Raw genomic sequence first — 72,089 nt, 5'->3', positions numbered from 1 at the left:
TGGAATAAATGCCGTGCAGCTGCCTTGCTGCACGGCCGGAGGACAGATGTATGTGCTTGTTCATTAAGCCCAGCAACGGGGAACGCGGTCCGCCAGTGGCGTCCCTGTTGCTAGGGTCCGTGCGGCTCAGCGCGCCCGGCGTCTAGCGTTGCTAGGGAGCCGGCGGCTGAACACGCACGGCTTCCCTAGTTGCTAGGCGCCGGGCCGCGCGGACAAGCGGACCCCGGTGCCTAACAGTTGCAGGGGGATCACTGGTAGATGAGGAAGATCAGGAAGACAGCTGGGTCACAGTTAGAAGGAAAAAAGGGGGAGGGGAAGACATGATATCTCCGATCTACCAAACCCCAATAAATTTGCCCAATTGGACAAAGATTCTGAGGATGGCAGTGAGGAAATGACAGAACCAGAGGAGACAGTTCCCTCTAGCATCCAGAGGAGCGGTCCCTCCAGTGCAGATGGGAAAAAAGATAATGAGGTACGTAGTCAGATTGTGGTGGTAGGGGATTCTATTATCAGGAAGACAGGGCAATCTGCTACCGGGACCGTGATCTCCATACAGTCTGTTGTCTTCCGGGTGCTCGGTATGGCACATCGCGGACAGGGTAGATAGATTGTTGGGAGGGGCTGGTAAAGACCCAGCGGTTTTGGTGCATGTTGGCACCAATTACAAAGTTAGTGGTAGGTGGGATGTCCTTAAGAAAGACTATAGGGACTTAGGCAAAAAACTTAAGGCAAGGACATCTGTCACGATCCGGGTATCTGGACGCCATTACTTACCCTTCAGATGCCTCCTAAGGCGGGCTCAACGTTCCAGGACCGGATTCCGCTGTTCCTGAGTTTCCACATGCAGAGTGGTCTTTTCATCAGCCGCGGCCTCCGCTGTGCCCGCGTGGTTAAATGTGCATCTATCAGCCTGGCGTCTCCTGTCTCCGGTGGCCGGCGCCGCCATTACTGTTTCCCAGACCACATGGATTACAAACCAAACTTCCTTCCAAGTGTCTGCATGGGCGCAGCCATCTTGGATTCTGTCATCTGATCATTTCCACCAATCTGCTGTCTGTGTTGTTGATTTGCATAATTGCCTAGCCAACCCCTTCCTTGCTGCAGGTATAAGTAAGCTGTACCTGAGCAAGGAAGACGTCAGTGCTTTGGTTGTCAAACCTAGTTCCTGTTTGTCTCTCTTCTATGATTGTCTTCCAGGTTCCAGCTCCTGTCTCAAGACTTCCACCATAGAGACCCGCACCAGCATTCCACCTGCGGTGTAGCCTGACTCTCCAATCCATTGTGGATTCATCTGTTTCCAGCTACAACACTACCTGCTTCCAGCCTCAGCTTCCAGCAGAGTACAGCTTCCCTTAAAGGGCCGGTGTCCTTTCTACACTTTACCACTCTCCACCGGAATTATTATTTCTCCGCTCTCAAGTTCTACATTTCAGTTCACATTTCATCGCTCCCAAAGTTAATTTATTATTTAACTGGTTCCAGCCAGTATCCACTCCGTGCTAACAACAGTCTGGTTCCAGCCAGTATCCACAGCAGCTGTTTTACCTTCAGCAACCCAGCTCTTCCTGGAACACCAGCTGGTACAATCCTGGGTTATCTCCATTGCTACAGCCGGGCCTGGTAAGGACTTTCCATCTAGAAGATCATAAGAACTATCTCACACTACCAGTGCCCTGTGGCTCCTGCCATGCTGTAGTACTCAGGAACTGTATTTATTCTTTGCTGACTTTTACGTTTTCTTTTATTGCTGCTGTGATGCGGAGTTGTCATAATAAACATCATTGACTTTTATCTAAGTTGTCGGGGTCACGCCTTCGCGCAGTTATTATTCATGTTACTTACATGTCCAGGGGTCTGATACAACCTCCCAGGTTCCGGTACATCTCAGCCCCTACAACTGAGGCTGCCTCCCGTCAGCTCAGGCCCTCAGTTGTGACAGTAAGCACTGACCTAATGAATCCAGCCGGAGACCAGGATCAAGCGGCCAGGCCGATGCAAGAACTGGCAGCCCGACTAGAACATCAGGAGGCTGCACAGGGCCACATCATCCGCTGTCTCCAGGATCTCTCTACTCGGCTGGATGGGATTCAGACAACTCTCCGTGGATCAGGCGCGTCTGGTGCGTCAACCACAGTGACTCCAGCTATAACCCCACCCACCTTACCCATTTCTGCTCCACGTCTTCATCTTCCAACGCCAGCAAAATTTGACGGATCTCCAAGATTCTGCAGGGGATTTCTCAACCAGTGTGAGATTCAGTTTGAGCTACAACCTGGCAATTTTCCCAGTGACCGTACAAAAATTGCCTACATTATTTCTCTTCTCAGTGGCTCAGCCCTTGATTGGGCATCACCGTTATGGGAGAGGTCCGACACCCTGCTATCTTCTTACACTGCATTTGTGTCAACATTCAGGCGCATCTTCGACGAGCCAGGCCGGGTAACTTCAGCTTCGTCTGAGATTCTCCGTTTACGCCAGGAATCACGTACTGTAGGACAATATCTTATACAGTTCCAGATCCTGGCATCCGAACTGGCATGGAACGACGAGGCCCTGTATGCTGCATTCTGGCATGGTTTATCCGAGCGTATTAAAGATGAGTTAGCTACCAGAGACTTACCCTCCAAGTTAGATGAGCTAATCTCACTTTGTACGAAAGTTGACTTACGTTTCAGAGAGAGAGCAACTGAGCGTGGAAGATCATCTGCTCCAAAATCTTCTACTCCTCCTCCTCGCCAACTGTCACCAACTACAGATGAACCCATGCAAATTGTCCGTTCCCGTTTAACTCCTGCTGAGCGCCGAAGACGTCTCTCCGAGTTTCTCTGTCTGTATTGTGCAGCTCCGTCTCACACCATTAATGCCTGTCCCAAACGTCCGGGAAACTCCAAATCCTAGCTCGCCAAGGAGAGGGCCGGCTAGGAGTAATGATCTCCTCTCCATCTCCTCAAGATTGTAACCTCCCAGTCTCGCTTCAAGTTGCTCAACGTTATCAGAACGTCATTGCCCTCCTGGATTCCGGAGCAGCTGGGAACTTTATTACTGAAGCCTATGTTAAACGGTGGTCCCTACCCACCGAGAGACTTCCTTCGTCCTTTTCCTTAACTGCTGTGGATGGCAGTAAAATTTTTGATACAGTTATTTCTCTAAGGACTCTACCAGTTCGTCTGAGAGTGGGAGTTCTTCATTCCGAACTTATTTCATTTTTAGTGATTCCAAGAGCCACACATCCTGTGGTCCTGGGCCTTCCATGGCTCCGTCTTCACAATCCTACAATTGATTGGACGACTACGCAAATCCTGGCATGGGGTTCCTCCTGTACTAAGACATGTTTGTTTAAAGTGTTGCCTGTCTGTTCTTCCTCCCCCAGGTCGTCTGATGTTCCACCTCCTCCATATCAAGATTTCACGGATGTGTTCAGTAAAGCTTCTGCTGATATCCTTCCTCCTCATAGAGAATGGGACTGCCCGATTGATCTCGTTCCAGGGAAGGTTCCACCTCGAGGCCGAACTTATCCGTTGTCTCTCCCCGAGACACATTCTATGGAGGAATACATTAAAGAGAACCTAGCAAAGGGGTTCATTCGACCTTCTTCTTCTCCAGCCGGCGCAGGCTTCTTTTTTGTAAAGAAGAAAGATGGTGGTCTGCGGCCGTGCATCGACTACAGAGGTTTGAACGACATTACCATCAAGAACCGCTATCCTTTACCCCTGATTACTGAGCTCTTTGACAGAGTTAGCGGAGCTACCATCTTTACAAAGCTGGACCTGAGAGGTGCATACAATCTCATCCGGATCCGTGAGGGTGACGAGTGGAAGACCGCATTTAACACCCGTGACGGACATTATGAGTACCTCGTCATGCCCTTCGGATTGAGCAATGCTCCAGCTGTCTTCCAGCATTTCGTCAATGAGATCTTCAGAGACATTCTATACCGTCATGTCGTGGTCTATCTAGATGATATCCTCATTTTTGCCAACGATTTAGAGGAACATCGTTTCTGGGTAAAGGAGGTTCTGTCCCGTCTCCGTGTCAATCATCTCTACTGCAAATTAGAGAAATGCGTCTTTGAAGTCAAGTCCATTCCGTTTCTAGGGTACATTGTGTCCGGTTCCGGACTAGAGATGGATCCTGAGAAACTACAAGCAATCCAGAATTGGCCGGTACCCTTAACCCTCAAAGGGGTCCAGAGGTTCTTAGGGTTCGCCAATTATTACCGAAAGTTTATACGAGACTTTTCCACCATTGTGGCGCCTATTACTGCTTTCACCAAGAAGGGTGCTAACCCGTCCAAGTGGTCTGAAGAAGCCATGCAAGCTTTTCATCTTTTAAAACAGAGGTTCATCTCTGCACCTGTCCTGAAACAGCCTGACATCGACTCTCCTTTCATCTTAGAGGTGGATGCCTCCTCCGTTGGAGTAGGAGCGGTGTTATCTCAGAGGGCTAAAGATGGTCATTTACATCCTTGCAGTTTCTTCTCACGGAAGTTCTCCCCAGCGGAGCGCAACTATGCCATTGGCGACCAGGAGTTGCTAGCCATCAAGCTCGCTCTAGAGGAGTGGAGATATCTGTTGGAGGGAGCTTCTCATTCAATCACCATCCTTACAGACCACAAGAACCTTCTATATCTAAAAGGCGCACAATGTCTCAACCCTCGTCAGGCCAGATGGGCACTTTTCTTTTCCAGGTTCGACTTTAAACTCCAGTTCTGTCCGGGCTCTCAGAATCGCAAGGCCGATGCCCTTTCCCGCTCATGGGAGCAAGAAAATGAGTCAGAGTCTTCAGACAAGCATCCTATTCTAAATCCGTTGGCATTCTCCACGGTAGGGATGGACTCTACGCCCCCATCAGGGAAAAGTTTTGTGAAGCCGACACTAAGGAAGAAGCTCATGCATTGGGCCCATGCTTCCCGTTTTGCCGGACATACAGGTATCCAAAAAACCCTGGAGTTTATCTCTAGGTCCTATTGGTGGCCAACTCTGAAAAAGGACGTTTTGGAGTTTATTGCATCTTGCCCAAAGTGTGCTCAACATAAAGTATCCCGCCAGTCGCCTGCGGGGCAACTGGTTCCACTATCTGTTCCCCGTCGACCATGGACCCATTTGTCGATGGATTTTATTACAGATTTGCCCATGTGCAACAAGTTCAATACCATCTGGGTGGTAGTTGACCGGTTCACCAAGATGGCACACTTCATTCCTCTCACCGGTCTTCCGTCAGCTTCCAAGTTGGCTCAAGTATTCATACAAGAGATCTTCCGACTCCACGGTCTTCCAGAAGAATTTATCTCAGATCGAGGAGTTCAATTCACAGCCAAATTCTGGCGAAGTTTATGTCAAGTCCTCCAAGTCAAGTTAAAGTTTTCCACGGCTTACCATCCTCAGACCAATGGTCAAACTGAGAGGGTGAATCAGGACTTGGAGGCCTTCCTCCGCATCTATGTGTCCTCCTCTCAAGATGACTGGGTTCAATTACTTCCCTGGGCCGAGTTCTGTCATAACAACCAGTATCATTCTTCATCTTCCTCAACACCATTCTTCACCAACTTTGGATTCCACCCTAAAGTCCCTGAGTTCCAACCGCTTCCAGCAACTACTGTTCCCGCAGTGGATATCACCTTGCATCAGTTTGCCAATATCTGGAAGAGCGTACGATCTGCTCTGCTCAAGGCATCGTTCAGGTACAAGAAGTTTGCGGATAAGAAGCGTCGCGCAGTTCCTGCTCTCAAGGTGGGTGATCGGGTATGGTTATCCACGAAGAATTTGAGGTTAAGAGTTCCCAGTATGAGGTTTGCACCTCGCTACATCGGTCCTTTTAAAATTGATCAAGTCATCAATCCTGTTGCTTACAGACTCCAGTTACCTCCCTTCTTAAAAATACCCAGGACATTCCATGTTTCCCTGTTGAAACCGCTAATCTTGAATCGGTTTCATTCCTCACTTCCACCAACTCCGAAAGTCCAAACTCAACGAGGCATTGAGTATGAAGTGGCCAAGATCCTGGACTCACGTCACCGTTACGGTCAACTTCAGTATCTCATTGACTGGAAGGGCTATGGTCCTGAAGAACGCTCTTGGACCAATGCCTCTGACGTCCATGCTCCTGCCTTGGTCCGAAATTTCCACGCAAAGTTTCCTTTAAAGCCTAAGAAGTGTCCTGGGGCCACTCCTAAAGGGGGGGGTGCTGTCACGATCCGGGTATCTGGACGCCATTACTTACCCTTCAGATGCCTCCTAAGGCGGGCTCAGCGTTCCAGGACCGGATTCCGCTGTTCCTGAGTTTCCACATGCAGAGTGGTCTTTTCATCAGCCGCGGCCTCCGCTGTGCCCGCGTGGTTAAATGTGCATCTATCAGCCTGGCGTCTCCTGTCTCCGGTGGCCGGCGCCGCCATTACTGTTTCCCAGACCACATGGATTACAAACCAAACTTCCTTCCAAGTGTCTGCATGGGCGCAGCCGTCTTGGATTCTGTCATCTGATCATTTCCACCAATCTGCTGTCTGTGTTGTTGATTTGCATAATTGCCTAGCCAACCCCTTCCTTGCTGCAGGTATAAGTAAGCTGTACCTGAGCAAGGAAGACGTCAGTGCTTTGGTTGTCAAACCTAGTTCCTGTTTGTCTCTCTTCTATGATTGTCTTCCAGGTTCCAGCTCCTGTCTCAAGACTTCCACCATAGAGACCCGCACCAGCATTCCACCTGCGGTGTAGCCTGACTCTCCAATCCATTGTGGATTCATCTGTTTCCAGCTACAACACTACCTGCTTCCAGCCTCAGCTTCCAGCAGAGTACAGCTTCCCTTAAAGGGCCGGTGTCCTTTCTACACTTTACCACTCTCCACCGGAATTATTATTTCTCCGCTCTCAAGTTCTACATTTCAGTTCACATTTCATCGCTCCCAAAGTTCATTTATTATTTAACTGGTTCCAGCCAGTATCCACTCCGTGCTAACAACAGTCTGGTTCCAGCCAGTATCCACAGCAGCTGTTTTACCTTCAGCAACCCAGCTCTTCCTGGAACACCAGCTGGTACAATCCTGGGTTATCTCCATTGCTACAGCCGGGCCTGGTAAGGACTTTCCATCTAGAAGATCATAAGAACTATCTCACACTACCAGTGCCCTGTGGCTCCTGCCATGCTGTAGTACTCAGGAACTGTATTTATTCTTTGCTGACTTTTACGTTTTCTTTTATTGCTGCTGTGATGCGGAGTTGTCATAATAAACATCATTGACTTTTATCTAAGTTGTCGTGGTCACGCCTTCGGGCAGTTATTATTCATGTTACTTACATGTCCAGGGGTCTGATACAACCTCCCAGGTTCCGGTACATCTCAGCCCCTACAACTGAGGCTGCCTCCCGTCAGCTCAGGCCCTCAGTTGTGACAACATCTAGGGTAATATTATCTGAAATATTAACAGTGACATGCGCTAGCCCAGGGAGGCAGAGGGAGATTAGGGAGGTAAATGTGTGGCTTAGAGACTGATGTAGGAAGGTTTGTGTTCCTGGAATACTGGGCGGACTTCTCAGTCAGGCGCCATCTTTGTCGCAATTGATTGCAACTGAATGAGGAGGAGGCTGCAGTGCTGGGGGGCAGGATGGTTAGAAGGTTGGAGGAGCTTTTAAACTAAGAGCCTGGGGGGAGGGTTTAGCTAGAAGCTGCGGGTTAATTAGGGAGAGCAGTAAGGATGGGGGTAGTGAACAATTTGGGGGTGGAGAAGTAGGGAGCATAAGGTCAGATGGCAAGGGTATTTGCATGGGTATTGACACCGGAAATACTGACACAGGTATTGCCCAAGATATTCCCAATTTATCACCTAATGACGTATATGGCTCAGCAATACGGTATATAGAATGTAATGTGCATAGCATAAGGGAGGATACTAACATCAGGGGGGGGGGTTAGAAAGTCTTAATAGGTCAGATAGAGATAGTAGTGAGGAAGTCTGTATTAAGCATGATGGGGTGGAAAGGGAGGGAGTAGAATAACAGTCAGTAAAGGTAAGTCTAGAAAGGCTCTTGTAAATATAGATAAGATACCACTAAAACACGGGTAATGGAGAGGCTAAGCTAAGATGTATGCTTGTGAATGCAAGAAGCCTATCGGGTAAAATGGGGGAATTGGAATGGCTTGTATCAAAGTCTCAGTATGATATTATAGGTATTACGGAAACATGGTGGGACGACTCTCACGACTGGGTTGCGAATTTGGAGGGATATTCTCTTTTCAGGAGGGACAGGGCTACCAAAAGGGGAGGAGGGGTATGTCTCTTTCCTAAACCATCTCTAAAACCAAACTTAATAGAGGGTATTTTCGGGGAGGCTGGAGATAACGTGGAGTCGCTATGGGGTGAGATCACAAGTGGGGGCACAGAGGTAAAGAAACTAGTCATTGGCACGTGCTACAAGTAACCAGATATTAGTGTACATGACGAGGAACAACTCTTACATCAAACTGAAAAAGCTGCGGGAATGGGGGACATCCTAGTGTTAGGGGATTTTAACTATCCTGATATAAATTGGAGTAACGATTCTTGTGTAAAAACTAGGAGCAGCAGGTTCTTAAATACATTAAAGGATCTATACTTGACTCAATTAGTCGAGGACCCAACTAGAGGTAAAACTAGAAAAGATTATACCTGATGGCGCAAGCGATATAAATGATAAATGTTGTATAAAATTCTGCCACCTTGTGATCATAAGAAAAATGGTTCTATTTCGTCAGACCCCAGAAGCCTGTCTCTAATGGCTTCAATAAAGCAATTATGATTTAAATGGAAAAGAGGTCGCGCTATAGAACCAATTAATTGTTCCACACCATTCTTAATTGTAAATATTTATTTAAACATATAACCATGTAAAAACATCGATGTATATTTTATTTCTAAAATAATTAAGATCTGGTGTGGTCACAACACCCTCAACTGCATACCAATTATAATTTAATAATGCTCATTCGTAAAATTAAGTGTGCTGATTAGAATAATGTCCAGACCGGCAATATATTATGCCACAGATTCAGTCCGTAATAGGATCCTTTATATTAATTTACACCCAATGATAGAAGGACACCGGTGCGGTACCGCCTATGGAAGAAGTAACTGGATGTTACGAAACGCGTCTAGGACTCCTTGTTTAAGTGACTGCTGACTGCTGAATTGTCCAGACCGTCCCCCGGCATCTCCAGAGCACTTGGCACCTGCTACGAGCAAATCGTGGAAATTATATTCACACAGTGTCGGAGAGAACAGTGATCTTTGGAAGCCGGAGTAGCGAGGCGGCTGACTGCTGAAGTGGGTTGAGCAACAGTATTAGCCCCCTCGTGAGAACTGTCGGGCTGCCCGTACGGAAACCTTTCTTCACCCTGCTGCACGGACACAGAAGCTGTTTCACATATGCACCACACCGCTACAACGCACAGGTAACAGTTGTCCATTACACCGTGTAATTCCGGGGACGCTCGGGTCACACTTAAAGCTCCTCAAACTTGCAAACAGGTCCCGTATTACAAGCACAAGGGACAGAGTGAGCAAAGGTACCTGTGACTGTACTTATTTGTGGTGCACAGTTTCTGGATGAAAACACCGGTGTCCTTCTATCATTGGGTGTAAATTAATATAAAGGATCCTATTACGGACTGAATCTGTGGCATAATATATTGCCGGTCTGGACATTATTCTAATCAGCACACTTAATTTTACGAATGAGAATTATTAAATTATAATTGGTATGCAGTTGAGGGTGTTGTGACCACACCAGATCTTAATTATTTTAGAAATAAAATATACATCGATGTTTTTACATGGTTAGAGGTAAAACTATTCTGGACCTAGTTATTACCAATAATGTGGACATTATATAAAACACTAAAGTTGGGGAGACTTTGGGAAACAGTGACCACTATATGATCACATTCGACATCAGTATCAAGAAACAGCTATAAGGGAACAACTAAAACATTTAACCTTAGAAAAGCTAATTTCAATATGCTGAGACAGGCACTAAACGAGATTGATTGGGAAGTTTTGTTTCATGGTAAAGACACAACAGTAATGTGGGATGCTTTAAAAGGGTTGCTTGATAGAAATATTCACAAATTCATTCCCATGCTCATATTCACAAATTCATTCCCATGAGCAGTAAATGCAGGAGTACTAAAAACAAACCAATGTGGCTTAATAAGGAGGTCAAAGAAGCAATGGCTAAAAAGAAGCGTGCTTTCAAAACATTTAAATCTAATGGAGGGGAGGAGTCATTCCAGCATTACAAGGAATGCAATAAAAAATGCAAAAAAGTAATAATCGCAGCAAAAATTGTAAACAAAAAGCAAATCGCTAGAGAGAGTAATAGCAATCCTAAAAAGTTTTATAAATACATAAACAGTAAAAGGTTAAAGAAGGAGAACGTAGGCCCATTAAAAGATGAATTGGGAGCTTTAATAAACAATGATAAAATAAAAGCGGAAATACTGAACAATTTTTTTCCTCAGTATTCACCAGAGAGGATCAGTCGGAGAAAGTAGTGCATAAAGATAGTGAAGGTAATGACTCTTGGCTGGATACTTGTTGACCTCGACATCTTCGGACTATCAAACCGAATAAATTTGCACGGCAGGACGAAGATTCGGAGGATGATACTGAGGAAATGACGGTGGAGGAGGGGACTGCTCCCTCTAGCATCCAGAGGAGCAGCCCCTCTGGCACAGTTGGGACAAAAGATAGTGAGGTACCTAGTCAGATGGTGGTGGTAGGGGGACTCTATCATCAGGAAGGCAGATAGAGCAATCTGCTACCCGGACCATGATCGCCGTACAGTCTGTTGTCTCCCGGGTGCTCTAGTGCGGCACATCGCGGACCGGGTAGATAGATTGTTGGGAGGGGCTGGGAAAGACCCGGTGGTCTTTGTGCATGTTGGCACCAATGACAAAGTCAGCAGAAGGTGGGATGTCCTTAAAAAAAGACTATAGGGAATTAGGCAAGAAACTTAAGGCAACTTAAGGGTGGAGGGGTGTGCCTTTACGTAAAACCATTTTTAAAAACTGATATATGGGAGGATTTGCAGGAGGAGACTGTAGATACGGTCGAGATGCTATGGGGTAGAAATTGCATGTGGCTAAAAGGGAATAAAAAAGGTAGTATTAGGGGTATGCTACAGGCCGCCTGGTATTAATGTATCTAACGAGGAATTGTTACTGAAGCAAATTGAAAGAGCAGCAGGAGTAGGAGACATGGTAGTGATGGGAGATTTTAAATATCCAGAGAAAAACTGGAAAAACGATTCATGTGATACTGCTAGGGGTAATAGGTTCTTAAACACACTTAATGATAACTACTTAGTTCAACTAATTGAGGAACCCACCAGGTACAATGCAATCTTAGACCTGGTATTAACAAATGTCAAAGTCGAAAAATATTGTAATGCATATGCCCTGTACTAACCCCATGCACATGCCTGCTGCGCGTGCACTCAATCCGCCGTGCGTGCACATATCCGCAATTTGCGTAGGATCGCTCCTGCGATCATGCGCGTGATATGGGTATTTACGACGGAGTTTGTGAGCGCGTAGAGGTTTATTAGAACATTACATATTTAACCCAAATAGTGTACATTTTAGATATAACTCCCTTGCACCACATCAGCGAGTATCAATAGTTTAAACAGTTCCAGGACTAAGGGATTCGCCGTTGCATGATAGGAAGGGTCAGATAAAGGTTGGAAGGCGATGTCTAGTATCCTATAATAAGGGGTGTGGTCTTTTATAAGAGAAAAAAGACAAAGGCAGCTATATATCTTTTCCAGGGCACACTTATGAAAAAATTAATTAATAAGATGATGAAATATGAGAAAATGAATACTTAACTTTTATGAGATATACTTAAAAAGAGAGGGAGAAGGCAAATATAGATGAATAATTTTTCAAAGCATAATTGCTACAATTTCGAGCGATAGGATTTAGATGAGCGAATTTATCTTTATTCCCTTAGTGGTCTAGAGATTTCCTTAATTGATAATTTTTTTAATTGGGAATAGGGTAACTCCGTTGGGTTCAGCTGTAGCCTGTCAGACTAGCACAATTGAAAAGGAAAGTAGAAATTAAATACCTGGATCTGCACAGAAAATCGGAAGGACACAAATGACTGGAGAATAAAATACCTACGGTACCTAGTATTCCCTGGTGGTCTCGCAACCGGGTACTGACCAGGCCCTGCAGTGTATGGCTTCCAAGATCAGACGAGATTGGGCATACTCAGTGCGGTTTGACCGTAGGTGGCTAAATCTCCAATCTGTGCAGTCAATTCCAGTGTGCGGATACTCATACACATTATTTTGAGCATATCATAAATGTCTGAATTATTGTTGGTACAAGAACAGAGCATTAAGCAACATTTGTGCTGATTGTTATACTAATGAGAGCAAAAGAAATCAGGCAGTGATGTAAGTACAATAGCTGAGTATGATAATATAACAGGGATTGATCCCCAATAATGCATAAAATTCAGTTCAATGAGAAACACACAGATTATATATAATTGTCTAACAGGGATTAATCCCCAATTCTGGGTGTATATGATTTAGCACACAAAATTCCAATAAACATTAGTTCCCAAAAGCAGATATCCTGTGGTTTTATCATATTTTAGCAAAATCACAAATTGAAGATACTTCAACAATCCTAAAGATATATATATATATATATATATATATATATATATATATATAGTAAACAACAAAGCAGGCGGCACTCCAAGTCTGTTTGAGATTCAAGTGTATTTCACACACAAGTGATCCGACGTTTCGGGGTCCAAGCGCCCCTTGACAAACATGAAGGTGGTCCTGGGCCCTGTAGATAGGAGGTGGAACAAGCAAAGGAAAGTTGTGTCCCTTCTTAAGGGGCAATGGTGGACATTGTGAATGGTGAAAGGAAGGTTTTTGTGGGCAAAGAGTGAGTTATGCCATATATACCAGAAGCATGGGTCTTCAGCCTATGGCCCTCATTCCGAGTTGTTCGCTCGCTAGCTGCTTTTAGCAGCTTTGCACACGCTAAGCCGCCACCCTCTGGGAGTGTATTTTAGCTTAGCAGAATTGCGAACGCAAGATTAGCAGATTTGCGTATAGAAATTTCTTTGCAGTTTCTGAGTAGCTCGAGACTTACTCCTACACTGCGATCAGTTCAGTCAGTTTCGTTCCTGGTTTGACATCACAAACACACCCAGCGTTCACCCAGACACTCCCCCGTTTCTTCAGACACTCCCGCGTTTTTCCCAGAAAAGCAAGCGTTTTTTCGCACACACCCATAAAACGTCCAGTTTCCGCCCAGAAACACCCACTTCCTGTCAATCACACTCCGATCACCAGAACGAAGAAATTTCTTCATAAAGCCGTGAGTAAAATACCAAACTTATTAGCAAATTTACTTGGCGCAGATGCACTGCGAACATTGCGCATGCGCATTAGCGACTAATCGCTCCGTTGCAAAAAAAAAATTACGAGCGAACAACTCGGAATGAGGGCCCATATGATGTGCCACCATTAATGTGGACACTGTCTTGTCCTACCAAGCTTGATTTATGTGCTTTGTAATTTTTTTAAGCAGGATAAAGGCTGAGTTTTTTATTTCTGCAGTAGACTAGAATAAGCCCAGACATTCCCACTTCCATTATACCACCTGAATGTGACGGTCAGTGACCACCGTGCCATCACTAACCTGTATGCTTACACGAAACAGAATGATGGTAAACTTACACGGTTTCTTTACATCTTCTGGGGTCCACTCCGAGATTAGACATGATGGGGTATATGCAATTGTGGTCGAATTCCCGAAATTGGCGAATTTCGGGTCATTTTCGACCAAAAAAAAAAATTCCCCTATGCAATTCAGTGCTTAACGACCAAAAAACGGACTTAAAAATTCGACTTTTTGAAATTCGACTTTTTGCAAATTCGACTTTTCTGCAATGATACAAGTGCTGCAATTCGACCAAAGCATATTCAATTCAAGTTTGGAAATTCGACAGCAGTGCTTTTAGACAGCAAATTCGTCATTTTCAATCCGCCACACTTTGGAGGGTGAAAACAAATAAAAAAATTTTAAACATGTTTTTTTTGGTGTTTTTTTTTTGGGGAATAGCAGATCTATTTATATTAGAAGGGATTAGGTACTTTTTTTTTTTTTGGGGAGGCACAAATATTATTTATATATTTTTTAAAATATTATTTATTTTTTTTATTTTTTATTGCTGGAACGGTAAAATCAGAAAAAAAAATGGCGTGGGGTCCCCCCTCCAAAGCATAACCAGCCTCGGGCTCATTGAGCTGGTCCTGGTTCTAAAAATGCGGGGGAAAAATTGACAGGGGATCCCCCGTATTTTTAAAACCAGCACCGGGCTCTGCGCCTGATGCTGGTGCCAAAAATACGGGGGACAAAACGAGTAGGGGTCCCCCGTATTTTTAACACCAGCATCGGGCTCCACTAGCTGGACAGATAATGCCACAGCCGGGGGTCACTTTTATGCCGTGCCCTGCGGCCGTGGCATCAAATATCCAACTAGTCACCCCTGGCCGGGGTACCCTGGGGGAGTGGGGACCCCTTCAATCAAGGGGTCCCCCCCCCCAGCCACCCAAGGGCCAGGGGTGAAGCCCGAGGCTGTCCCCCCCCATCCAATGGGCTGCGGATGGGGGGGCTGATAGCCTTTGTTGTAAAAAAAAGATATTGTTTTTTCCATTAGTACTACAAGTCCCAGCAAGCCTCCCCCGCAAGCTGGTACTTGGAGAACCACAAGTACCAGCATGCGGGAGAAAAACGGGCCCGCTGGTACCTGTAGTACTACTGGAAAAAAAATATCCAAATAAAAACAGGACACACACACCGTCGACAGTAAAACTTTATTTCACACTACCGACACACACATACTTACCTATGTTCACACGCCGACATCGGTCCTCTTCTCCATGTAGAATCCCGGGGTACCTGAAAATAAAAGATCAATATACTCACCTTAACCAGGCTCCAGAGATAAATCCACGTACTTGGCAAAATAATAAAACGCATTTACCCGCTCCATAACGGACTGAAAGGTGTCCCATGCTGACACATGGGACACCTTTCCACGATTAAGATCTGTCAGTGACAGCTATCACTGACAGGTCTCTAAGCCAATCAGGAAGCGCAATTGCGCTCACCCGATTGGCTGCTCGCTGTGACAGCGCATCGCACAGCTCCCTCCATTATATTCAATGGTGGGAACTTAGCGGCTAGCGGTGAGGTCACCCGCCGGTCAGCGGCTGACCGGCGGGTGACCCCACAGCTAGCCGCTAAGTTCCCACCATTGAAAGTAATGGAGAGGCTTTGCGAGGCGCTGTCAGAGTACAGACGGCGTCCAGCCAATCAGCTGAGCGCCACGGAAGTAGCGCTTCCTGATTGGCTGAAGGGACATCAGTGACAGGAGTCACGTGATGTCCCGGCATTCGGGGGAAGGGGTCTGATGTGAAAACATTGGACCCCTTTCTAGTCCGGTTTGGCTCGGGTTTTTGCGTTTTCTTATTTTAAACAAGTACGTGGATTTATCTCTCTGGACGCTGGAAGGTGAGTATAATTTTTTGACAGGTACCCTCGGATCGTCGGAGATCGTTGCAGTCGACGTGTCAACACAGGTAAGTATGTGTGTGTCGGTGTATGAAATAAAGTTTTACTATCAAGGTGTGTGTGTCCTGTTTTTATTTGGGTATTTTTTTCCCAGTAGTACTACAGGTACCAGCGGGCCCGTTTTTCTCCCGCATGCTGGTACTTGTGGTTCTCCAAGTACCAGCTTGCGGGGGAGGCTTGCTGGGACTTGTAGTACTAATGGAAAAAACAATATCTTTTTTTTTTACACAAAGGCTATCAGCCCCCCCATCCGCAGCCCATTGGATGGGGGGGGACAGCCTCGGGCTTCACCCCTGGCCCTTGGGTGGCTGGGGGGGGGACCCCTTGATTGAAGGGGTCCCCACTCCCCCAGGGTACCCCGGCCAGGGGTGACTAGTTGGATATTTGATGCCACGGCCGCAGGGCACTGTATAAAAGTGACCCCCGGCTGTGGCATCATCTGTCCAGCTAGTGGAGCCCGATGCTGGTGTTAAAAATACGGGGGACCCCTACTCGTTTTGTCCCCCGTATTTTTGGCACCAGCATCAGGCGCAGAGCCCGGTGCTGGTTTTAAAAATACGGGGGATCCCCTGTCAATTTTTTCCCTGTATTTTTAGAACCAGGACCAGCTCAATGAGCCCGAGGCTGGTTATGCTTTGGAGGGGGGACCCCACGCCATTTTTTTTTCTGATTTTACCGTTCCTAGCTATTGGGCAGGAAGGCGAATTCAGTACGCCCACTGCTCGCCGATTGGCCGGAATCCGCCTGCGGGAGGGGCGAATCAGTTTCACATTGAATATAGTGAAACCAGGGTCCCGGCGACAGGGCTGCGGCTGGCGATAGCGGGCGAATCATACAGAGGCGGATCTAATGCCGCGATTCGCCCGCTATTGCATATACCCCTATGGCGTAATTACTCAGACGGGAATATAAAACAGAATAAAAAATAAAAGCTTTAATGCAATAATTAGATGCAGACAAAAGCTTTTATTATGAAATCATACAGGGGAGTATCCGCACCATATAGATGTAACATACAACAAACCACCGCAGATGGAACCCGGGTGACTCTAATGCACATGGTAATGTACAGGGTATATATGGACAGGATCTTGTATCAGAAAACACTCGACACTCCTGATCAAGATGAGTGTCTGCAACAAGTTAGGCAAACTAGAAGTGAAAACACGTTCCAATGGCCGCCATATTGTCGTGCAGCAATACAGATTGTGCAAACTGGTATTACACATTCACATTTACACAAAGCACAAGATACAAAATAAACAGCAGAAAAAAGACCTAAGCATTTGGGATGTATTATTTAGGAACTAAATATACAGACGGGTCCTCCGTTATCTTGGCTGGCTGAGGCGTTAGTCGCGATCAGGCATACGCAGCGTACCTGGGCGCAAGGAGGCGCGCCTAGTCGTAGGAAGGCACACAGAGCGTTTGGCGTTACCTTTGAGTGTAATACCTAAGATCATCCACCAGATGTCGCTTTTTTAAATCACCAATGCGCAAGCGTGTGGTCTCCATTAACATACAATACTGAACTACAGCGTAAGAACTACTTTACTGGTGCGTCTCATTACGCTACAGTATGTCATACAGTCTATAACAGTATATACAGTACAGGTGCAAATAGTACAGCATATACAGATGCAAACTAACGTGTTACAGGTACAGTATGGTCTATTGATGTTTGGGATATGTGAGCGTCCAAATCCCGTAGTATTAAGTATAATGGAGAGAAATAAAAGCTCATCCCTAAGTTCCTGGATGCCAAATCACTGTCCTTAGTATCTCTGTACAGTTTTTTCTATTAGAGTACTAATTAGAACGAACAGCTTATAATGTACAACACAGATTCTCTAACGCCGACGATCTACAGTACTGTTGCTCGAACAGTTAGTTGCGTCAGAATACACTAATTTATATTTACTGGTATGTCTATAGGTGGTCATTACCGCTGTGTATTTTAGATAGCGAATGAGTCACTCCTGCAGATTTACCCCGATTTGTGTGAAACCTGTGTGCACCCTTCCTTTGAATGTTTTACAATGGATTACACAGAAAAAAAATAATAATAAAGTTGATGTCACGGGAACACAAAAATAACCTGACATTTTGGGAATCGAACCCGGGACTCTCAGCGTGGCAGATGAGAGCCTTCATCGCTAGCCCACAACACTGCATGGAAGATTCTCAAGTTCATGTGTAAAAGTACTGCAAAGAGCGATTCCTTCCCATTGGTGTTTGTTTATGCCATTAGGGGACTCGGATGCTCATTTTGTGCACTTTACATACTGTAAAGTCAATTTGCTACATTATTCCTTTCACACATTAGGTGCGTCTGCATACACAAGTGTTCACACATTAGTTGCGTCTGCTTACACAAGTGTTTTAACATGTTAGTTTGCATCTGAATAAACTATTTTTTCTTTTTTACTCTGTCCGTCTGACCATTGGTCACCATCTGTGTGTACACTATGCAGTACAGGACTGTATATTAACATTACAGTTGTCACTGACCATTTGCCAGAGCTTGTACAGAAGATCAATCTGCTGCTATTCAAACTAAAGTACTGGATTAGTGAAGCATTAGCCACCCAGTGGTGGAGATGTGTATTGCATGCTGAATATCCAGTCATGCCTCATCGCGCCTGTCCATGATTAAACTCAGGAACCTAAGCTATTGCCTAGGTGTGACTAAACCTCCGTCTAGGTGCAGAAACAGTCAAGATAACGGAGGACCCATCTGTAAATACATTAATGAAAAACGTAACAGTCATCAGTCTGCTTGTGAAGGTCTCTAGTGTGGAGGCCTCTTGGACTATGCAAGGCAGTGAGTTCCATGGTCAGGGCTGCAAAACTAAAAGTTTGACCCTTAAATAAATTACAGGAGATTATTGGTACTGCTGGTAACAGTCCTTCATCTGTAGAAGCAAGCAAGCAGGGCAGTAAGGAGGCAGAAGCTGCTTCTAGTACCTTGGACCATGTAATGTGGGCTGGGAAGGTCAGTTAGCCAATTATAAAATAGATTTGTCATCTTACAGGCAGCCAGTGAAGGGAGTAGAGAATGGGTGTTATGTGGCAGGAACGGGCTGGTTAGGTAACAGCTTGGCTGCTGCATTCTGTACTAGCTGCAAGCTCTGTAATTCTTTTGCTGGGTGACCCAGGTAGATGGCATTGCAGTAGTCTACGAACATCTGAGGGAATCAAGTGCTTGATTCTGGCTATGGTCCACAGATGGAAGAATGAGTATTTGTATGTGGCAGATACCTGATGTCTGTGTCAGCCACATACCAGGACAACACAAAGATTCAGCACATGTTCAAACCAAACACCAAAGCATAAATCCAGATGGTTGGTAAAGCTGTAGTCTTGTCCTTTGCTGGTGAGCTTCTATTATGTTTCACAAAGACTGAATCACAGCCAACTGGCATCATCCACCCCTGGAGCTCAGCTAGACAACCATTTAGGATTGGTATTAGGTTCTCAGTACATGGAGCAAAAAGCAGGTCATCTGCATAGCAGTGGTAGACCAGGCCATGAGGTCTGATTATATCACCCAGTGGTAGCATGTACAGTCAGGTCCATAAATATTGGGACATTAACACAATGCTCATATTTTGTGCTCTATACACCACCACAATGGATTTGAAATGAAACAAACAAGATGTGCTTTAACTGCAGACTTTCCGCTTTAATTTGAGGGTATTTACATCCAAATCAGGTGAACGGTGTAGGAATTACAACGGTTTCTATATGTGCCTCCCACTTTTTAAGGGACCAAAAGTAATGGGACAATCGACTCAAAAGCTATTTCAAGGACAGGAGTGGGCTATTCCCTCATTATTTCATCATCAATTAAGCAGGTAAAAGGTCAGGAGTAGATTCCAGCTGTGACATTTGCATTTCTAATCTAATCCAAAGAGCTGCCACTATCAGTGAAGCAAGCCATCATTAGGCTAAACAATCAAAACAAACCCATTTTAGAGATAGCAAAAACATTAGGTGTGGCCAAATTAACTGTTTGGAACATTCTTAAGAAAGAACACACCGGAGAGCTCAGCAACACCAAAGGGATCCGGAAGACCACGGAAAACTGTGGTGGATGACAGAAGAATTATTTCCCTGGTGAAGAAAAACACCATCACAACAGTTGCCCAGATCAAGAGCACTCTCCAGAAGATAGGTCTATATGTGTCAAAGTCAACAATCAAGAGAAGACTTCACAAGAGTGAATATAGAAGGTTCACCACAAGATGTAAACCATTGGTGAGCCACAAAAACAGGAAGACCAGATTAGAGTTTGCAAACAACATCTAAAAAAGCCTTTACAGTTCTGGAACAACATCCTATGGACAGATGAGACAAAGATCAACTTGTACCAGAGTGATGGGAAGAGAAGAGTTTGGAGAAGGAAAGGAACTGCTCATGATCCAAAACATACCACCTCATCAGTGAAGCATGGTGGCGGTAGTGTCATTGCGTGGGCATGTATGGATGCCAATGGAACTGGTTCCCTTGTATTTATTGATAATGTGACTGCTGACAAAAGCAGCAGGATGAATTCTGAAGTGTTTCGGGCAATATTATCTGCTCATATTCAGTCAAATGCTTCAGAACTCATTGGAAGGCGCTTCACAGTGCAGATGGACAATGACCCGAAGCATACTGCAAAAGCAACCAAAGTATTTTTTAAGGAAAATAAGTGGAATGTTATGCAATGGCCAATTCAATCACCTGACCTGAATCCGATTGAGCATGCATTTCACTTGATGAAGACAAAACTGAAGGGAAAATGCCCCAAGAACAAGTAGGAACTGAAGACATTTGCAGTAGAGGCCTGGCAGAGCATCACCAGGGATGAAACCCAGCATCTGGTGATGTCTATGCGTTCCAGACTTCAGGCTGTAACTGACAAAAGGATTTGCAACAAAGTATTAAAAAGTAAAAGTTTGATTTAGGATTGTTTAGTCTGTACCATTACTTTTGGTCCCTTAAAAAGTGGGAGGCACATATAAAAACCGTTTTTAATTCCTACACCGTTCACTTGATTTAGATGTAAATACTCTCAAATTAAAGCGGAAAGTCTGCATTTAAAGCACATCTTGTTTGTTTCATTTCAAATCCATTGTGGTGGTGTATAGAGCCCAAAATATGAGAATTGTGTCGATGTCCCAATATATATGGACCAGACTGTATATTGCATAAAGCATAGGAGATAGGATTGACCCTTGAGGAACATTGCATGGCAGTGATAATTATACTCCAGAAGATTTAAATGGTTCCGTACTTGGGTAATGTCTAATATGTTCAACAAGAGCGGATTTATTTCTCTCACAGCATGAAAATGGCTTCTCACCTGTGTGACTCCTCTGATGTGTAACAAGATCTGATTTCTGTCTAAAACATTTCCCACACTCAGAACAGGAATACGGCCTCTCACCTGTGTGACTTCTCTGATGTGTAACAAGAGATGATTTCTGTGTAAAACATTTCCCACACTCAGAACAGGAATATGGCTTCTCACCTGTGTGACTTCTCTGATGTTTAACAAGATTTGATTTAGATAAAAAACATTTCCCACACTCAGAACAGGAATACGGCTTCTCACCTGTGTGACTTCTCTGATGTATAACAAGACCTGATTTCCGTGCAAAACATTTCCTACACTCAGAACAGGAATACGGTTTCTCACCTGTGTGACTTCTCTGATGTTTAACAAGATATGATTTAGATAAAAAACATTTCCTACACTCAGAACAGGAATACGGTTTCTCACCTGTGTGACTTCTCTGATGTTTAATAAGATTTGATTTCGATGCAAAACATTTCCCACACTCAGAGCAGGAATACGGCTTCTCACCTGTGTGACTTCTCTTATGTGTAACAAGATCTGATTTCTGTGTAAAACATTTCCCACACTCAGAACAGGAATATGGCCTCTCACCTGTGTGACTTCTCTGATGTGTAACAAGGGCTGATTTCTTTGTGAAACATTTCCCACACTCAGAACAGGAATATGGCTTCTCATCTGTGTGACTACTCTGATGTGTAACAAGATATGATTTCGATGCAAAACATTTTCCACACTCAGAACAGGAATACGGCTTCTCACCTGTGTGACTTTTCTGATGTGTAACAAGAGCTGATTTCTGTGCAAAACATTTCCTACACTCAGAACAGGAATACGGTTTCTCACCTGTGTGACTTCTCTGATGTTTAATAAGATTTGATTTCGATGCAAAACATTTCCCACACTCAGAACAGGAATACGGCCTCTCACCTGTGTGACTTCTCTGATGTGTAACAAGAGATGATTTCTGTGTAAAACATTTCCCACACTCAGAACAGGAATGCGGCTTCTCACCTGTGTGACTTCTCTTATGTGTAACAAGATTTGATTTATATGTAAAACATTTCTCACACTCAGAATATGGAAATGGCCTCTCACCTGCCTTAGCTGGCTGATGAGTAATAAGGTTTGTGTTCTGTGTAAAACATTTGGTATCTATAGACCAGGGAAACACTGTATCTACTCTCAAAGCTGTAACAGATGCACCAATATCAGAGTGATCAGGAGAACATTTCCCAGGATCAGGGGGATCAGTTGATAGAGCTGGATATATAATTGGGGTAATGGGGTTAAATGCTGGAGAATCCTGTCTACTGTCATCTTTTATGTCACAATCCGGGGATAACAATAGATATCCTTCTGAGATATTCCTGCTTGTGTGTCCATCTGCTGGAAATAAAATACATTAATATATAAAATGAGCAGACAAGACACAGGGTGTTACAGGATACAATATATAATTCTATAACTGACATTTTTTTTTTACCTGTAATCATTGCTTTTATGTTTATTAAAAAAACAAAAAAGCTAGGATGTTTAGACTGGAGCTTGATCAACACTGAACGCTCATGTGGGATAACTAGAGGTAACACGGACATTCATGTGGGATTACTAGAGGTGACATGGGCGCTCATGTGGAATTACTAGAGGTGACAAGGGTGCTCATATGGGATTACTAGAGGTGACATTGGCGCTCATGGGGGATTATTAGAGGTGACACGGACGATCATGTGGGATTACTAGAGGTGACACGGACGCTCATGTGGGATTACTAGAGGTGACATAGCGCTCATGTGGGATTACAAGAGGTGACTCGGACGCTCATGTGGGATTACTAGAGGTGACACGGATGCTCATGTGGGATTACTAGAGGTGACACGGACGCTCATATGGGATTACTAGAGGTGACATGGACGCTCATGTGGGATTACTAGAGGTGACACAGACACTCATGTGGGATTATTAGAGGTGACATGGACGCTCATGTGGGATTACTAGAGGTGACACTGATGCTCATGTGGGATTACGAGAGGTGACACGGACGCTCATGTGGAATTACTAGAGGTGACACGGACGCTCACGTGGGATTACTAGAGGTTACATGGACGCTCACGTGGGATTACTAGAGGTGACAGGGACGTTCATGTGGGATTACTAGAGGTGACATGGACGCTCATGTGGGATTACTAGAGGTGACATGGACGCTCATGTGGGATTACTAGAGGTGACGTGGACGCTCATGTGAGATTACTAGAGGTGACATCAGACACTCATGTGGGATTACTAGAGGTGACATGGACGCTCATGTGGGATTACTAGAGGTGACACGGATGCTCATGGGGGATTACTAGAGGTGACATGGACGCTCATGTGGGATTACTAGAGGTGACATGGACGCTCATGTGGGATTACTAGAGGTGACATGGGCTTTGCAATAATGAATCATTAAAACACCAAAGAAGAGAAAGTGCTGTCCTGTTCGGCGCACTAATAAATAATATATAACCTTTATTAAGTACAGTAAAGTATGTAAACTAAATTGTTGAAATATTAAACACAAAGTTAAGTGTATAGAGAGCTGAATAAAGTAATAAAAAACCATTGGATTTTAATTGGGTGTTAATAGATACAATGCAGGTAATCTGGGGGGGGGGGGGGGGGGGCTGCAGGTTTAAATGCATTGGTCAATACGTGAACTAAATCTCCACTGTTTATTATTGTTAGTTAATATAGTGAGTGCAGAGCCCCAGGGATTTTATTTAAACAATGTGGTCACATACTGTGTTGCACCCCAAATCTAGGAACGGTGAGTGCTGTGGATTAGTATATTATATCTATGTCACTGGGCCTCTGCACTCACTATAACCACTAACAATAATAAACAGTGGAGATTTAGTTCACGTATTGACCAATGCATTTAAGCCTGCAGCCCCCAACAAGAGACCCCACTATACTGCAAGTCCTACTCTACTGCTCAAAATAATTACCATAAAAACAGCTATCACATTAGTGTTGCACTTTAGGTATGCTGCTACCTGGTCTAAAGCTCACAGCAATTTAGCTTATATACAGTTGTGCTCATAAGTTTACATACCCTAGCAGAATTAGTGATTTTCTGGCCATTTGTCAGAGAATATGAATGATAACTCACAAACTTTTCTTTCACCCATGGTTAGTGGTTGGGTGAAGCCATTTATTGTCAAACAACTGTGTTTACTCTTTTTAAATCGTAATGACAACAGAAACTACCCAAATGACCCTGATCAAAAGTTTACAAAAATTTTTGGCCTGATAACATGCAACCAAGTTGACACAAACGGGTTTGAATGGCTACTAAAGGTAACCATCCTCACCTGTGATCTGTTTGCTTGTTATCAGTGTGTTCATATAAAAGGTCAGTGTGCTTCTGGACTCCTGAAAAACCCTTGCATCTTTCATCCAGTGCTGCACTGACGTGTCTGGATTCTGAGTCATGGGGAAAGCAAAAGAATTGTCAAAGGATATGCAGTAAAAAGGTATTTGAACTGTATAAAACAGGAAAGAGATATAAAAAGATATTGTGGCCGGAGGGACCCCAGCCACGAGGGAAATGGCCGCCTGCAGCACTGAAGGGGTTAACCCCTAGTGCCCGACGCCATTTTTACAGACAATGGGCGCTTGGCGCCAGATTTGAAAATGTATGGGGCGCTAGGCGCCGTGTTGTATTAAATGTTTAAATTGTATTTTAAGATGTGCCGTGGTCCCAGACCTCTCCGGAGACCACGGCAGGGAGGACAGCCCCCCTGCGCGCTCAGCAGTGTGTGCGCGCCGGGGGAGAGAAGGCAGCCGCTGACCGGCGGAGTCCGGGAGCTCCGCTCCCGGCAGCGGTCGGTGAAGCCCTGGGCGCACTGGGGTGTGCGCGCCGGGGAGAAGGGTGAGCGCTGCGGCTGGGAGCTCGGCTCCCGCTTCAGTGCTCTCTGTGAGAGCCGCCGCTGGGGGCCGGGAGCTCTGCTCCCGGCGCCTCAGCCCAGCACGGGTGGCCAGCCGCAGCCGCCGGGACGGACGTCCCGGGCTGCTGGGCGGCGAGGGGGGTGTGCCACAGCCCGCCTCCCCGCCGGACACTGCGGCGAGGCACCATGGATCCAGCGCCGCATACAGGGGACCGGGCTAGCCGGCTCCCTGCGCAGCGAGGCTACCAGACAGGCGCCGCTCATGGGGGACCGGGCTAGCCGGCTCCCTAGCGGCGTGGGTGCAATTAGGCTGCTGAGCAGGCTGATGAGCGCTGGGGTCCGGGAGCTACGCTCCCGGCGCCTCAGCGCTACAACAGAGCCAGAGTCACGGCGGCCGGGACAAGTGTCCCGGGCCGCCGGGCTTCAGTACAGGGGGGTGCACCGCTGCGTGCGGCGGGGCCACAAAAGTAGTGCCACACTGGGGGGACAGGGAGAGCCAGCTCCCTGGACCCCAGTGGCAGGCAGACAGGCTGGAGGGTGGGGGAAGCCAGCCCCATACCTCCAGCACGCAGAGAGCCCTAGCAGCCAGGCTGCAGGGCTAGTACACAGTATTCCACAAACCAGACAGTGTGTTGTAAGGCACTGCAGTGCCTAGGTACGTGGAGCCTGTGCAGGCTCAGAGTGTATTTAAATGTATAACATGTACAGGGTGATTTAAATGTGATGTATTTAAAGGTAAATTGCACTTACTTGGTTGTGTGTCCCAGGAGGGGGGAATCCATAGCTGTGCAGGCTGATGGATTCTCCCAGACCTTTTCCCCAAAAACAGAATGCTTTCCCATCCAGCCTCACATTTCCAAGGGGCACAGGGAGAAAGAGAAGCAGCTCAGCTAGGAAACAGGCTGAGTGGTTTCTTGGAGCTCCATGGAGATCACCCGTAGTGCCAAGAAACCTGGACCGGGGAGCCAGGCTGCCCAGCTCTGGAGCCCAAATCCAGGCTGCAGGCAGTGAGAGGGGTCCCGGGCAGGTTTCCGGAAGTCAGATTTAGGAGGGAAAACTTCCCCCCAGCCAGACTGGACGGCACCGGGGAGTATCCTGATTCTCCAAGGTGGGAGAGTCAAAGGAGACCGACCATTCCCCACTGTCCATAGGGAACAATGTAAAGCTGTGCATGAGACCAAAGCATGCACAGCTCATGGGTAAACATTGATTGGTTGTGCACCACAGGGCGGGCTTACCCCCTGTGGTAAGGGGTCTTGGAGAGGGATAAAAGAAGGGCAGTTGGCCCATAGGAGTGTATTGTAACATCTTCTTCTGCTGAAAACATCTGATTGTATGCTGTTGCCCCTAGCAATAGGGAGGAGCCTTTTTAAAGGTTATTTGAGCAATAAACATCTTTGCCTCAAGAAGACTGCTTCATCTTGTGACCTACAGGGTTAGGCCAAACCTAGCCGCGTTCTCTGGCTGTCCAGGGAAGCACCTGACGTCTCCAAGCTCCGCCTTCCGCCAGCTACCGGTAGAGGCCTAGCAAGTGGCTAGTGGGGATTCGTCAACACCACACAGGTGTGGTAAGGCAGTGCGTCGGCACATACAGAGCAGAACCGTGGTTCCAAACGCCACGACAGTTTAGGAGTTTGGTGGTGGCAGCGAGAACCCACCCACAGCGCAGTGGGTGGAGTCAGTAGCAGGCGGTTACTGACGGTAAGCGGAATCCCCTATATGGTCAGGCCTCGTGCGGCTTGACCTTCCATTCTGTGCGCAGTCGACGGGACGCGGCAAGCGGCGAGTGCTTCCGTACGGTACCGTCCTGTCACATAAATTGGTGGCATAGTGGTGGGATAATCCCAGGCGGCTTTTCATCACCCGATTGGAGAAGCCGAGTTACTCAGGAGAGGAGTAACTGCAGCGCAGGAGAACGCACAAGATGGCGGAATTCAGCGGAATGTCCAAGGAGGATCTGGAGATCGTATGCCAGGGGAAGGGTGTGGATATCCCTTCCAACGCGTCCAGGAGCGTCATGCAGGCGGCGCTCAGGAGCTGGGAGGAGTTTCATCGGGCGGAGGTGGAAAGCACTGACGGCATCAGCATCGCAGAGGACGGCCCACCAGTGGACCTTCGTACAGAACCGGTGAGAACCACAAGCCCCGCCCTCTCTCACAGCAGCAATGTTTCCCAGCAATCCCTAGCAGGGCCAGGATCCCAACGTCCCAAGGGGGGCGGCCCGGATACCCTAGCAGATCGGCTAGCGGAATTGGGGGAAAGGGCAACGGAGCAAGAGCGCTTGATCATCATCCAGATGTGGCGTGATGAGCGGGCACCACAGGCCGTGGTACCCCGGGATCCGTTGTCAGCTGTTGTGCACAGTTCAGGACGAGTTCAGTTTGCCAAGTTTGCAGACAGTGATGGGGACATTGATGGACATTTACAAGTTTTTGAAAGGACTTGCAAACTACACGATCTACCCAAGTCGGAGTGGGTGAGACACCTTGTGCCCACTCTGCATGGAGAGGCCTTGGAGGCCTATCGAGGAGTGGCGACGGAGGACTGTGGGAACTACGACGAAGTCGCGAAGGCCCTCCTCCAGCGATTCTTCATCACTCCAGAGTCTTACAGGAAGAAGTTCAGAGACTTGCCCAAGAATCCTAGCAGCACCCATGAGCATTTCGCCACCCAGCTGTGGCAGTACGTGGTGAAGTGGGTGAAGGATTCGGAAGCCACTACATGGGACGCACTGATCGACCTGATCTGCAGGGAGCAGTTCTACCGCAGGTGCGCCCAAGAAGTGAAGGAGTGGGTGCTAGATCGGGAGCCACCCAGCTTAAAGATGGCTGCCCAGTTAGCAGACAAGTATGTGGCAATTCGGCCACGGGGGCAGAAGCGCCCCGCCAGCAGCCAGCTCCAACAGACTGTACCACCAAGGGGACCCCCCTCTTCAGCTCATCACCCCCAAAGACAAGCATCTTCCAACCCGGGTGCTCTTAGCCAGCAACCGCACCGCAGCGTCCCTGCAACTGATCAGAGATCATCGGTGCCACGACTGGAGAAGAAGTGCTACGGCTGTGGGAAAATCGGACATCTGAGGATGAACTGTCCTGCATCCCAAGCACCCCAGACTCGTGCCCCAAATCCGAGTGCTGGAGCCCGGATCGCTTGTTTGTCGAGAGGAGATGGGCCTACAGAGACTGTTCCCCATCCAGTCAGTCCGATGGAGTGTGGCGAGAGACAGGTGCACTCTGCGGAGTCACCTGCATGGCCAAACAGCCCCTACACAACATGTGGAGGCACCTGCAGCCAGTCCACGTTGGACCCATGCAGGGAGAAGGCCTCAATAACTGTGGTGAGCCCCCACCTTATAGATCCTGCTGCAGTATTGCAGGGTCGCACTGCCACGGTCACCCTGGCAGAAGGAACAGAAAAAGCGGTTCCCATGGCAAGAGTCTACCTGGACTGGGGAGCTGGACCAGAGTTGCGAGAAGTTGCCGTCATGGATGGTCTCCCAACTGATGTGGTCCTAGGAAATGATCTGGGTGGTGGGATCGTCACTACGTTTGTTGGTGCCATTCCCCGGAGTCAAGTTCCAAACCCACCGTTGACATCAGCTACTCCAGCACAGCCCAGCCCAGAGGAAAATACTACAGCTGCTAGACAACTGCCAGCACAGCCAACCACAGCATCAACCAGCCCAGAGGAAAAGATTACAGCGGCTAGATCAGCACATCGACCCCGCATGCCTTTTGCCTCTGGTATGCCCACGTCCCCTAGCAACGCAGAGGATGTCGGTTCCAGCTCGTTTGATCCTGTGGGGGTGCCCAATGATGCTCCTGACCCAAATGGTTTGCCAACTCCGGCGGTGAGTATGAGAAACCACACTGACTTTTCCATGACTGACCCCTACCAGACTGACCCTAGTAGTCCCCACCTAGATCCCCCTGTAGAGTGTCCCAATTTAGGAGAGATTGAGGGCCACAGGCAGGAGTTTAGGGAGGCTCAACTCTCTGACCCATCCCCGAAAGGCATGAGGCGCCACTCTGGCAGCGGCCTTGACAGGGTTGGGGCGGGGAGGTTGACCTGGCGGCAAGGGTTAAGGTACAGGGTAGCCCGGAAAGTGGGAGGGGATAGACCAGATAGGGAATGTGTCCAACTGGTCCCCTCAGGGAACTTTCCTGCGCAACCGGTGTCGGTTGCCAGTGAAACCCCTTTGGACAGTAACTCGGAGACAGACCGTACCCTGAAGTGCCAGACACAGAGCTTACCCTGGTCTGGAATGTCGGATGACGCCCAGACCAACTGTAAGGCTGGTGCCATGCGTTGGCAGCCGGGGCACTCCAGCGGTTGTGTTGTCTCTGGGCCTCTGCCCATAGGAGAACCCTTGCAGCAAGTTGCTGTGGACATAGTAGGACCCCTGCCTGTGCACAGTAGATCGGGGAAGACACGCAGCCTCCCTGTATTGGATGCCACACAGGATCCAGAGGCTGGTGGTCTGGCCGCCATCACTGTGGCACAGGTAGCGGATGAGGAGGGAAGAGTAGGCCTAGGTGACAGGGTAGATTTCCCAAGTCATAGGTCGACAGAAGAGGATTGGAGGGCAGGTCTGACAGTTAGGGCAGACAGTTGCTAGATAGGTATGACGAAGGTGCAGTGCCTGGGGCACCATGTGGAAGGAGACAGGGGTAGGCCCAACCCAGAGGGGGTGGAGGCAACCAGAGGCTGTCCCCGACCCACATCACCCAGACCGGTACTGACCTTAGAACCTGTAAGGCCCTACGGACATGTTGTCATTGACTTTAGTCCTGTAGTGAACCCCTTGACAGAGATGGCTAGGAAGGGCATTCCCAAGTCAGTGGACTTTGCACCTGCTTGCGAGTTGGCATTCCAGTCATTGAAGGAGGCTCGGGTACCCGCTCCAGTGCTGACGGCGCACATTCTTGACCAGGACTGTGTGTTACGAACTATTGCGCCACTGCACGGACTGGGAGCAGTACCGAGCCAGAAAGAGCCATATGGTCAGGAGCACCCTGTGGCCTGTTTGCGCAGAAAACTGCTATGGTGGGAGGTGGGGTATGCCACAATTGGGACACCTTGGGTGGCACTTGTTTGTAACCGGCCCCCCACCGTGGTGACTTACCACCTACCTGTTAGATGGCTGCAACCTAACTTGGGGAAATTTGACAGACTTTTGTGGTGGAGCCTTGAACTTGGACTTCAGGTGGACTATTTGAACATTGTGCACCCACAAAGAGAGGCCCACTACACTATGGATGAACTGTCTAGGCCAGAGCCTACACCCCCCAGGTAGCGTCCCCTTCACCCCAACGGACTGCGGGACCAGGACCCAAATCGTTAGGACATGGGTCCCTCGTTGACCCGCTTGAATGGGGGGGGAGGAGTGTGGCCAGAGGGACCCCAGCCACGAGGGAAATGGCCGCCTGCAGCACTGAAGGGGTTAACCCCTAGTGCCCGGCGCCACTTTTACAGACAATGGGCGCTTGGCGCCAGATTTGAAAATGTATGGGGCGCTAGGCGCCGTGTTGTATTAAATGTTTAAATTGTATTTTAAGATGTGCCGTGGTCCCGGACCTCTCCGGAGACCACGGCAGGGAGGACAGCCCCCCGGCGCGCTCAGCAGTGTGTGCGCGCCGGGGGAGAGAAGGCAGCCGCTGACCGCCGGAGTCCGGGAGCTCCGCTCCCGGCAGCGGTCGGTGAAGCCCCGGGCGCACCGGGCTGTGCGCGCCGGGGAGAAGGGTGAGCGCTGCGGCTGGGAGCTCGGCTCCCGCTGCAGTGCTCTCTGTGAGAGCCGCCGCTGGGGGTCAGGAGCTCTGCTCCCGGCGCCTCAGCCCAGCACGGGTGGCCAGCCGCAGCCGCCGGGACGGACGTCCCGGGCTGCTGGGCGGCGAGGGGGTGTGCCGCAGCCCGGCTCCCCGCCGGACACTGCGGCGAGGCACCATGGATCCAGCGCCGCATACAGGGGACCGGGCTAGCCGGCCTCCTGCGCAGCGAGGCTACCAGACAGGCGCCGCTCATGGGGGACCGGGCTAGCCGGCTCCCTAGCGGCGGGGGTGCAATTAGGCTGCTGAGCAGGCTGATGAGCGCTGGGGTCCGGGAGCTACGCTCCCGGTGCCTCAGCGCTCAAACAGAGCCTTAGTCACGGCGGCCGGGACAAGTGTCCCGGGCCGCCGGGCTTCAGTACAGGGGGGTGCGCCGCTGCGTGCGGCGGGGCCACAAAAGTAGTGCCACACTGGGGGGACAGGGAGAGCCAGCTCCCTGGACCCCAGTGGCAGGCAGCCAGGCTGGAGGGTGGGGGAAGCCAGCCCCATACCTCCAGCACGCAGAGAGCCCTAGCAGCCAGGCTGCAGGGCTAGTACACAGTATTCCACAAACCAGACAGTGTCTATTTAAATGTAGAAAGTACAGTGTGTTGTAAGGCACTGCAGTGCCTAGGTACGTGGAGCCTGTGCAGGCTCAGAGTGTATTTAAATGTATAACATGTACAGGGTGATTTAAATGTGATGTATTTAAAGGTAAATTGCACTTACTTGGTTGTGTGTCCCAGGAGGGGGGAATCCATAGCTGTGCAGGCTGATGGATTCTCCCAGACCTTTTCCCCAAAAACGGAATGCTTTCCCATCCAGCCTCACATTTCCAAGGGGCACAGGGAGAAAGAGAAGCAGCTCAGCTAGGAAACAGGCTGAGTGGTTTCTTGGAGCTCCATGGAGATCACCCGTAGTGCCAAGAAACCTGGACCGGGGAGCCAGGCTGCCCAGCTCTGGAGCCCAAATCCAGGCTGCAGGCAGTGAGAGGGGTCCCGGGCAGGTTTCCGGAAGTCAGATTTAGGAGGGAAAACTTCCCCCCAGCCAGACTGGACGGCACCGGGGAGTATCCTGATTCTCCAAGGTGGGAGAGTCAAAGGAGACCGACCACTCCCCACTGTCCATAGGGAACAATGTAAAGCTGTGCATGAGACCAAAGCATGCACAGCTCATGGGTAAACATTGATTGGTTGTGCACCACAGGGCGGGCTTACCCCCTGTGGTAAGGGGTCTTGGAGAGGGATAAAAGAAGGGCAGTTGGCCCATAGGAGTGTATTGTAACATCTTCTTCTGCTGAAAACATCTGATTGTATGCTGTTGCCCCTAGCAATAGGGAGGAGCCTTTTTAAAGGTTATTTGAGCAATAAACATCTTTGCCTCAAGAAGACTGCTTCATCTTGTGACCTACAGGGTTAGGCCAAACCTAGCCCCGTTCTCCGGCTGTCCATGGAAGCACCTGACGTCTCCAAGCCCCGCCTTCCGCCAGCTACCGGTAGAGACCTAGCAAGTGGCTAGTGGGGATTCGTCAACACCACACAGGTGTGTTAAGGCAGTGCGTCGGCACATACAGAGCAGAACCGTGGTTCCAAACGCCACGGCAGGTTAGGAGTTTGGTGGTGGCAGCGAGAACCCGCCCACAGCGCAGTGGGTGGAGTCAGTAGCAGGCGGTTACTGACGGTAAGCCGGAATCCCCTATGTGGTCAGGCCTCGTGCGGCTTGACCTTCCATTCTGTGCGCAGTCGACGGGACGCGGCAAGCGGCGAGTGCTTCCGTACGGTACCGTCCTGTCACAGATATCCAAGCAATTGAGAATGCCAATCAGCAGTGTTCAAACTGTAATTAAGAAGCGGAAAATGATGGATTCTGTGGAAACCAAATCACGGTCAGGTAGACCAACAAATATTTCAGCCACAACTGCTCGGAAAATTGTTCGGGATGCAAAGATAAATCCACAAATAACTTAAGCTGAAATACAGGACTCTCTGAAAAAAGTGGTGTGGTTGTTTCAAGATGCACAAGGAGGCATTTGAAGAAAAATGGGCTGCATGGTCGAGTCGCCAGAAGAAAGCCATTACTACGCAAATGCCACAAAGCATCCCGCTTACAATACTCCAAACAGCACAGAGACAAGCCTCAAAACTTCTGGAACAAAGTCATTTGGAGTGATGAGACCAAACATAGGATTTTAATACCTACCGTTACATCCTTTTCTCTTAGTCCGTAGAGAATGCTGGGGACTCCAAAAGGACCATGGGGTATAGACGGGATCTGCAGGAGACATGGGCACACTATAAGACTTTGAATGGGTGTGAACTGGCTCCTCCCTCTATGCCCCTCCTCCAGACCTCAGTTATAGGAACTGTGCCCAGAGGAGACGGACATTTCGAGGAAAAGAATTTTGTTAAACTAAGGGTGAGATACATACCAGCTCACATCACACCACACCGTACAACATGGCATTCAACTAAACCCAGTTAACAGTGTGAACCAAAACAGATCAGCAATAGCCTGACTGTTGCGCACACCAGTGCTAACAGGAGTATACCGGTCTATGAACAGAGAGGGATGCGGAGCAAACGAACTCACAGACAGTATAACATAACATACACAGAAGGTGATGGAATAACTAATAAACACAAAGTGAACGCAGAAGCCGGAAGGCTCAGGAACTGGGTGTCTCCCTAGTGTCAGGAATGCTCAGATGGAATAGAGCGGACAATGAAGCGAGATGTAGTGATTTAACATGTGGAGCACCCGAAATGATGTTGCTAAGAGCAACAGAAAAAACCCCAAAGGGTTACCAACGGGTGTGGGAATAAACTCCTTGGTCAGAGATAGAAATATAGACACAAGGAGAGTATCCACAATCCTAACTACCACTTCCAGGGCACAGGTTCAGCTTACTGCCACTAAACTGACACCTGGACGCCCTGCACAGTGAGAGAGGATTAAGCAGGCAGGTCTGAGAGTACAGCCGCAAACCTGCAGGGTTCACAGAATAGCAAAAGAACCCCAGCAGGTTAAACAACTGACTCCAGTCTTACTGCTAGGTCCGGATTGGCAGAATGAAGTACCAAATCCCAAGGCCTATATGCAGTAAGCAACAAGTAAATACAAAGTCACACAGTACTAGCTAATTCTCTGGAACTGACTAACAAACAAAGATTCAGCAGCATTTGCCTAGCCTGAGAGGATGGTTTATATAGCAGGTGCTGTCCACGCCCCACTCAGACCTCACAGACTGTGAGCACAAAACCAGCGCCGGATTCCCTGCCGTGCACAGAGCCTGTAACCACTGCACAGTAAAAACCCGGACCGGAGTATCAGCTGCACTCAGGTTACTTCGCTAACACTTAGAATACAAGTTTGTAAAAAAACACAGCGCCCCAACTCAAAAGTGCAGCAGTAGTGGTCCAGGTGATCCCACTCACCAGAAACGTTCAAGACAATAACAACAAGTGTGGACCACCTTGCGCACCCTCTTGGTGACTGGGTAAAAACGGGGTTAACAGATATAAAAATATCCTCAATGTTCCACTCTCCCCTTTATTTACTGGGATATTTTAGTGATATAGTCCAAAGATCATGGACGCTGTAAAATATGATAATGAGATTAAGAAACAACTAAATGATAAAGATACCTATATTACCCTAAGAAGTAACCCAAATGAACGGATCCAGAAAGAATTAAAGAATTTTTCTTTGAAGTATAAGATAGAAGAAATATTAACAGAGAAAGAAGAAAGTTATATCAACATAAAAGATCCTACACTCCCAGTCTTCTTATGTCTTACCGAAGATCCACAAAAGTCTGGAAGATCCCCCGGGTAGACCTATTGTGGCGGGAACTAATTCGGTAACATCAAATTTGTCCCACTATGTGGATTATCACCTCCAACCGGAAGTTTTAAAATTAAGATCCTATATTAAAGACACAGGAGATATACTTAAAAAATTAGAACTGGTAGAATGGCAGCCTAATTTCATATTAGGGACTGCAGATGTGAGTAGCTTATATACTATTATTGATCACACTAAAGGAGTGCAAGCAACTGAACATCATCTCCTGAGGAGCAACTTGGAGGAAAAGAAAATCCAGTTCATTTTAGATAGTATAAAATTTATTTTAAATAATAATTTTTTCTGGTATAGCGGTAAGTTTTACCAACAGAAGAAAGGAACCGCTATGGGCACAAAATTTGCCCCCGCGTATGCCAACCTGTTTATGGGACTATGGGAGGATGAATATATTTGGTCTGAAAACAATCCCTTTTTGAAGAACATCAGGCTTTGGCATCGCTTTATCGATGATATTGTTTTTATATGGGAAGGGGATGATTCCTCGTTGAATTCTTTCTGTACTTCTTTAAATATTAATGATTTTAATATATTTTTAACATTCAATACCAGCCCTCTTGAGATACAATTTTTAGATCTTTGGATATATATAGAGAATGGTATACTGAAAACTAAATCGTATTTTAAACCCACAGATAGCAATTCATATATTTCTACAAAAAGTAATCATCACCACAATTGGATAAGAAATGTACCCAAAGGCCAGTTTAGAAGGATGAGGTGCAACTGCACAGATCAGAGCACTTTCCAGGACCAGTCAAGAAGTTTACAGCAAAAATTTGTGGCAAAAGGATACGACAAAGACACCTTGAATAAATACATTACAGAAATTGGAGCAATAGAAAGGAAAGACCTCTTAAAAACAAATATCAAAGACAAAAAAGATGATATAGTTTTACCTTTTATCACTTCTTTTAATAGCCAGCACAAAGAAGTAGAAAAAATATTCTACAAACACTGGCATTTGTTGAATAGAGATCCAATTTTAAAAGCATTTTACCGTCTAAACCGAAATTTATTTATAGGAAGGCACCAAATCTAAAACAGAAATTAGTAAAAAGTGCCGTAGGTCCAAAAAAATCCGGAAGAATAAAAACCAAGGGTTTCCACAGGTGTGGACTCTGCAATATGTGCAGACACCACACCACACAAGCCAGTAAAGTGGAAGAGGTACAATCAAAATCTACAGGAAAAGTGTACCGTATTCTCGATTTTATAACATGCAACACAAAAATTGCATTCATTTGGTAGAGTGCAGTTGTGGGCTGCAATACATAGGACGTACATCCAGATCTTTAAAAAGAGCGGTGGGCAGAACACCTGCGAAATATCAAAAAAGGTTATCCTAATCATTCAGTATCGAACCATTTTAAAGAGATACATTCCTGTGACCACAAATGTCTAAAAAAAGTAATAGGGATAAAAACAGTGAGTAATCATTGGAGGAAACAAAATACAGAGGAAGCATTAGCACAAGCGGAAATGAAATGTATTTTTGATATGGGGACTTTAGCTCCTAAAGGTTTAAATTTAGAATTTGAGCTCAAATGGTTTTTATAATATCCTATTTGAATTTGATGACTTTGCTCAAAGTGTTTTAAACTATTTTATTTGAATTTTTTTTTTTTTATTTATATTCAAATCTGGTCAAAAAGTATGTTTTAAATTAGGGATATATCTTTTAATTGATTCTAAAAATGTTCAGAATTTATTATGCATGAATTTTGTACATGTATTGTTGTTACATGCACTGATATTTAAGATGTACTAATGTTCTTTACGTTTTCGTTTTTTGTATTTGGATGTATAGTTGCCCTATTTATCATTATGGGGTAGGTGCACTGTATAGAGAGTACATTATCCCTTTGAGGATGGAACACGGTAATGAAGGTTTTTTGAACCAAACCTCCTCTCTCACAGTGAGCCGCTACGAGAAGAGACGGCTACAGGAAGCGGTGTGCGTTCCACGGGTTTGGAACGCACGCCGGAAGGAGTGTACATAGAATAGGAAGTGGCGTGCGTCTCTAGGTATGGAGCGCACGCCGGAAAAAAATTTCGAGAGCGGAAGTGGAAGTGGCGTGCGTTCCAGGGTTTGGAACGCACGCCGCAAATCGGGTTTAAAAACTCGATTTATTGTTCATCTTAGTTTCCAAATTTGGTTTGAGACCTTTTACAAATCCCCTGCACACTCTAAAGCAAAAAGGGAAGGAGTTAGATAGAAAATTAGACAGCAAAGACACCAATTAGGCTGTGTGCAGTAACAACCAATCAGATCACTCTGGGGGGCATAAAAACCCAGAGCAGTAAAGTCCACCTCACACCTTGAAAAAGGCTCCCTTGAGGGCAGAAACGCGTTGGTGATCTGATTGGGGAGACTGCACTGAGCCGGTATTTGATCTCCTGGATACTGCAGATCCTGAGACTGATACAGCACCTGGAAAGATCGAGGGGAATCCTTGGTATATTAACATGCTGTTTAGGGTGGACATTTCATGACACCCCATGAAATCCGGTACGCATACTAGCCCAATCCTTGGTGGATTGCTGTATATGTATTTAAGTTTATTATCCTAAATCCTTTGTGGGAAATACCGATTTTATATATAAATTTTAAATTTCTTGAATAAAAACAATATTACTCTATATATTCTCCTTTCTTTTCTGTTTTTGGGGTCCACATGAAATTGGTTTCCCATTTGGAGAAAGGAGAGACTAAGAGAACAAGAAATTGGACATCTGAGGTTGGAGTCCGCTCGTTGAAATTATATTTGGACTATATCACTAAAATATCCCAGTAAATAAAGGGGAGAGTGGAACATTGAGGATATTTTTATATCTGTTAACCCCGTTTTTACCCGGTCACCAAGAGGGTGCGCAAGGTGGTCCACACTTGTTGTTATTGACTTCGCTAACACTTGCCTCCCGGTTGCCATGGCGACGTGGCAGCACAGAGCAGGAGATCCTAACAGTACCCCCCCTCTGACGAGGGGTCAAAGAACCCCTACCACCGAGTTTATCGGGTAACTGCGAGAAGAAAGAGCGTATCAGTCTGGGGGCATGAAGATCACAACTGCGCACCCACGACCGCTCCTCCGGGCCATACCCCTTCCAGTGCACCAAAAATGACAGCCGACCCCGAACCATCTTGGAGTCAAGAACCCTTTCAACCACAAACTCCCTCTGACCCCGTATCAGAAGAGGAGAAGGTCTTCTACTGGAAGAAGGATTACTAACCGCCAGTTTTAAAAGGGAACAATGAAATGTTTTATTAATACCCAAAGAACGGGGCAGTTCTAACTGAAATGCCACCGGATTGATAACCCTGGTGATCTTATAAGGGCCGATGAACCGGGGGCCTAACTTATGAGATGGCTGTCTCAACTTCAAATTCTTGGTGGACAACCAGACGAAGTCTCCTAATTTGAAGCTGCAGGGTCTTCTCCACTTATCAAAAACCCTTTTGGTCACTAATGACACAGACACAAGGGCTTTCTTCACTTTCCTCCAAATACCCCTAAGGGCCGAAACCACAGAGGAACCACCAGGCGTGGAATCCAGGGGGTCAAAAGAATTGGCCTTAGGATGATGCCCATACACACAAATGAAGGGAGAGATCCCTGTAGCAGAGTGAGCCGCGTTGTTATAGGCAAACTCCGCCATGGACAGATGAGCAACCCAGTCAGTATGACACTTGGAGACATAACACCTGAGGAACTGCTCCAAGGACTGGTTCACCCTCTCAGTCTGCCCATTAGACTGTGGATGGTAGCCTGACGACAAACTCACAGAAATCTGGAGATCAGAACAAAATGCCCTCCAGAATTTGGCCACAAACTGGGATCCACGGTCAGAGACCACATCAAGTGGCAACCCGTGGAGGAGCACAACATGCTGCATAAATAACTCAGACAGGCGTCTGGCCGATGGCAACCCAACCAATGGAACAAAATGCGCCATCTTCGAAAACCTGTCAACGACAACCCAAATGGCTGTCATCCCCGCGGATTTAGGCAAGTCCACCACAAAATCCATGGAAATGTGGGTCCATGGCTTAGATGGAATAGAGAATGGATGTAATGGGCCGACAGGAACCCCTCTAGGAGTTTTATTTCGGGCACAAACGTCACATGCCCGAACCCACTGATCCACATCCCTAGCCACCGAGGGCCACCACACCGCCCTAGATAGCAACTCCCGAGTTCTGGCAATACCCGGATGCCCTGCCGACCTCTTGGCATGGAATTCCAGGAACACTCGCTGTCTTAATCTAGGAGGCACAAAGAAGAGACCTACCGGAAGGTCTGGAGGAGCCTGCTCCTGTGCTCTAAGGACTAATGACAAGAGGTCCTGGGTAATGCCCACTTTAATACATGATGGGGACACAATGGGTAATGGCTCCTCGGTGGTCTCTTGGACTGGAGCAAAACTCTGCGAGAGCGCATCAGCCTTGATGTTTTTTGACCCAGGGCGATATGTTATCAAAAAATTAAAGCGAGCAAAAAACAAAGCCCATCGTGCCTGCCTGGCATTGAGCCGCTTCGCTGACTCTAAATATGCCAGATTCTTATGGTCGGTGAGAATTGAGACCACAAACTTAGCCCCCTCAAGCCAGTGTCTCCACTCCCCGAGTGCATCCTTTATAGCCAACAATTCCCGGTTAACCACATCATAATTCATCTCGGCAGACGAAAATTTACGGGAAAAGTAAGCACAGGGATGAAGGCGATTATAAGACACCCCCATCTGAGAGAGCACTGCCCCAATACCTATCTCAGAGGCATCCACTTCCACCACAAAAGGACGCTCTGGATCTGGGTGTCGCAGCACCTTGGCCGAGACAAATGCCCTTTTGAGACGGGCAAAGGCCGCTTTGGCCTCACAAGACCAGTGAGCAACATCCGCCCCTTTCTTAGTGAGTGCCACCAAGGGGGCCACTATAGACGAAAATCCAGCGATAAATCGTCTATAAAAATTCGCAAAGTCCAGAAAACGCTGAAGCGCCTTCAAACTAGTGGGCTGCACCCAATCCAGGACTGCCTGTACCTTAGAACCCTCCATTTGGAAACCTTCTGAGGAGATAATGTACCCTAGAAATGCGATTTGCTGGACTTCAAATTCGCACTTCTCCAGCTTCGCCCCAAGCTGGTGGTCTCTGAGTTTCTGGAGGACTAAGCGTACATGCTTCCGATGTTCCTCCAGGGAATGGGAGAAGATTAATATGTCATCTAGATAAACAACTAAGAATCTATCCAAATATTCCCTGAGCACATCGTTCATGAATTCCTGGAAGACTGCCGGGGCATTACAGAGCCCAAAAGACATCACCAAATATTCATAATGCCCTGAGTGGGTATTAAAGGCAGTCTTCCATTCATCCCCCTCTCTTATTCGGATTAGATTGTAAGCACCGCGTAGGTCAATCTTAGAAAAATTGGTGGCAGTACGAAGCTGGTCAAACAAAACCGAAATGAGAGGCAGTGGGTACGAATTTTTAATCGTGATACGGTTCAATTCCCTGAAGTCATTGCAGGGTCACAACGAACCGTCCTTTTTACCCACGAAGAATAACCCCGACCCAACTGGGGACTGTGAGGGTCTGATAAATCCTTTAGCCAAGTTCTCCTGAATGTACTCTGCCATAGCCTGTGCCTCAGGACGTGACAGGTAAGTACAACCTGCTCTTGGGAAGCTTAGCATCCGGCAACAAATCAATGGCACAGTCATAGGGGCGATGGGGATGTAGTACCGCCGCAACTTTTTTGGAGAACACATCCGCAAAATCTGCATAACATCCTGGCAAACTTAGCTGCGAGAGCCTGACTGGAAGGCTCAAGCAACTCCTGAAACAATCACTACCCCAACTAAGAATCTCCCCAGAGACCCAGTCAAATTGAGGGTTATGGGCCCTTAACCAGGGTAATCCCAAAACCAATGGGGCAAAAGAACAGACAGTCTCATAGAAAGACAATTTTTCAGAGTGTGTGGCTCCAATAAACAAAGGAATTTGGCTGGTGCAGGAGGTAATTTTACCCTGGGACAATGGTTCCCCGTTTAACCCACAGATCTCAATTTCCGATGCCAAAGGTACTAAGGGAACAGAGTGCTCCAGGGCGAATTGACGGTCCATGAAAACCCCATCGGCCCCACTGTCAACAAAGGCCTCAGTCTTGACAGTTTGGCCGAGGATCTCCAAAGTCACCGGAATGAGAAAAGTATTTTTGGGAAATTCTGACTTCTGGCCTGACAGGATATTTCCCATCACCCTCAGGCCCTGAAGTTTTCCAGCTTTTCTGGGCATGATACTACAACATGACCTTTATTCCCACAGTACAAACACAAACCCTGCTGTCTCCTCCGCGTCTTCTCACACGAGGAGAGGCGGGTAGCCCCAATCTGCATAGGCTCCTCTGAATATTCCTCAGAGTCTGAGGTTCCCTTGGGAAAAAAGGAAACTGCGGTCTCCCTTTCAAGCCTACGCTCTCTCAGCCGTCTATCCACCTGGATGGATAACTGCATGAGCTGATCTAAGCTATCAGGCGAGGGATATTGTACCAGTTGGTCCTTTATCTGGTCAGAAAGACCCCTTCGGTACTGGTTTCTCAGGGCTGGGTCATTACACTGGGTATCATGAGCCAACCTCCAAAACTCAGTACTATAAACCTCAGTTGGCCGTCGCCCTTGCTTAAGGACCGTAATCTGAGCCTCGGCTGAAGCCATCTTGTCAGGGTCATCATACAAAATGCCCAGTGCCGTTAAAAAAGCATCAACACTTTTAAGCGACGGACAGTCAGGCTGCAACCCATATGCCCAGAGCTGTGGGTCTCCTTGTAGCAAGGAAACCACCATGCCCACCCGCTGAATCTCCGACCCAGAAGACTGGGGCCTAAGCCTGAAATATAGCTTACAACTCTCCTTGAAACAAAAGAACTGCGAGCGATCTCCAGAAAAACGATCCGGGAGATTTACTTTCGTCTCCTTAACCCCTGAACTTGCCGCTGCTGCTGCGGGAGCTCTGCTAGCGGCCTGCGGGGTGTTCATTTTAATAGACATCTCATTAAATTGTCGAGTCAGGACCTGCACCTGATCGACCACCTGTTGCAAAGTATTTTGAGGGGTATGCTCCATATTCCCACAAAATTTCAACAGGCGTAAGGCTGCTGAATATGTTACGCACACCAGTGCTAACAGCAGTATACCGGTGTATGAACAGAGAGGGATGCGGAGCAAACAAACTCACAGACAGTATAACATAACATACACAGAAGGTGATGGAATAAAATGGTGACTGGAAAAGAGCGAACATAGTCCCACTGCACAAAAGTGGAAGCAAGGAAGAGGCAAACAACTACAGACCAGTGAGTCTTACATCAGTAGTAGGGAAATTGATGGAAACACTCCTAAAAGAAAGAGTTGTAGATCATCTCAAATCCAGCAATATACTGGATCCCAAACAGCATGGATTCACTGGGGGGAGATCATGTCAAACAAATCTTATTGACTTTTTTGTTTGTGTGACTAAAGTGATGGATAAAGGTGGAGCCATGGATATAGTTTATCTAGACTTTAGTAAGGCTTTTGATACAGTTCCACATCGCAGACTGCTAAATAAACTTGAAAGTTTGGGATTGGATATTAGGATTATTGAATGGATAAGATCTTGGTTGAAGGATAGAAAACAGAGAGTTGTGGTAAATGGAGTGCATTCACAGGAGGGAAATGTTACCAGTGGAGTACCCCAGGGATCTGTACTTGGACCAGTGCTTTTTAATATCTTTATTGGTGACATTGCAAATGGCATTAAAGGGAAAGTATGCCTTTTTGCAGATGACACAAAGGTATGCAACAGGGTAGACACACCAGGTGGGGTAAAACAAATGATTGATGATCTAAGTAGACTAGAGGAATGGTCAAGAGTCTGGCAATTACAGTTTAATGCCCAAAAATGCAAAATCATGCACTTGGGTCTCAAAAATCCAAAGGCTAAATATAGTATTAATGGCACTATACTGAAAACTACTGAGGAGGAAAGGGATCTAGGAGTCACTATTTCAGATGACTTAAAAGCAGGTAAGCAATGTAACAAGGCAATGAGGAAGGCTAGTCAGATGCTTGGCTGCATTGGGAGAGGAATCAGCAGCAGAAAGAAAGAAGTAATAATGCCACTGTATAGGTCATTGGTACGGCCTCATCTAGAATACTGTATTCAGTTCTGGAGGCCATATCTTCAAAAGGATATTAATACATTAGAAACTGTACAAAGGAGGGCAACTAAAATGGTGCATGGCTTACATCACAAAACATACCCATAAAGACTAAGAAATCTCAATATGTATAGTTTGGAGCTGAGAAGGGAAAGGGGGGACATGATAGAAACTTTCAAATATATGAAGGGTTTTAACAAAGTCCAGGAGGGAAACATTCTCCAAATGAAGAGAAGCAATAGGACACGAGGACATGTACTGAGACTGGAGGGGGGGAGGTTCAGGGGAAATTTGCGGAAAAATTATTTCACAGAAAGGGTAGTGGACAAGTGGAATAGCCTTCCATCAGAGGTGGTAGAGGCTAAGACAGTAGAGCAATTTAAACATGCATGGGATAGACATAAGGATATCCTTACAAAGAAATAAGGATCAAATAAGGTTAGTGATAAAAAAAAAAAAAAAAAAGGGGCAGACTAGATGGGCCAAGTGGTTCTTATCTGCCGACAAATTCTATGTTTCTATGTAATAACTAATAAACACAAAGTGAACGGAGAAGCCGGAAAGGCTCAGGAACTGGGTGTCTCCCTAGTGTCAGGAATGCTCAGATGGAATAGAGCGGACAATGAAGCGAGATGTAGTGATTTAACATGTGGAGCACCCGAAATGATGTTGCTAAGAGCAACAGAAAAGACCCCAAAGGGTTACCAACGGGTGTGGAAATAAACTACTTGGTCAGAGATAGAAATATAGACACAAGGAGAGTATCCACAATCCTAACCCCCACTTGCAGGGGACAGGTTCAGCTTACTGCCACTAAACTGACACCTGGACGCCCTGCACAGTGAGAGAGGATTAAGCAGGCAGGTCTGAGAGTACAGCCGCAAACCTGCAGGGTTCACAGAATAGCAAAAGAACCCCAGCAGGTTAAACAACTGACTCCAGTCTTACTGCTAGGTCCAGATTGGCAGAATGAAGTACCGAATCCCAAGGCCTATATGCAGTAAGCAACAAGTAAATACAAAGTCACACAGTACTAGCTAATTCTCTGGAACTGACTAACAAACAAAGATTCAGAAGCATTTGCCTAGCCTGAGAGGATGGTTTATATAGCAGGTGCTGTCCACGCCCCACTCAGACCTCACAGACTGTGAGCACAAAACCAGCGCCGGATTCCCTGCCGTGCACAGAGCCTGTAACCACTGCACAGTAAAAACTCGGACCGGAGTATCAGCTGCGCTCAGGTTACTTCACTAACACTTGCCTCCCGGTTGCCATGGTGACGTGGCAGCACAGAGCAGGAGATCCTAACACTGACTTTTACCAAACACAACCTTTGTGTAACTTAAACAATAACTATGGGGGTGATTCCGAGTTGTTCGCTCGCTAACTGCTTTTTGCAGCATTGCACACGCTAGGCCGCCTCCCACTGGGAGGGTATCTTAGCTTAGCAGAATAGCGAATGAAAGATTAGCATAATTGCGAATAGAAATTTCTTAGCAGTTTCTGAGTAGCTCCTGGCCACATACAGGACAAACAGAGCCTCTGTTTTCCTCACCCGAGCCGTTCTGGCTACATAAATTTTCAAAGCTCTGACCACATCAAGGGACTTTGAATTAGCCAACGCTTCAGTAGCCACAGGCACCACAATAGGTTGGTTCATGTGAAATGAAGAAACCACCTTTGCTAGAAATTGTTAACGAGTACTCAACTCCACTCTATCCTCATGAAAAATCAGATAGGGGCTTTTGTGAGACAAAACCGCCAATTCGGACACCCGCCTTGCGGATGCCAAGGCCAATAGCATGACCACTTTCCAAGTGAGAAATTTCAACTCAACCCTTTGTAAAGGTTCAAACCAATGTGACGTAAGGAACTGTAACACCACGTTAAGGTCCCACGGTGCCACTGGGGGCACAAATGGAGGTTGGATGTGCAGCACGCCTTTCACAAAGGTCTGTACTTCTGGAAGCAAAGCCAATTCCCTTTGAAAGAAAATTGATAATCCTGAAACCTGCACTTTAATGGAGCCTAACTTCAGGCCCGTATCCACACCCGCTTGCAATAAATGGAGGAACCGACCCAGCTGAAATTCTTCCGTAGGAGCCTTCTTGGATTCACACCAAGACACATATTTTCTCCAAATAAGGTGATAATGCTTCGCCGTTACCTTCTTTCTAGCCTTAAGTAGAGTGGGGATGACTTCCCCGGGAATACCCTTTCTGGCTAGGATTTGGCGTTCAACTGCCATGCCGTCAAATGCAACCGCGGTAAGTCCTGGAACATGCATGGTCCCTGCTGTAACAGATCCTGTCTTAGAGGAAGAGGCCAGGGATCTCCTGTGAGTAATTCCTGAAGATCCGGATACCAGGCCCTCCGTGGGCAATCTGGAACAACGAGTATTGCCTGGACCCTTGTACTTCTTATGATCCTTATCACCTTTGGGATGAGTGGAAGTGGAGGGAACACAAAGACTGACTGAAACACCCACGGTGTCACCAGAGCGTCTACCGCTACTGCTTGAGGGTCCCTCGAACTGGAACAATATGTCGGCAGCTTCTTGATGAGGCGCGACGCCATCATGTCTATTTGAGGAAGTCCCCAACAACTTGTCACTTCTGCAAAGACCTCTTGATGAAGACCACACTCTCCTGGATGGAGATCGTGTCTGCTGAGGAAGTCTGCTTCCCAGTTGTCCACGCCTGGAATGAAGACCGCTGACAGAGCGCTTGCATGCTTTTCCGCCCAGCGAAGGATCCTGGTGGCCTCCGTCATCGCCGCTCTGCTCTTCATCCCACCCTGGCGTTTTATGTGCGCCACGGCTGTTATGTTGTCCGACTGAATCAGGACGTGCAGGTCGCGAAGAAGATGTTCCGCTTGTAGCAGGCCGTTGTAAATTGCCCTTAATTCCAGAATGTTTATGTGCAGACAAGCCTCCTGGCTTGACCATTTTCCCTGGAAATTTTTTCCCTGTGTGACTGCTCCCCAACCTCGGAGACTCGCGTCCGTGGTCACCAGAATCCAATCTTGGATGCCGAACCTGCGACCTTCTAGAAGGTGAGAACTTTGGAGCCACCACAGGAGAGAAACCCTGGTCCTGGGCGACAGAGTTATTTTCCGGTGCATCTGTAGATGGGACCCTGACCACTTGTCCAGTAGGTCCCACTGAAACGTTCTTGCATGGAACCTGCCAAACAGAATGGCCTCGTAGGCCGCCACCATTTTCCCCAGCACTCGAGTGCATTGATGAATCAACACTCTTGGCGGTTTCAGAAGTTCCTTGACCATGTTCTGGATTTCCTGAGCTTTTTCTAACGGGAGAAAATCCTCTGCCGTTCCGTGTCCAGGATCATGCCCAAAAACGACAGCTGAGCTGTCGGAATAAACTGTGACTTTGGCAAATTTAGGAGCCAGCCATGCTGTTGCAGCACCTGCAGGGAGAGCGCAAGGCTTTTTAGCAACTGCTCCTGTGATCTCACCTTTATCAGGAGATCGTCCAAGTACGGGATAATTGTGACCCCTTGCTTGCGCAGGAGTACCATCATTTCCACCATTACCTTGGTGAAAATCCTCGGGGCCATGGAAAGACCAAACGGCAACGTCTGAAATTGGTCGTGACAATCCTGAACAGTGAACCTCAGGTACGCCTGATGAGGAGGATAAATGGGGACATGCACATAAGCATCCATTATGTCGACTGACACCATAAAATCCCCCCCCCCCTTCAGACTGGAGATCACCGCTCGGAGAGACTCCATCTTGAATTTGAAACTTTTCAAATACACATTGAGGGATTTTAAATTCAGAATTGGTCTGACCGAGCCGTCCGGCTTCGGGACCACAAACAGGCTTGAATAAAACCCTTCTCCTCGCTGTGACGGGGGAACCTCAACAATGATCCGCTGCTGACACAGCTTTTGTATTGCCGCACACACTACCTCTCTTTCCGGAAGAGAAGCTGGCAAGGCCGATTTGAAAAATTAGCATGGGGGAACGAATTGAAACTCCAGCTTGTAACCTTGGGTCACAATTTCCAGTACCCAAGAATCCAGGCCCGAGAGAAGCAAGACCTGACTGAAGAGTTGAAGACGCGCTCCCACCGGTGCGGACTCCCGCAGGGGAGCCCCAGCGTCATGCGGTGGATTTGGCAGAAGCCGGGGAGGACTTCTGCTCCTGGGAGCTTGCCACAGCCGGCGATATTTTTCCTCTTATCTCTTTCCGCAAGGAAGGATGACCCACGTCCTTTCCGGAATTTCTGCGACCGAAAGGACTGCAATTGATATGCAGGCGTTTTCTTTTGCTGTGGAGGAACAAAAGGCAGAAAAGAGGACTTACCCGCGGTAGTTGTAGAAACCAGGTCCGCAAGGCCTTCACCAAACAAAACCCCACCCTTATAGGGCAGAGCCTCCATAGCCTTCTTAGAATCAGCATCACCATTCCATTGATGAGTCCACAACGCCCTTGTAGCCGAGACTGCCATGGCATTGGCCCTTGATCCCAAGAGGCCAATATCTCTCGCCGTCTCTTTTAAATAGACTGCAGCATCCCTGATGTGACCCAGAGTCAACAGCACGCTATCTCGATCCAGGGTGTCTATGTCCGATGACAAGTTATCCGCCCACTTTTCAATCGCATTACTCACCCACGCCGAAGCGACAGCCGGTCTGAGGAGTGTACCTGTCGTGACATAAATAGATTTCAAGGTAGCTTCCTGCCTCCGATCAGCAGGATCTTTAAGGGTCGCCATTTCAGGAGATGGTAGCGCCACTTTCTTGGATAAGCGCGCTAGAGCTTTGTTTACCGTGGGTGTGGCCTCCCACTCAACCCTATCCTGAGAAGGAAACGGGTATCCCATAGCAATTCCCCTGGGAATGTGCCACCTCTTGTCTAGCGTTTCCCAGGCTTTTTCAAAAAGAGCATTCAGTTCATGAGAGGGAGGGAATGTAACCTCCGGTTTCTTCCCCTTATACACACAGACCCTTGTCTCAGGGACAGCGGGATCTTCCGTAATATGTAACACGTCTTTTATAGCCACAATCATGTACTGAATACTCTTAGCCACCTTAGGATGTTACTTCACATCATTATATTCGACACTGGAATCAGAATCCGTGTCGGTATCAGTGTCTGCTATCTGGGTAAATGAACGTTTTTGGCACCCCGAGGGGGCCTGAGAGTGTGGTACCACGTCTCCCATGGATTGACTCCATGCTTGGTTCTGAGACCCGGATTTGTCCAACCACTTATGCAACAAAGCCAGACTGGTATTCAACACATTCCACATATCAACCCAATCAGCAGTCGGCGGTGCCGACAGAGTCGCTCCTTCATTTTGTTCAGCTCTCACACTAACCTCCTCCTGGGAAGAGCATTCAGTTTCTGCCATGTCGACACACGTACCGACACCCCCACACACACTGGGCTAAAGGGGACACACCCACAATAAGGCCTTTCAGAGAGACAGAGAAGGAGTTTGCCAGCTCACGCCCAGCGCCACACCTGTCTGAAAACAAAATGCCCCAGACCTATAAGCGCTTGTAATATAATACAACCAATCACCAAATTATGTGCCCCCCCCCTTCATTTTTAGCACCCTGTTACTTGTGACAGCAGTGAAGGGCCAGGAGCAGCGTTTCTGCAGCAAGCTGTAGAGAGAAGATGGCGCTGGTCAGAGCTGAGGAGGAAGCCCTGCCCCCTACAAGGCGCGCTTCGGTCCCGCTATAATAATACTGGCGGGGGTCTCAAAACAGTGCCTATGCACTTTATTTTAGCCAGATATTGCCCAAAAGAGGTTTATATTGCAGCCCAGGGCGCACACCCATGCTGTGCCTGTGTGTGCGGGAGCAATGGCGTGCAGCGTGACCGCTGCGCGGTACCTCAGGAAGACTGAAGTCTTTGTCGCCTTCAGATGTCTTCTTTGCTTTGGTTACTCACCTGTCTTCGATCTTCTGGCTCTGTGAGGGGGACGGCAGCGCGGCTCCGGGAACGAGCAGCTAGGCGACCCAAGTGATCGGACCCTCTGGAGCTAATGGTGTCCAGTAGCCTAAGAAGCAGAGCCTATCAGTCTCACAGAGGTAGGTCTGCTTCTCTACCCTCAGTCCCACGATGCAGCCAGCAGTGCTCCCTGAAAAAAATAAATCTAACCAAAGTCTTTTAGAGAAACCCAGGAGAGCTCCCCTATAGTGTGACCAGTCTCCTCTGGGCACAGAATCTAACTGGGGTCTGGGGGAGGGGCATAGAGGGAGGAGCCAGTTCACACCCATTCAAGGTCTTATAGTGTGCCCATGTCTCCTGCGGATCCGTCTATACCCCATGGTCCTTTTGGAGTCCCCAGCATCCTCTAGGACGAAGGAGAAATTGAACTTTTTGGCCACAACCATAAACGTTACGTTTGGAGAGGAGTCCACAAGGCCTATGATGAAAGGTACACCATTCCTACTGTGAAACACGGAGGTGGATCGCTGATATTTTGGGGATGTGTGAGCTACAAAGGCACTGGAAACTTGGTCAAAATTGATGGCAAGATGAATGCAGCATGTTATCAGAAAATACTGGAGTAACATTTTGCACTCATCATCCCGGAAGCTGCGCATGGGACATACTTGAACGTTCCAACATGACAATGATCCAAAACACAAGGCCAAGTCGACCTGTCATTGGCTACAGCAGAATAAAGTTAAGCTTCTGGAGTGGCCATCTCAGTCTCCTGACCTCAATATCATTGAGCCACTCTGGGGAGATCTCAAACGTGCAGTTCATGCAAGACAGCCCAAGAATTTACAGGAACCGCAAGCTTAAGTGGGGCCAACCACAAGAGTGACCCCACTTAACCTCGCGGTCTACCGCAGACCGCAAAGTTCCCACCATTGGATACAACGGAGCGCCTATGCGCTACATTGTATCTACAGTGCGCAGCCTGACTGACAGCTCAGGAGAGTGCCATGACGTGGCGCTCCCTGATTGGCTGAAGGGACCCTCTTTGACAGCAGTCACGGGGGTCCCGCCAGTGCGTGGTTCGGGTAATCCGTTTTTTTATTTTGCCAAGTCCCTGGATTACAAACTTAAAGAGGACCGATCTACACAGGATTTTTTGTGAGTATAATTTTATTTACAGGTACCCCGGGATTCTACTGGAGACGAGGACCGACTGCTTCATGTCAACATAGGTAAGTATGTATGAATGTAATGTGTAATGTATGTTTAATCAAATTTTACTATCAAGGTGTGTGTGGGTTTTTTTTTATTTGGGTATTTTTTTGTAGTAGAACTACAGGTACCAGTGTGCCCTCCCCCCCCCCCGCATGCTGGTACTTGTGGTTCTCCAAATACCAGCTTGCGGTGGAGGCTTGCTGGGACTTATAGTTCTGCTACAAAAAACAATATTCTTCTTTTTAGACAAAAGGCTATCAGCCTCCCATCCGCCGCCCTTGGATGGGGGGGGGGCCTCAGGCTTCACCCCTGGCCCTTGGGTGGCTGGAGGGGGGGGTCCCCTTGATTTAAGGGGCCCCCACTCCTCCAAGGTACCCCGGCCAGGGGTGACTAGTTGGGGATTTAATGCCAGGACCGCAGGGACCAATATAAAAGTGTCCCCCGGCTGTGGCATTATCTCTCTGACTAGTGGAGCCCGGTGCTCGTGTTAAAAATACAGGGGACCCCTACGCTTTTTGTCCCCGGTATTTTTTGCACCAGGACCAGGCGCAGAGCCCTGTGCTGGTTGTTAAAATATGGGGGGAAACCCCTGTCAATTTCCCCCCCGTATTTTTACAACCAGGACCAGCTCAAAGAGCACGAGGCTGGTTATGCTTAGGAGGGGGGACTCCACGCAAATTTTTTTTGAGATTTTTAACACTTTAATTTAGCAAGATGATTTCCACAACTTTCTCTTGTGGAAATCATCTTGCTGAATCCTTCTTTGGGACAACGTACCAGATAAAAGATATCTTTATGGGCACACGGGAAAGGAAGCTAATGTAAGTTGTCCTGCATACCTATATATCATGTGAAGTCTTTTGGGGGCCTTTCCGCTACTGAATATCTTCATGCAGTAAAAGATACCTTTATGGACACGCAAGACAGAAATATCCTGTAAGTGTGTACCGTTTTTATTTGTGTGGGGACAGCACATTGTTTCAGATATAAAGATACCTTTATGGACACGCGTGATAGAAATTAGCTGTAAGTGTAATTCCACAGAGAGATAAAGTAGTGGATCCCACAGAAACTACAAAGGATCACCTCCAGATTTATGTGTACTATGCAGCGCTAGTTCCTGCTTCTTCTTTTTGTATATTCCAGTAGTGAGAATCAAACCAGCACACACAACCAAGAGGAAAGCCAAGCTAACCAAACTTGAAAAGGAACAGCAATGGCTGAACCAACAATAATACTTTACCAAGTAACAGTGCAGAAAAACGAAGCACCGGGCGGGTGCCCAGCATCCTCTACGCACTACGAGAAAAGGATTTACCGGTAGGTAATTACAATCCTATTTTCTCTTACATCCTAGAGGATACTGGGGTCCATTTAGTACCATGGGGATGCACCAAAGCTCCCAAAACGGGTGGGAGAGTGCGGAGGTTCCTGCAGAACTGATTGATCAAACTGAAGGTCATCAGCGGCCAAAGCATCGCACTTGTAGAACTTAGCAAACGTGTTCGACCCTGACCAAGTAGCCGCTCATCAAAGCTGTAAAGCAGAGACACCCGTGGCAGCTGCCTAGGAAGAAACCACCAACCAAGTAGAGTGGGCCTGAACCGATTTCGGCACCGGCAAGCCTGCCGTAGAATAAGCATGCTGGATAGTAAGCCTGATCCTGCGATCAATAGACTGCTTTGAAGCAGGGCACCCAATTTTATTGGGATCATGGAAAACAAACAGCAAGTCAGATTTTCTGTGACAAGCCGTCCGCTTCACATAAACTTTCAAAGCCCTCACAACATCTAAGGACTTTGAAGAAGCAGAGGTGTTGGTAATCACCGTAACCACAACAGGCTGGTTGATGTGAAATGCAGACACCACCTTAGGAAGGAACTGCTAACGAGTTCTGAGCTCAGCGCGATCCTCATGAAAAATCAAGTAGGGGCTCTTGTGAGACAATGTCGCCAGTTCCGACACGCGCCTGGCCGAAGCCAGGGCCAACAGTGTAACTGTCTGCCACGTAAGAAACTTAACGTCCGCTGCCTGTAAAGGCTCAAACCAATCCGATTGGAGGAACTGCAACACCACGTTGAGATCCAAAGGTGCCATAGGAGGCACAAAGGGTGGTTGGATGTGCAGAACACCCTTCAAAAAAGTCTAAACCTCAGGAAGAGATGCCAATTTCTTCTGAAAGAAAATGGACAAGGCCGAAATCTGGACTTTCAAGAAGCCCAAACGGAGGCCCACATCCACTCCTGCCTGCAGAAAAAGGAGAAATCGTCCCAGCTTAAATTCCATCACAGGAATTTTCCTGTTCTCACACCAAGAGACTTATTTCTTCCAAATACGGTGGTAATGTTTAGCCGTTACCCCCTTTCTGGCTTGGATCAAGGTTGGAATAACCTTATCCGGAATCCCTTTCTGGGCTAGAATTTGACGCTCAACCTCCATGCCGTCAAACTTAGCCGCGGTAAGTCTTGATAGACGAATGTAGAAGATCCTCTCGAAGAGGAAGAGGCCACAGGTCCTCCAGGAGCAACTCCAGTAGATCCGCGTATCAGGCCCTTCTTGGCCAGTCCAGAGCAATAAGAATTGCTTGAACCTTTTCCCTTTTTATTCTTTTGAGAATCCTTGGGATTAACGGAAGTGGTGGAAACAAGTAGACCATCTGGTAGACCCACTGAGTCACCAGAGAGTCCGCTAGCCACTGCTTGCGGGTCTCTCAACCTGGAACAATATCGCTTAAGCTTCTTGTTGAGATGAGAGGCCCTCTTGTCGATTTGGGGAATTCCCCACCGAAGTGCCAGGGACTCGAACACCTGCGGGTGAAGGCCCCACTCTCCTGGATGGAGGTCATGTCTGCCGTGGGAGTTCGCTTCCCAGTTGTCCACTCCCGGAATGAAGATTGCCAACAACGCCACCGCATGTCTTCATGCCCAGAGGAGAATCCTTTTTACCTTTAACATTGCAGTTCTGCTTTTCGTTCCGCCTTGTCGGTTTATGTATGCTACTGCCGTAACATTGTCCGACTGAACTTGTATGGCCTGATCTTGAAGAAGATGGGATGCCTGTAGAAGGGCGTTGTATACGGCCCCAAGTTCCAGAATGTTCACCGGAAGAATAGATTCTTGACTTGACCATTTTGCTTGGAACTGTTCCCCTTGGGTGACTGCTCCCCAACAACAGAGGCTTGCGTCTGTGGGTAGCAGAATCCAATTTTGAATCCTGAACCTTCGGTCTTCGGCTAGGTGAGAAGTCTGAAGCCACCACAGAAGAGAAATCCTGGCTCTTGGCGACAGACGTATCATCTGGTGCATGTGGAGATGCGATCCGGACCATTTGTCCAACAGATCCAGCTGGAAGGGCCTTACGTGAAACATTCCATATTGCAGAGATCAGTAAGGGGCCACCATCTTCCCCAAGAGGCGAATTGCACAGGTGCACCGAAATCCGGGTCGGCCTTAGAACGTCCCGTACAATCGACTGGATCACCAATGCCTTTTCCATTGGGAGGAATACCCTCCGCGCCTCTGTATCCAGTATCATTCCCAGGAACTAAATCCTCCGTGTTGGTTCCAGGTGAGATTTTGGCAGGTTCAGAATCCACCCGTGATCCTGGAGTAACGTCGTTGAGAGGGCAATGCTGTGTAACAACTTCTCCCTGGACGGTGCTTTGATCAGCAGGTCATCAAGGTACGGTATTATGTTCACTCCCCGCAAGTGGAGGAGCAACATCAACTCTGCCATCACCTTGGTGAACACCTGTGGCGCCATAGAGAGTCCAAATGGCAGTGCCTGGAACTGGTAGTGGCATTCCTGTAACGCAAACCTGAGATAAGCCTGATGAGGCGGCCAAATCGGGACATGAAGGTACGCATCCTTGATGTCCAGAGACATCAGGGATTCCCCATCCTCTAGACCTGAGATCACCGCTCTCAGAGACTCCATCTTGAATTTGAACACCTTTAAATATGGGTTCAGAGACTTGAGGTTTAAAATGGGTCATACCGGACCGTTCAGTTTCGGCACCACAAACAGTTTGGAATCATAACCCTTGTTTTTTAGGTGAGGTGGAACTGGAACAATCACCTGAGTCTGTACCAGTTTTTGAATTGCTGCCTGTAAGGTCAAACTTGCTTCTGGAGAAGCTGGTAAGCCGGATTTGAAGAATCTGGGAGGTGGTAGTTCTTGAAATTCCAGTCTGTATCCCTGTGCGATAAGATCATTCACCTAGGGATCTAGGCATGACGTTGCCCAGATGTGACTGAAATAATGTATCCGGGCTCCCACCTGCCTGTCTTCCAGGCAGTGTGGTCCACTGTCATGCTGAAGGCTTTGAGGAAGCAGTACCAGAGGTTTGTTCCTGAGAACCTGCAGCTACGGCTATTCTGGGTTTACCTTTACCGCCTCTGAAGGCTGTAGAAGAACCCTTGGACTTGTTTTTAAATTTAGCTGTCCAAAAGGACTGCAAAGTCGGAGCAGAGTAGGTTTTCCTAGCTGGGGAGCTGCAGAAGGAAGGTATGTAGACTTACCCGCAGTGGCCTTAGATATCCAAGTATCTAGTTCATCTCCAAACAGAGCCTCACCCGTGAATGGTAGGCTCTCCACGCCTTTTCTAGAATCTGCATCCGCAGTCCAAGAGCGAAGCCACAATTCCCTGCGTGCTGACACTGCCATGGCAGTGGTGCATGCGTTGAGTAAACCAATTTCTTTTATGGTCTCCACCATGAAGTTAGCAGCATCTTGGATGTGCTGTAGGAGTAAAATAATGTCATCCCTGGTTAGTGAATCTAAATCTTCAATTAGATTATCAGACCATCTTGCAATTGCCGTAGTGATTCATGCACAAGCAATATTGGGTCTCTGGGCTACCCCAGCCAACGAGTATATAGATTTGAGAGTGGTCTCAACCTTACGGTCAGCCGCATCCTTTAAGGACGCCGCCCCGGGAACCGGTAAGATTATCTTTCGCAACAACCTGGACACAGATGCGTCCACTATCGATGGGTTTTTCCTTTTTTTTCTATCCTCCAAAGTAAAGGGGAAGGAAGAAATTAACCTTTTTGGGATCTGACATTTTTGGTCAGGGTTCACCCAAGCTTCTTCAAAGAGGACATTTAACGCCTTTGAAGCCGGAAAAGTAGCTGAGGATTTCTTTTTTTGTATTAAAGTAATATTCCTCAATTACTTCCTCTGCCCTGACAGGAATATGTAAGACAGTTCTAACCGCCTCTATGAGGGCCTGGATACCCTGTGACAGGCAGCACCCCCCCCCCACTGGCATCCATATTATCCGGATCCGGATCAGTGTCACCCTGCATGACTTGGGCTAGAGTACACTTTTGTAGGCAAATGGCGAGGGATTGAGACACAGGTATGGGAGCTGAATCTTTGTTGATCAGGTCATCCATAGACTGCCTTAAGAATTGTGTCTCCCTTTCACTATGAGATAGCTTAGTGCAAATATTAGAAATCATCCTTTTAATAGAAGCCAACCACGGGGGTTCAGCCCCACTAGCTTGAGAGGGAGCACTATCTTGGGTGCAGGGTAGTGAGTCCTCAGGGGATGAGAGACATACTGCAGTACAAGAGATACAGTCCCTGGACATGATTGTGAAAGGGACACACACACACACACACACACACACACACACACAGTATCCTCTAGGACGTAAGAGAAAAGTATTTCCCCAAGACAGGTGTGTCAGGGTGGGCGCACTGTGGATCCTATGGACCTCGAAGAAAAAGAGTTCACCATGGTAAGTCTAACAAAACTCTTGTTTTCTTCATCAGGATCCATAGTGATCCACAGTCCTTACATTGGGGATGTCCTAAAGCAGTTTCCCCTAAGAGTGGGGACGCTCCTGAGTAGACAGGAGAATCCGACGCCCTAAGGAAGCTTCCTGAGAGGCAAAGGTATCAAAAGGCATAAAAACCTCAGGAACGTGTTAATAGAAGACAACGTAGCTGTCTTGCAGAGTTGTTCAGCAGTAGCACCTCAGCGAGCCACCCATGAGGGACCTGCTGAACGTATTGAATGAGCAGAGACCGGAACAGGAAGATCAGCTTGAATGTAAGCCTCTGAAATAGTCATGCAAAGCCACCTGGACAGCGTTTGTTTACTAGCTGGCCAACCTTGCTGATAGAATCCATACAGGACAAATAGAGAATCCGTTTTCCTAATCACTCTGGTACTTTCCACATAAATCCTTATTAACCACCTCCAAGGCCTCACCAGCCAATAGGACTGTTAGGGTCTCCTGCCCTGTGCTGCCACGTCGTCATGGCAACCGGGAGGCAAGTGCTAGCGGAGTAACCTGAGCGCAGCTGATACTCCGGTTCGGGTCTTTTGCTGTGCAGTGGTTACAGGTTCTGCACGGCAGGGGATCCGGTGCTGGTTTTTGTGCTCACAGTCTGTGAGGTCTGAGTGGGGCGTGGACAGCACCTGCTATATAAACCCTCTTCTCAGGTTAGGCAGATACAGCTGAATCTTTGTTGGTTAGTCAGTTCCTGAAAGTTAGCTAGTACTGTGTAACTTTGTATTTGCTTGTTGCTTACTGCAAATAGGCCTTGGGATTTGGTACTACACTCTGCCAATCCAGACCTAGCAGTAAGACTGGAGTCAGTCGTTTAACCTGCTGGGGTTCTTTTGCTATTCTGTGAACCTAGCAAGTTTGCGGCTGTATTCTCAGACTTGCCTGCCAAAATCGTTTCTCACTGTGCAAGGTGTCCAGGTGTCAGTTTAGTGGCAGTAAGCTGAACCGGTGCACTGCAAGTGAGGACTAGGATTGTGGAGACTCTCCTTGTGTCTATTATTCCATCTCTGACCAAGGAGTTTACTGCCACACCCGTTGGTAACCCTTTAGGGTTTTGCTGTTACCCTTAGCAACAGCATTTCGGGTTCTCTACGTATTAAATCACAACATCTCGCTTCTTTCCATCTGAGCATTCCTAATACTAGGGAGACACCAAGTTTCTTAGCCTTTGGGCTTCTCTGTTCACTTTGTGTTTATTTTGTTACTCTATCACCTTCTGTGTATGTAATGTCATATTCCCCAGTCTGTCTGTGAGTTCATTTGTTTTGCATCCCTCTCCGTTCAGACATCAGCACATTCCTGCTGGCACTGGTGTGCATAACAAGGACTAAAAGGCTGGAACCACTATCTCTGTATTTAGATGAAACTTGGACACCAACTTAGGAAGGTGCCTCACCTTGGTCTGGAGAACTGCCCTATCTTGATGGAAGATCAGAAACGAAGGACAGGAAAGCACTCCTAAATCAGACACCATTCTCATAGAGGCAATAGCCAGGAGATATAACACCTTTACAGACAGCCACTTAAGGTCCACTGACTCTGAAGGCTCAAATGGGGAAGTCTTAAGAGCTTGCCAGACAAGGGATAAATCCCAGGGGCCACTGGATGTACAAAGGGAGGCTGGATATGGAGTATTCCTTGAAAAAAGGTACGCCCATCTTGTAGTGGAGCAATCTGTCATTGAAACCACACTGATAGTGCAGAAACTTGTACTTTCAGGAATGCTAGGCAAAGACCAAGGTCTAACCCTGCTTGTAGAAAGGCCAGTACCTTGGAGACCCTAAAAAGGTAGGAGGGTCATAGCGCCTAGGCGCACACCACTGAAAATAAGCATGTCAAATCAGGTAATAGATGCGGGTTGAAGACGCAAATGGTCTATATCACTGCATCCGAGAACCCCATAGCTCTGAAGACTGATGACTCATGAGCAAAGCCATCAAAGACAGTCGAGCCAGGTTCCGATGCAGACAGGGACCCCGAGACAACAAGTCTGCTCGCTGTGGCAGTAGGAATGGCATGTCTATGGATAAATTTTGCAGATCAGCGGACCAATGGTGCCTAGGCCATATGGGAGTAATCAGTATAATGGGGCCTCCTTCAGGTTTAAACTTGCAATGAAATCTGGGTAACAGCGATACTGGAGAAAACAGGTATCCCTGAAGGAAGGTCCACCGTACTGATAAAATGTCCACGAATGCTGCCTGCGGATCTTTGGTCCTGGATCTATAGATTGGGACCTTGTGATTGTGATGCAAGTTCATGAGGTCTACATCCGGCAGACCCCATCTCTTTACCAGGTTCTGGAACACTTCAGGGTGCAGAGCCCATTCGCTGCTGTGGACATTCTGCCGTCTGAGGAAGTCTGCTCCCCAGTTGAGGATTCCTGGTAGAAACACAGCTGAGATGGCCGGAAGGTGAGTCTCAGGCCACTGGAGCGTGCGCTCCACCTTTGCCATAGCCAGATGGCTGAGAGTGCCCCCTTGGTGGTCTAGATAGACAACTGCAGTGACATTGTCGAACTGAATCTGAACAGGCCTGCCTTGGAGGAGATCCTGAGCCTGAAAGAAAGCGCTGTAGAGTGCCCGAAGTTCCAGGACGTTGATTGGCAAGCAACTTTTGTCTGGAGTACACCGACCTTGAAGATGTGAGGACCACCCAATCCAGAATCCAAAAAAGGATGTCCTTTCTCTAAGTATGACATCTGTAGCCACCAGGGGGCTTATTTACTAATATTCGTGTTTTAGCCGTTTTTAAGGGTGTTTGATCTCGAATGGTATCGGGTGCATTTTGCTGCAACTTTTTGAATTCTGATACGGTCATTTACTAAGCTACCGAGTTTTCCTCATTCGTTTTTTCCGATGTCGATGTGATTCGTAATGTCAGGCAGTGTTTTACGGGAGTGATGAGTAAAACACTGCCTGACAAAACACAAGAAATCCCGGCCGGATCTGTGAGATCCGTGCAGGGCTTCATTGTGTACCTTAAATCAGTTTTTAAAGTGGTAAAAATTCAGAAAAAAATTGCGTGGGGTCCCCCCTCCTAAGCACAACCAGCCTCGGGCTCTTTGAGCCGGTCCTGGTTGTAAAAATACAGGGGAAAAATTGTCAGGGGATCCCCCTTATTTTAACAACCAGCACAGGGCTCTGCACCTGGTCCTGGTGCCAAAAATACGGGGGACAAAAAGCATAGGGGTCCCCCATATTTTTAACACCAGCACCGGGCTCCACTAGTCAGAGAGATAATGCCACAGCCGGGGGACACTTTTATATAGGTCCCTGCGGCCCTGGCATTAAATCCCCAACTAGTCACCCCTGGCCAGGGTACCCTGGAGGAGTGGGGACCCCTTAAATCAAGGGGTCCCGGCCCTCCAGCCACCCAAGGGCCAGGGGTGAAGCCCGAGGCTGTCCCCCCCCATCCAAGGGCGGCAGATGGGAGGCTGATAGCCTTTTGTCTAAAAAAAAAGAATATTGTTTTTTGTAGCAGAACTATAAGTCCAAGCAAGCCTCCCCCGCAAGCTGGTACTTGGAGAACCACAAGTACCAGCATGCGGGGGGGAAACGGGCCCGCTGGTACCTGTAGTTCTACTACAAAAAAATACCCAAATAAAAACAGGACACACACACCGTGACAGTACAACTCTATTACATACATGCACACCGACATACACACATACTTACCTATGTTGACACAAAGAGTCGGTCCCCTTCTCCACGTAGAATCCACGTGGTACCTGTAAATAAAATTATACTCACAACAATCCTGTGTAGATCGGTCCTCTTCTGTTTGTAATCCACGTACTTGGCAAAATAGTAAAACGCATTACCCGGACCACGCACTGAAAGGGGTCCCATGTTTACACATGGGACCCCTTTCCCCGTCAAGCGGGACCCCCCGTGACTCCTGTCACAGAAGGTCCCTTCAGCCAATCAGGGAGCGCCACGTCACGGCACTCTCCTGATTGGCTGTGCGCGCCTGAACTGTCAGTCAGGCTGCGCACTGAAGATACAATGTAGCGCATAGGCGCTCCATTGTATCCAATGGTGGGGCCAGCCACAAGAGTTGTTTTATAAACACCCAACTGAAAACAGGGCTGATGGTCCTAGACTACACCACTGCACCACTGGGCAGATACATTTCCATCATTAGTCTGTACTGACAGAGGAGGGTGTAGGATAAGAGATTATTGTAGTGACTGAACAATGAGAATATGTGACTTCTGTAATAAGTGTTTATTACTCACCTGTGCTGATATCTGTAGGGATCTCCTCCTCCTTACACTGCTGATCACCCCTCACATACGTCTCTTCTTCTCCCTCTGTATCTTCTGCCTTTATATCAGTCACATACGTCTCTTCTTCTCCCTTTGTATCTTCTGCCTTTATATCAGTCACATACGTCTCTTCTTCTCCCTCTATATCTTCTGCCTTTATATCAGTCACACACGTCTCTTCTTCTCCCTCTATATCTTCTGCCTTCATATCTCTCACATCCGTCTCTTCTTCTACCTCTATATCTTCTGCCTTTATATCAGTCACATACGTCTCTTCTTCTCCCTCTATATCTTCTGCCTTTATATCAGTCATATACGTCTCTTCTTCTCCCTCTATATCTTCTGCCTTCATATCTCTCACATCCGTCTCTTCTTCTCCCTCTATATCTTCTGCCTTTATATCAGTCACATACGTCTCTTCTTCTCCCTTTGTATCTTCTGCCTTTATATCAGTCACATACGTCTCTTCTTCTCCCTCTATATCTTCTGCCTTTATATCAGTCACATACGTCTCTTCTTCTCCCTCTATATCTTCTGCCTTCATATCTCTCACATCCGTCTCTTCTTCTCCCTCTATATCTTCTGCCTTTATATTAGTCACATACGTCTCTTCTTCTCCCTTTGTATCTTCTGCCTTTATATCAGTCACATATGTCTCTTCTTCTCCCTCTATATCTTCTACCTTTATATCAGTCACATACTTTTCTTCTTCTACCTCTATATCCTCTGCCTTTATATCAGTCACATACGTCTCTTCTTCTCCCTGTATATCTTCTGCCTTCATATCAGTCACATACGTCTCTTCTTCTCCCTCTATATCTTCTGCCTTTATATCAGTCACATACGTCTCTTCTTCTCCCTCTATATCTTCTGCCTTCATATCAGTCACATACGTCTCTTCTTCTCCCTCTATATCTTCTGCCTCTATATCAGTCACATACGTCTCTTCTTCTCCCTCTATATCTTCTGCCTTTATATCAGTCACATACGTCTCTTCTTCTCCCTCTATATCTTCTGCCTTTATATCAGTCACATACGTCTCTTCTTCTCCCTCTATATCTGGTATTTTAGTATTAGACAGACGTTCTACCTAAAAAGAAAAAAAACAAACACTATAATGACATTTGCATACAGTCTAATTAAACTGAGGTGAAACAGTATAATATCAGTGTATAAGACACACAGCTTCTCTACAGATCATATAGTGACAGTCACTTTGGTATATTGGTAAGACCCAAAATCCCACCTACCTGATCCTCCTGTGGGATCCTGTGATTCTCCTCTGTGCAATCCTGGGAACACAGAGGACGGGGACATCTCTCTGGGGTATCTCTGTTACTCGGTCCATCTGTAGGAGACACACAGTGACTGAGTACAGTGTATATATGTGATTATCAGGTGATGTGTGTATATAGGGGGCCCCCATACCTGCTCTCCCCTGTACAATACATGACAGTCTCCTCTTACCAAGTGATGTGAGGGGCCGGTGATTATCCATCATCACGTCCTCGTACAGACCCCCGTGTTCCTCTATATACTCCCCCTCCTGCATGGAGACATAGACAGTGACATCCTGACACCTTATAGGAACATGACACACACAGTGATACAGTCATCACCCAGACACATCCCCTGGTGTTACTGTATAATGCCCCATTCCCAGCAGTCTCCTCTCCAGTCATCACCCAGACACATCCCCTGGTGTTACTGTATAATGTCCCATTCCCAGCAGTCACCTCTCCAGTCATCACCCAGACACATCCCCTGGTGTTACTGTATAATGTCCCATTCCCAGCAGTCACCTCTCCAGTCATCACCCAGACACGTCCCCTGGTGTTACTGTATAATGCCCCATTCCCAGCAGTCTCCTCTCCAGTCATCACCCAGACACATCCCCTGGTGTTACTGTATAATGTCCCATTCCCAGCAGTCACCTCTCCAGTCATCACCCAGACACGTCCCCTGGTGTTACTGTATAATGTCCCATTCCCAGCAGTCACCTCTCCAGTCATCACCCAGACACGTCCTCTGGTGTTACTGTATAATGTCCCATTCCCAGCAGTCACCTCTCCAGTAATCACCCAGACACATCCCCCGGTGTTACTGTATAATGCCCCATTCCCAGCAGTCACCTCTCCAGTCATCACCCAGACACATCCCCGGTGTTACTGTATAATGCCCAATTCCCGGCACTCACCTCTCCAGTCATCACCTAGACACATCCCCTGGTATTACTGTATAATGCCCCATTCCCAGCAGTCACCTCTCCAGTCATCACCCAGACACATCCCCTGGTGTTACTGTATAATGTCCCATTCCCAGCAGTCACCTCTCCATTCATCACCAAGACACATCCCCAGGTGTTACTGTATAATATGTACAATACCCCATTCCAGCAGTCACCACTCCAGTCATCACCAAGACACATCCCCTGGTGTAACTGTATAATGCCCCATTCCCAGCAGTCTCCTCTCCAGTCATCACCCAGACACAACCCCTGGTGTTACTGTATAATGTCCCATTCCCAGCAGTCACCACCCAGACACGTCCCCTGGTGTTATTATATATATAATGTCACATTCCCAGCAGTCACGTCTCCAGTCATCACCCAGACACATCCCCTGGTGTTACTATATAATGTCCCATTCCCAGCAGTCAGCTCTCCAGTGATCACCCAGACACATCCACTGGTGTTACTGTATAATATCCCATTCCCAGCAGTCACCTCTCCAGTCTTCACCCAGACGAGTTCCCCGGTGTTACTGTATAATGTCCTATTCCCAGTACTCACCTCTCCAGTCATCACCCAGACACATCCCCTGGTGTTACTGTATAATGTCCCATTCCCAGCAGTCACCTCTCCAGTCATCACCCAGACACATCCCCTGGTGTTACTGTATAATGCCCCATTCCCAGCAGTCACCTCTCCAGTTATCATGCAGACACGTCCCCCGGTATTACTGTATAATGTACCATTCCCAGCAGTCACCTCTCCAGTCTTCAGCCAGACACGTCCCCCGCTGTAACTGTATTATGTCCCATTCCCAGCAGTCACCTCTCCAGTTATCACCCAGACACATTCCATGGTGTTACTGTATAATCTACCATTCCCGACAGTCACCTCTCTAGTCATCACCCAGTCACGTCCCCTGGTGTTACTGTATAATGCTCCATTCCCGGCAGTCACCTCTCCAGTCATCACCCAGACACGTCCCCCGGGGTTACTGTATAATGCCCCATTCCCAGCAGTCACCTCTCCAGTCAGCAACTGAATGATCTTGTTGGTGAGTTCCAGGATCTTCTGATCATTGTGTCTCTCATGTGTCAGTGAGTGAGGTGGAGGCACCGTGATGGGGCTCTGGGTTCTACTCAGTCTTCCTGATACACGGAGATGGCTGCTGGGTGTCTCATACTCATTGGATGTCTTCTTCACTATTGTGTAATCCTGTGTAATGGTGGAGACATCAAATATCGATATATACACTCCCAGATCCCCTCACCTCCCCAGTCATGTCCCTGTATTATTACTATAGAAATAAGTGAAGTCACTGTGACACTCCCAGATTCCTTCACCTCCACAATTATGTCCCTTTATTATTACTATAGATATGTGATGTCACTGTGACACTCCCAGGTCCCCTCACCTCACCAGTCATGTCCCTATAGTATTACTATAGATGTAAGTGATGTCACTGTGACATTCCCAGATCCTCTCACCTCCCCAGTCAGGTCCCTGTATTATTAATATAGATATGTGACATCACTGTGTCACTCCCAGATCCCCTTACCTCCTCAGTCATGTCCCTGTATTATTACTATAGATATAAGTGATTTTACTGTGATGCTCCCAGATCCCCCAAACTCCCCAGTCATGTCCATGTATTATTACTATAGATATAAGTGACATCACAGTGACGCTCCCAGATCTCCTCACCTCCCCAGTCATGTCCCTGTATTATTACTATAGATATAAGTGATGTCACTGTGACACTCCCAGATTCACTCACCTCCCCAGTCATGTCCCTGTATTATTACTATAGATATTAGTGAGGTCACTGTGACACTCCCAGAACCACTCACCTCCCCTGTCATGTCCCTGTATTATTACTATAGATATAAGGTCACAGTGATGCTCTCAGATCCTCTCACCTCCCCAGTCATGTCCCTGTATTATTATAGATATAAGGTCACTGTGACGCTCCCAGATCCACTCACCTCCCCAGTCAGCAGGTAGATGATCTCCAGGGTGATATTTATTATACTCTCAGTCCTGTGACTCCTGTCCTTGTCCATCCTTGTGAATCAGAGAGAATACAGAACGTGTGATGTGTAGTAAAAACTCCGTTCCCGACAGCTGGAGTTCCTTAGAATAAATATAATACATAAAACATATTGCACATGTAACATAGTAAATGTGGAATAGAGTGGCCATTAAGTCTCCTATTTCCCCACAGCCATAGAGTCCTGGTCAGTGTCTCCGAGGTTCCTGTGACCCAGCCCCATAAGGCTGTACTGCATAGTGGGCCTGATCTAGATTGTAGCGCTATTGTGGGTGGAGTCACAATGAACTGATGTTCGGTATACCGCTCATGTGCAGGACCCGTACGGAGCATATGCTCTATGTGTCCTGAGTTGTCAGACGAGTATGGCTGCAGCCATTGAGTGGTGTAAGGGTGAGAATTGGTTGTGAAGGGACAGGGTCTCCTGAGGGAAATTTCATGGCCTTATTCATGGAGCTGCGGCGTACAGTCTCCTAGACCTCAGGATTCACAGATCCAGCTGATGGTGTAGCAAAGGTGGCAGAAGACAGGCAAGGAGGTGGCAGAAGACAGGAGGTGGAAAGGCGGCAGGAGACAGGCAGGGAAAGGCAGCAGGAGACAGGCAGTGGAAAGGCGGCAGGAGATAGGCAGGGAAAGGCAGCAGGAGACAGGCAGTGGAAAGGCGGCAGGAGATAGGCAGGAGACAGGCAAGGGAAAGGTGGCAGGAAACAAGCAGTGGAAAGGTTGCAGGAGACAGGCAGGGGAAAGGTTGCAGGAGACAGGCAGGGGAAAGGTTGCAGGTGACAGGCAGGGAAAATGTTGCAGGGGAAAGGCGGCAGGAGACAGGCAGGGAAAGGTGACAGAAGACAGGCAGGGGAAAGGTGGCAGGAGACAGGCAGGGGAAAGGCGGCAGGAGACAGGCAGGTGGGCAGCAGGGTGGGGGTGGTAGGAGACAGGCAGGGGAAAGGTGACAGGAAACAGGCAGGGGAAAGGCGGCAGGAGACAGCCAGGGGAAAGGTGGCAGGAGACAGGCAGGGGAAAGGCGGACGGAGACAGGCAGTGGAAAGGTGGCAGGAGACAGGCAGGGGAAAGGCGGCAAGAGACATTATTTGTTCTCAGGAGATTGAATAAATTGTTAATAATTTGTAATAAAAGTTATGTTTTATTCTTTGAGAATATCTCATTATTTCTTCACAAGAGTGCGCCCACAAAGAAGTCTACGTTCTTTCTCTTGTCACTGTGACACTCCCAGATCCCCTCACCTCCCCAGTCATGTCCCTGTATTATTACTATAGATATGTGATGTCAATGTGACACTCCCAGATCCCCTTACCTCCCCAGTCATGTCCCTGTATTACTATAGATATAAGTGACGTCACAGTGATGCACCCAAGTGTGTGATATACATTTGCTTCATACTGCTCCAATTATCATCTGTTACACATGCCAGGGATATTATGGTCTCTGCTTTAATATAGCCTAGAATTTGAGCAATATTTTCAATCCCCACAATTACATATAATAAAAATAATAATAATAATAACAAAGACACGAAAGGCTGCACCCCTGTATAAAAATAATAACATATGTCTTTATTAACAGGACACCACAGGCTACTCCCCCTTTATAATGATAACAGGACACCAAAGGCTGCTCCCCCTGTATAATAATAACAACAACAACAACACAGGCTGCTCCCTCTCAATAATAATAACAGGACACCACAGTCCGCTCCCCCTGTATTATTATTATAATAATAATAATAACAACACACCACAGGCTGCTCCTCCTGTATTATAATAATAACAGGACACCACAGGCTGCTCCTCCTGTATAATAATAATAACAGGACACCACAGGCTGCTCCCCCTGTATAATAATAATAATATCAGGACACCACAGGCTGCTCCTCCTGTATAGTAAGACGCCATTACCTGATCTCCACGGACACTGTATGTGGAACGCTAAGTTCGGAAGTATTGTCACAGGCCACAGCCCCGTCCTCTGTAAAGCTATAATATGAATATTACCACATATGTCCTCAGTGCCGGAGTCCGGCGGCCATTTTCTTGTAGACCAGTCCGGCATCAGCTGCAGCAGCAATAGGTTCCCTGGCCGTGTAGTGACGTCAGGAGCGGCGGCCATTTTCCCCTGGTCTGAGCTCCGCCTTCCTTCTATCATTCCCACAAGGCAGCAGGAGCAGAGAGCAGCCATTGCTGTGTCTGGCAGCAGGTAATGATATTATTATTATTATTCTATAGGCTGAGCAGCTCTGGTGTCAGGTTCTGTACTACAGGGGGAGCAGCCTCTGGTGCCTTGTTATAGTGCAGCTGGAGCAGCCTCTGGTGCTGCATTATCCCTGTACAGGTGGCTGACACTCTAGTGTCCTATTACTGTAATGCAGGTGGCGCAGACCCCGCCGTTACCGTAATACAGGTGGCGCAGACCCCGCCGTTACCGTAACACAGGTGGCGCAGACCCCGCCGTTACCGTAACACAGGTGGCGCAGACCCCGCCGTTACCGTAATACAAGTGACGCAGACCCCGCCGTTACCTTAATACATGTGGCACAAGACCACACTGTTACCGTAATACTGGTGGAGGAGACGCCGCCATTACCATACTACAGGTGGCGCAGACCCCACCGTTACCGTAATTTTATACACGGGACATTGCAGGTGTTGTGTCCTGTGGCATTGTGCTGTACACGGGGAGCGGTCTGTGTTGTCAAAGTATACAGGGTGAGCGGCCTGTGTTGTCAAAGTATACAGGAGGAGCAGCCTGTGTTGTCATAATATACAGGGGTACCATCCTGTGCTGTCAATAGTATACAGGGGGAGTGGCCTGTGTTGTCATAATATACAGGAGGAGCAACCTGTGTTGTCATAGTATACAGGAAGAGCAGTCTGTGTTGCAATAATATACAGGGGTAGCATCCTGTGTTGTCATAATAGACAGGAGGAGCAGCCTGTGGCATCCTACTCTACAGGGGGAGCAGCCTGTGGTGTCCTGTTGTTGTTGTTGTTGTTGTTGTAATTATTATTATTATTATTATAATACAGAAGGATCAGCCTGTGGCGTCTTGTTATTATTATTATTATTATACAGGAGGAGCAGCCTGTGGTGTACAGTTATTATTATTATTAATATTATTATTATACAGGGGGAGCAGCCTGTGGTGTCCTGTTATTATTATTGTACAGTAGGAACAGCCTGTGGTATCCTGTTATTATTATACAGGGGAAGCATTATTATTATTATTATTATTATTATTATACAGGGGTAGTAGACTCTGGTGTGCAGTTGTTGTTGATGATGATAATACTACTACTACTACTAATAATAATAATAATAATATTATTATTATTATTATTATTATTATTATACAGGAGGAGAAGCCTGTGGTATCCACTTATTATTATAATTAGAATAATAATAATAATGTCCTGTCATTATTATTATACAGGGGAAGCAGGCTGTGGTGTCCTGTTATTGTTAGTATACAGGGGGAGCAGCCTGTGATGTCCTGTTGTTGTTGTTATTATTATTATTATACAAAAGGGAGCGGCCTGTGGTGTCTTGTTGTTGTTGTTATTATTATTATTATTATAGATTGGGAACAGCCTGTTGTGTCCTATTATTATTATTTTTTTGCAGAGGGAGCAGCCTATGGTGTCATTTTATTATTAGTATACAGGGAGAGCAGAATATGGTGTCCTGTTGTTGTTAGTATAATACAGGGGGAGCAGGTTTTTATGTATGGTTATTATTATAACGGGGGAGCAGCTTGTGGTGTCCTGGTATTATTTTTTATTATTATTATACATTGGGAGTGGTGGTGATGTCACAGTGACATCACTTATATCTATACTAATAATACAGGGACATGACTGGGGAGGTGAGGGGGATCTGGGGGTGTCACAGTGACATCACTTATTTCTCTGACGTCCTTGTGGATGCTGGGACTCCGTCAGGACCATGGGGGATAGCGGCTCCGCAGGAGACTGGGCACAAAAGTTAAAGCTTTAGGACTACCCGGTGTGCACTGGCTCCTCCCCCTATGACCCTCCTCCAAGCCTCAGTTAGATTTTTGTGCCCGAACAAGAAGGGTGCAATCTAGGTGGCTCTCCTGAGCTGCTTAGAAAATAAGTTAAAGTTAGGTTTTATTATTTTCAATGAGTCCTGCTGGCAACAGGCTCACTGCATCGTGGGACTAAGGGGAGAAGAAGCGAACTCACCTGCGTGCAGAGTGGATTGGGCTTCTTAGGCTACTGGACATTAGCTCCAGAGGGATCGATCACAGGCCCAGCCATGGATGGGTCCCGGAGCCGCGCCGCCGGCCCCCTTACAGAGCCAGAAGACAGAAGAGGTCCAGAAATCGGCGGCAGAAGAAGTCCTGTCTTCAATAAAGGTAGCGCACAGCACCGCAGCTGTGCGCCATTGCTCTCAGCACACTTCACACTCCGGTCACTGAGGGTGCAGGGCGCTGGGAGGGGGCGCCCTGAGACGCAATATAAACACCTTTTATGGCAAAAAATACATCACATATAGCTCCTGGGCTATATGGATGTATTTAACCCCTGCCAGTTTTCCTTAAAAAAGCGGGAGAAAAGGCCGCCGAGAAGGGGGCGGAGCCTATCTCCCCAGCACACAGGCGCCATTTTCCCTCACATCTCCGCTGGAAGGACGTCTCCCTGACTCTCCCCTGCAGTCCTGCACTACAGAAACAGGGTAAAAAAGAGAGGGGGGGCACTCATTTGGCAAAAATAATTATACAAGCAGCTATATAGGGAGAAACACTTATATAAGGTTGTCCCTCTACATATATATAGCGCCCTGGTGTGTGCTGGCAAACTCTCCCTCTGTCTCTCCAAAGGGCTCGTGGGGTCCTGTCCTCTATCAGAGCATTCCCTGTGTGTGTGCTGTGTGTCGGTACGTTTGTGTCGACATGTATGAGGAGGAAAATGGTGTGGAGGCGGAGCAATTGCCTGTATTAGTGATGTCACCCCCTAGGGAGTCGACACCTGACTGTATGGTCTTATTTAAGGAATTACGTGATAGCGTCAGCACTTTGCAAAAGACTGTTGACGACATGAGACAGCCGGCAAATCAATTAGTTAGAGAAAATAGACTACCGTGGTAGAAATGGCGCTGACATGTGTTGTGAGTCCTCGAGCAGCTGAATTAATGAGGGTTAGTTAAACCCTTTTAGTGGAACAAATAGAAGAAAGGGGATTCAGCGCTAGTGACTATTCAAATATAATAAAAATTTATTAAGAACATATAATTCACTGTATAAATAGATACATTTCACTGTTGCAACAGGTAAAAAATGGTGGTACCACAAATCAATTGGAAAAAGAAAAAAGAAGAAAAGGATTAATTGAAAGTTCCAAAAATTAGGGCCTGAATCAAACACTGCTCATTTGGTTAAAGAAATTCTTGAGTTGCTGGGTGTAAACGTGATTTATAGTAAAGTGCCTTATCCTAGGGAAATAGGTAGACGGTGTATTACCAATTAGCTGTAGTGAGTCCTCCACTCGGTTAGCACTCCGTAATCATGGGGTTTTTTTTCTTTCTCACTTATTTGGTCGTCTTCTGCAGGAATGGATGTGGGAAATGAACCGTGGCAGGTCCTGAGGCAATATTTTCCCAAAGAAGTATTCCGTGCAAGTCACCTTTCCCAATGATGTATGGCCGGCAAGTCTTTACAATTGGAAAATCCCAGTCTTGATCACCAACGCGTTTCTCTGCTAGGTGCAGCTTTCTCAAGGTGTGGATGTAGTGTAAAAAGAGCCCTTATATAGCAGTGTTGATTGTGATCGGCCACAGGTGTGCGATAATCAATCAATTGATAAATTCATTAAATCTAATAACGGACATAATTGTATGAATAAGAATCTTGCCAGAGGACAGTCCTATCAATCATTAGTAAAAACGAGGGGTGGAAATGACTTAAAAGTCGTTTTTAACAAAAGTTTGTTATGGTCACGTGATCGCCCATCCCGGAAGTAGGAAGCGATCGGGCGTGCGTGTCAAGCCTCTCTCTCAGTGTAGTATAGAGAGATGGTGTGTTTGGCTGTGTTATGGCACGTGATCGGGGCCCGCCGGTCACGTGATCCGCCCACGTTGTATCCCTTTTATCTCAACAGGAGGGAGGCAATATGTTAATCTAGAGAGGTCACGTGAGCGGAACTACACGCACGAGACCCCTGAGTTGCCTTGTCATTGAGCAACGATAGAAGGCTTATCAGACTCTAATGGGTTGTTGAGCACGTGACCATAGTTCCGATCACGTGATATTGCGTCGCTTAGCAACAGTATGAGGCTTTGTTTATCCTCAGCATTTAACAACAGCTTTGAAGGTATATTTTTAGCTATCACGCCTTCTTCGTTTTAATCAGACCTATGGCCTATAATCTGTTGCTCAGTATCACTAAGAAAGAACCCAATTAAAATATGGAAGAGCCTAGTAAAAATAATCAAGTTTATTAGGAAAAGACTGAAGATTATTTATAGCAGAGATGATGTTGGAACAAGGACATTATCCTGTATGTCCTTAGTATCATAAGGACAGCATGGTGTATAGTCGACATTTTTCATAAAAGATGATATCTCTGATCCAATTTATGTTAGTACTTCCATAATTAGACTAGGGAATAAAGAATTATTAGGTAATATGACCTCATAATAACGTTATTTATCTTTTAATTTGTGATAAATCCCATAAATTTTTGACAGCCTATTAGGAGATTAGCTGATAGTATAATCTTATACCATAGGTATTCTTTTGGGAATTCTGTTGTAAAAATAGAATTGGAGAAAGACACAAGGGTAAAACAGAATTTTTTTTATATATATAACCAAAATAGGTTATTTTTAGAGAAAGGACAGATAATGAACATCGGAAATATTCGTGACATACCAGTTCCACACTAGGAATGTCATCTCCTTTTACAGGAGTGCGTTTAGCTCTAGGGCCTCATTGAGACCACTAGGGTACAGTGAGTCAAGCTGGAATGTCCAGAATATTTCCTGTTTGCAGAGGCGGGTATATCTATCCCCTCCCCTGTCGGTTTTCTTAATATGTTCAAGACCTGTAATGGTCAAAGAGGCAGGGTCTTTATTGTGAAATTTAAGAAAATGTCTTGGGACGCTATGATTGGTTACCCCATTGACAATATTCCTCCGATGCTCCATGAATCTCGTTTTTATACTTCTGGTTGTCCTACCTACATAATTTAATTTACAGCTACATTGTAGCCGATAGATGGCCCTCATTCCGAGTTGTTCGCTCGGAGATTTTCATCGCATCGCAGTGAGAATTCTCTTAGTGCGCATGCGCAATGTTCGCATTGCGACTGCGCCAAGTAACTTTACTATGAAGAAAGTAAGTTTACTCACGGCTTTTTCATCGCTCCGACGTTCGCATTGTGATTGACAGGAAATGGGTGTTACTGGGCGGATGCACGGCGTTTTAGGGGCGTGTGGCTTAAAACGCTACCGTTTCCGGGAAAAACGCAGGAGTGGCCGGGGAAACGGTGGGTGTGCCTGGGCGAACGCTGGGTGTGTTTGTGACGTCAGCCAGGAACGACAAGCACTGAACTGATCGCACAGGCAGAGTAAGTCTGGAGCTACTCAAAAACTGCTAACTCGTTTGTGATAGCAATATTGCGAATACATCGGTCGCACATTTAAGAAGCTAAGATTCACTCCCAGTAGGCGGCGGCTTAGCGTGTGTAACTCTGCTACATTCGCCTTGCGAGCGAACAACTCGGAATGAGGGCCGATAGCCCAAGAAGTATTGCAATTAATAAAACTAGCCTTTA

General features: G+C 47.1%; 1 protein-coding gene and 1 pseudogene across 1 annotated transcript; both read right to left on the bottom strand.

Moving 5' to 3' along the window:
• Positions 1–12,149: 12,149 nt before the first annotated feature.
• Positions 12,150–12,268, bottom strand: LOC135043812 (5S ribosomal RNA; annotated as a pseudogene).
• An 8,076-nt stretch (positions 12,269–20,344) lies between these two features.
• Positions 20,345–66,346, bottom strand: LOC135043811 (gastrula zinc finger protein XlCGF48.2-like). Its single transcript, XM_063955156.1, has 7 exons — positions 66,195–66,346; positions 64,217–64,364; positions 63,255–63,446; positions 61,469–61,547; positions 61,252–61,349; positions 59,972–61,091; positions 20,345–22,372 (listed from the first exon to the last, which is right to left on the bottom strand). Exons 2-7 carry the CDS (start codon positions 64,292–64,294, stop codon positions 20,892–20,894), a joined length of 3,048 nt encoding a protein of 1,015 aa, XP_063811226.1. The 5' UTR covers positions 64,295–64,364; positions 66,195–66,346; the 3' UTR covers positions 20,345–20,891.
• Positions 66,347–72,089: the final 5,743 nt, after the last annotated feature.

This window comes from Pseudophryne corroboree, unplaced genomic scaffold, assembly GCF_028390025.1.
Source record: "Pseudophryne corroboree isolate aPseCor3 unplaced genomic scaffold, aPseCor3.hap2 scaffold_882, whole genome shotgun sequence".
Classification (NCBI taxonomy): Eukaryota; Metazoa; Chordata; class Amphibia; order Anura; family Myobatrachidae; genus Pseudophryne; species Pseudophryne corroboree.
This window is presented reverse-complemented; position numbering and strand designations above follow the sequence as displayed.

Coding starts and splice junctions, on each gene's coding strand:
- LOC135043811 (XM_063955156.1), bottom strand. CDS start 64,294: ATGGACAAGGACAGGAGTCACAGGACTGAGAGTATAATAAATATCACC. Junction 61,350..61,468: donor CCGGCCCCTCACATCACTTG/GTAAGAGGAGAC, acceptor TGTCTCCTACAG/ATGGACCGAGTAACAGAGAT. Junction 61,092..61,251: donor GGATCCCACAGGAGGATCAG/GTAGGTGGGATT, acceptor TTTTCTTTTTAG/GTAGAACGTCTGTCTAATAC.